The sequence below is a fragment of the Rattus norvegicus genome, chromosome 5 (genome assembly GCF_036323735.1).
Source record: "Rattus norvegicus strain BN/NHsdMcwi chromosome 5, GRCr8, whole genome shotgun sequence".
NCBI lineage: Eukaryota > Metazoa > Chordata > Mammalia > Rodentia > Muridae > Rattus > Rattus norvegicus.
The window spans coordinates 43,758,286-43,830,374 of record NC_086023.1 but is presented as its reverse complement, the minus strand read 5'-3'; the positions used below and the strand labels follow the sequence as shown (position 1 = coordinate 43,830,374).

The following is a 72,089-nucleotide window of genomic DNA, read 5'->3' as shown; positions in this document are numbered from 1 at the left end:
GAGGCAGAAGGAACACCCATTCAGAGCCTACTCCACATGTGGCCCATTCATATACAGCCACCCAATTAGACAAGATGGATGAAGCAAAGAAGTGCAGACTGACAGGAGCCGGATGTAGATTGCTCCTGAGAGACACAGCCAGAATACAGCAAATACAGAGGCGAATGCCAGCAGCAAATCACTGTCCTGAGAACAGGACCCCCGTTGAAGGAATCTTAGAAAGAACTGGAAGAGCTTGAAGGGGCTTGAGACCCCATAAGAAAAACTATGCCAACCAACCAGAGCTTCCAGGGACTAAGCCACTTACCAAAGACTATACATGGACTTACCCTGGGCTCCAACATCATAGGTAGCAATGAATAGCCTAGTGAGAGCACCAATGGAAGGGGAAGCCCTTGGTCCTGCCAAGACTGAACCCTTAATGAAGGGGATTGTTGAGGGGAGGGTGGTAATGGGGGAAGGATGGGGAGGGGAACACCCATATACAGGGGGAGCAGGAAGGGTTAGGGGGATGTTGGTCCGGAAACCGGGAAGGGGAGTAACAACTGAAATGCAAATAAGAAATACTCAAGTTAATAAAGATGGGGGGCAAAAGAGTTTAACATAAGAGTAGTTAAGAGCACTAGCTGCTCCTCCAGAGGTCCTGAGTTCAATTCCCAGCAACCACATGGTGGCTCACAACTATCTATATATAAAAAAAGAAAAAACAAAAAACAAACAAACAAACAAAAACCTATACTGTCAACTCTTGCAAAGGTTCTTGCAGGCTATAGATCATAGTCTATCATTGGAGAAAGTCAGGATAAGGACTTAAGCAGAAACTTGAAACAAACAATGGAGGACAAATCCATTCTGAAACAGAGTTGGGGGCCAGCTTCCGTCTTGTAAGTTGGTGGATGTGGCTGAGCCAGCAGTTTACAGAGGGCCACAAGCCTTTGGGAATGAGCTCTAAAATGATCTGAGAAAGACAATTTCCATGCAAGAGCACTGACATTATGTGGCTCAGGGCTGGTACAAGTGTGTATGTGTACTTGCATTTCACACAGGGCACATGCAAGGTAGCATGGAAGAAGGCAGCATGGCTAGGGTTTAAGGTGGGCCTGGGTGTGCAGGGCTAAGTTTAGGTGTAGGGATAGAGATGCCATTCAAATGTAAGGACTGCCAAATAATATAAAGTACCTAGGTGTGACTTTAACCAAGCAAGTAAAAGATCTGTACAATAAGAACTTCAAGACTTTGAAGAAAGAAATTGAAGAAGACCTCAAAAGATGGAAAGCTCTCCCATGCTCATGGATTGGCAGGATTAATATAGTAAAAAATGGCCATTTTACCAAAAGCAATCTACAGATTCAATGCAATCCCCCTCAAAATACCAATCCAATTCTTCAGAGTTCGAACAATTTGCAAATTCATCTGGAATAACAAAAAACCCAGGATAGCTAAAACTATCCTCAACAATAAAAGGACTTCAGTGGGAATCACTATCCCTGAACTCAGACTGCAAAGCTGAGGTGTTGCCTGTACCCAGACATCCCTTGGAGCAGTGGAATGGGACACACCTATGTAACTGTGTCTAAGTGTGTACCTGTGGAATGGGAAGGGACCTAGAAACACTTAGGGAAAGTCCTATGTGAAGAGGGGACAGCAAAGGGACCCCCAGGAAGTGACCTCACTTCCTTCACAATGACCCAACAATCCTGAATCCTGATGACCAGGCAGCCAACTGCTTAGTGACAGCCCAGCAGGCTCACTTGTCCAAGAGCTTAGAGAGAGTAGGATGTTCTCTTGTTGTGTTTGGACTACTGGAGGCTCAGGCCTGAAGAAAGACAAAAATGAAGGCCAGGGAGGGACCTGGAAATTCATGCTTCTTTCTTGCCTGCAATGCTTCTGGCCATTTGCCCAGAAGGAAACAGACTTGACCCAGGACAACCAGGCCCAGGACCACGCAGACAAGGGCGAGCATGAGCGTGCCCCAAAGGTTGTGACGGAGCCCTGTAGAGAGTCCCGCATCAGTGCAGACATGGTGGAAAATATGGTGAATCGTCTGGTGTCATCTCTGCAGGGCGGGGACCCCTTCTTTATCCCTGCCTTCCTGTACGCATACCGACAGTTCACCACCACACAGCACGTGCTGGATCTGCTGTTGATGCGGTTTGCGTACTTCTACCTGGGTTGTGAAGAGGATGAGCAAATAAAGAGCGCTCTCTGTTGTTTCCTGGACACATGGATAGACCAGTACCCTGAGGAGTTTAGTCAGACCATTCTGAAAAAGCTGAAGACCTACTTGACTGTGAACATGCCCTCCTTCGATCTGAATCTCCGTGTCCATATGCTCCTCAAGGAGTTGCGGCAAGAGTCCAGTGAGTCAGACGGAAAGGATGACGACTCAGTTTCACTGCCAGTTACCCTTCTCTACAAGACTGCATCGGCTGCAGATTTGTCTTCATCTGTAGAAGTGGGGAGCCACACCTCTGGAGATTTAGAGATCGAAGTGTGGTTTCCGTCAGTGAAAGTGCAGCCAGAAACAGCTTATCCACACGAGACAGAGACCCCACAATCCACCATAAAGGTCATCTCTTGGGACTAGACGTGACAGCAGCAGCCCAGCCAGCATACCTGCTAGCAGTTGTGGAGCCTGTGCCTCACCGTGTCAGCTGACACAATGGCCTTTCATGTATCTTCTACCCTTCTTGACCTCCTTAGAGAATGACCCTGTCATTATCACCTGTGGGGTCTCTCATATCTGCTCTGCAGACAGCACCTGTCTGATGTACTGGCAGAACCATTCCCTGATTTCAATATAGCAACTTTCCTTGCCCCACAGCCAACCCTCACCTCCCTCTGAGAAATGGCCTTTTTACTAGTATGGTTCTTTTTATGTTGTGTTTCTTTTAAGTATTTGTTTTAATAAATTGTTAGTACGCCTTTAAAAAAATAGCTGAGTAGTATTCCATTGTGTAAATGAACCACATCTTCTGTATCCAGTCTTCTGTCGTGGGACACCTGGGTTGTTCCCAGCTTCTGGCTATCACAAATAAGGCTGCTGTGAACATAATGGAGCATATGCCCCTGTGGAATAGTGGGGTATCTTTTGGGTATATGTCCAGGAGTGTTATAGTTGGGTCTTTATTCCAATCTGAGGAACCTCCAGATTGATTTCCAGAGTGGTTGTACCAGTTTGCAATCCCACATCCTCAACAGCATGTGCTGTCACCTAAGTTTTTGATCTTAGCCACTCTGATTGTTGTAAGGTGGAATCTCAGTGTCATTTTGATTTTCATTTCCCTGATCACTAAGGGCTTTGAACATTTCTTTAAGTGCTTCTCAGCAATTCAAGATTCCTCTGTTTTAGATTCTCCATTTAGTTCTATACTTCATTTTTTGATAGGGTCATTTGTTTTCTCGGTGGCTAGCTTTGAGTTTTTTATATATAGTTTTGATACTAGCCCTCTATCAGATGTGAGGTTAGTTAAGATATTTTTCCCTATCTGTAGGTTGCCTATTTGTCCTTTGCCTTTCAGAAGCTTTCCAGTTTTATGAGATCTCATTTATCAATTCTTGATCTTCCATTGGAGTTCTGTTTAAAAAATTTCCCCCCTGCCAATCAATTCCAGGCTGAATGAATTTGTGTGTCATCCTTGTGCAGAGGCCATGATAATCTTCTCTGTATAGTTCCGTTATGTGCTGCTGAAACAAGCATGATACCATTGTCTTTTAGGCTCAAAAAATATTGCATTGCAGAAGAGGGTTTACAAAAACTATAAGGGCCCAAAACTAAGAAGCACTTAAAGTGTCATTCCTGAGCATGATACAATCACAAGCTCACAGTCTCACAGTAGCTAAAGATGTGTTCACTGGGTGTGCACACTAATAAGCACACTAACAGTCAAGGTGAAATAGTAGCTCCAGTCCCTAACTCTCACTGCTGAACAATTTGCTAGCGATAAGATTCAAGGAAGGAGAAGTCGTCACCTTCAGTTGTATATCCTCTGATGACCCCATCAGGCTCCACTGAATAGTTCCAATCCAAGGGTCACAAAGACGGCCCTGGTTAAACTGGGTCACAAAAATCAATCCAAAAGTCATGAACCTTGGAAGGAGACTAGTAGAGATGTGTGGGAAACATGCAAGGGATGGGGGAGAAAAGAGAAAGTATGTAGGAGAGAGGAATCAGAATGCATTGTGTTTATACACACACACACACACACAACATATATATATATACATATATATATGTAGAGAGAGAGAGAGAGAGGGAGAGAGAGAGATCACAAAACAAAATTTATAAAATTAAGGAAAATGGAAAAATAAAAATTAGATAGATAGATAGATAGATAGATAGACAGACAGACAGACAGACAGACAGACAGACATAACCGGGAAACCTGAGCATTGTTTTCATCAATGAAAGGAAGAACCTAATGAGTCCCTTTTCACTAGTTTCACAGTGAAACTTCCCAGCTGGTCATACTATCGCAAAGTTGTGAAATGACAGCCCAGCCGCCATTCAAAGACAACTTCCTGTCAAGTTTTACTACCAGGATCTAAAATATGAGCAGATAGACAGAGACCATTAGATTGTGGAAAGGATATCATGTGAAGAATGAAGGGTAAAGGACATCACACGTGGCTGAAATGAGTTTGCCAGAAACAAACATTGTAGATATTTTTAATTGTTCAGTTAGAAACAATATTAATTTAGGAAAACAGAAATTAAGTTCTCCTCAAGGTCTATGACATCTAGCCATAGGTAAATGGCTAGGTTTACAGTCCTAGGCATGAATTCCTACCTATTGAGTTGGCTTTGGTCCAATTAGACAGGTGTTGGTTATTGCCCTCATATAAATGTGACTACTACATCATTAGTAATACCTTGCCAGGCAAGTCATTTCATCGTTCATGGATATACTGGCTATTTTTATGTCAACTTGACACAAGCTAGAGTTATCAGAGAGGAGGCAGCCTCAATTGAGAAAATGTCTCTACAAGATCCAGCTGTAGATCAGCCTTTAGGACATTTTCTTAATTAGTGATTGATGGAGGAGGACCCAACCCATTAGGTATGGTGCCATCCCTGGACTGGTGGTTCTTGGTTCTATAAGAAAGCATGTGAGCAAGCCAGTAAGTAGCACTCCTCCATCTGCTTCCAGGTTCCAGGTCTCCTTGAGTTCCTGTCCTCACTTCTTTGGTGATGAACCATGATGTGGAAGAGTGAGGAAAATAAACTTTTCTCCCCAAATTGCTTTGGCCATGGTGTTCCATCACAATAGTAACCCTAAGACTAAAGTCTTTACAACTAAATAGGATTGGATGATTTTTCCCTTAAAAGTTTGCACAGTACCTTCTGATATACCAGCTAGTCCTGATGGCAAAGGCAAGGCCTTGTAAAATTTCTCCCATTCACTTTAACATGTCAACCCATATAAATGTTATTCAGGCCTTGTAGTACAACCACAATGTTAAGATTCCATAGCTGTAGCATCCCTACCATGCCTAAAGCTCACCACCACGGTGTAGGCATATTGATCCTCTGGTTTTTATGGTCTTTCTGCCTCTTCTTCCCCAGTGCCCCCTGAGCATTAGCTGTAGGGCCTGTGTTATGGATAGAATCCTCATTGTCATTTATTCTTTTCATTTTGACCAGTTGTGGGTCGCTACAGTAGCCTACACTTGCTGCAGGGGAAAAAAAGCTTCTATGGTTAAGGGTGAGACTTTAAATGTGGATTTAAGAGCTACCCAACTAGCCATCAATGGCTGCTGGAAGAGGGAAAATCAGTTTTCTCCAGTGGTGAGCCCACTGTAAGTGTTTCAATCTCAAGTGAACAGCTCTAAACATATGTGCGAATAACAACACTAAATGTGCTCAGTAAGTTATATGTTCATATCTAAGTATTACAACAATAATAATTAAAGAAGAGGTCACTAATTTGAGAGTGAATTGTAAATATACAAAAGATATAAAAACAAGGAGAGAGGGGTGAACATCATGTAAATAATATGTATGAAATTGTCAAAGAAAAAAATAAAAATTTAATTTAAAAATGTTTTAACAATAAATTACTGAGGACTTGGAGAGATAGATCAATAATTAAGGCACTTACTTTAAAAGCATGGGAATTTGAGTTCAGATGCTCAGAACTATCCTAAAATCTGGTGTGGTAGTATATACTTTTGACCCCACAGCTGAGAGAAAATAGGTGGGTTCTTGGAGTTCACCAGCTAGCCAGTCTAAATGTTCAATGGATGGGTTTCACATTCAGTCCTAGGACATGCCTCAAAAGCTAGAGAGAAACTGAAGAAAACATTTGTCTCCAAATTCATAGGCATGTGTGTACATGCACACCCCTGTCAACATTAATTACACATACACAATCACACACACAAGTATTCACACGATATATGCACAAATCACTCGCTGATATCTTCATACGTCTAAGGTTTTGTTTCTATAAAATACACAACAAAAAACTTCAACTAAGACATTGTCATATGATTAAAACACCAGGAACTAAATTAAGAGCTAAGAGTATGAAGAACTTACATGCTTTCAAACTGATATGGTTGAAAAGGAGTTGGATGACTACTCAAAATATATCAGGTCAGTGGTGCATTTAGAGACAGGGTTTGGGAGAATTTCGTATGTGAGAGTTTATAGGGCTCTGTGAGCAAAAGAGCAAAGGAGGTCTTCAGTAGAGATACTGAAGTGTCCTGAAGAGTAAGTGGGAGGATTTGAGAGGCCTGACTCTAGTCCAGGATCTCTGTGTAGCAAGAGCAAGATGGCAGACTTCTCTCACTATGACAAGGATGAGAAATACAGTGGTCTCCCAGAACACAAGGTGAAAACTCGATACAGTGCCTCAATCTGAATCTCAAAGATATATCAGTTTCTAACAAACTCACTAAACTGCTCATGAATAGAGAACTATCAGCATAAACCAATATCCAAGGGGCCCGAATGGCAGTGACCTTGCAACAGGACAATCATAAAAAGATTAGTAGTGTAGAGAGAATATAAGAAAGGTACTGATAGAAATAATGTTGATATGATTGCTTGCTCTTCTTTCTCCTCACAAAAAAATCAGTAGAGCTTTGTTTACAATTTTGTGAAATGATGGGAGACAAACCACACATCTAGCAATTACTATCTTCTAATCACTCTCTATGAACTTCATATTAACCCATTTGAGCTTTACCATACACCATAATAGTGAGTGTCATCAGTCACACTGTTCAGATGAGGAATCAAAGGCTCTAACAGACTGAGTCTCTAAGGTCACACAGATGTTCACACAGTGGCAATTCCAGTCATGCCTACAACCAATGCATTTTCTGGTTAGCTCTCTCGTTCAAACCGAATAAATTATCCTCCTGTAAATCCTCGGTTATAACACATACGAAGTATTCTGATGTATGCTCAGCCTCGTTAAAGCTGTCCTGAACGTTTCTGCTGCTTCAGCTGTCATTATAGTCATTACCTTTCTTCAAAAGAAGCAAAGGAAATTTATTATCTTCAGAGGGTGCTGCAGTCAGGGGAATTGGCCTTGGAGCACTGCAGTGTCAGCTCTTGTGCTACAACAGGAAGTAGATTTTATACTGATGGGAAGTCCTGTCGATGAGGCTGCCATGGAAGTAGAGGACTGTCACCTACCTACTGAGAAGGCTGAGGTGGGAGGGCTTGTAATTCCCGGCCAGGCTCAGCTGCGGAGGAAGTGTGGGTTCATCCTGGGCTGCACAGGGAGACCATGTCTCTCACATAAAGTCCCTTTGATGGGACACTATGTACATCTAGTACATCATAATTTAATACTTATATTTTCTAAGGTTATGTTTTGAACATGAAAGACATTTTTAACTAACCTGGTTGAAAGGTCCCTTTTTAAAGATACCCATCAGTCTTCTACTTAAAGGTCATTATTCTACATTCGTCTCCATTTATGTTGTTGATATGCATTTGTTTGATTGGTGGTTGTTTGGCTTTTGTCGACGACACCCTCAGACTTCATTTTAGTTTCAGCCTCTGAAGTTGTCAATATTAACAATTGAAACTGCCAAATAAGAGGCCATTTGAGACAAAGCTGACAAACCTCAGAATAGAATAGAACTCCTCTTGAATGGTCTCTAAAAGGCCACACTGTCAACATAGTAACTGAATTGTTTTGGGTTTCAAGGGTACATCAGACATGTATTTCATCAGCTAAATCTGTACTTCTTGATTAGGGTCAATTAATTTCTACCCATTCATTCTCCAATATCCCCGAGCTGCTATAATACAGTAGGTTTATGTTGGGCATAGAAAGCCAAGGGTAAAAGTAAGGTAGAAATAATCCCCGTTCTTTAGGCTCTGTCAGTGCAAGGGATTTTTGGAGTTGGGCTGATATAACTGCTCCACACACATAGCCTCTCTTTGTTGGAGCAGGGGATAATCAGACACAGAGGAATATCATATAAAACCCATAAGCAACATTTCTGAGAACCTGAAGGATCAATATATTTTCCGGGTTTCTTTTATTCTCCTTCTTTCTTTCTTTTTCTACTCTACTTATATTAGTTCTGCTATCATTTTTTTGTAAGAACTAATAGCCGTTGCTTTGTTTGTAAATAAAAATCACAATCCTCTGTGGTTGTGTTAATCAAGTGTCTACTGATTTCAGCAATCCTACATACACTGTGTACTGTTTGAAGGCAGACAAGAGCCAAGGGCTGGACAAATATTGCGGCTGATGCTATGGAGGGTTGAGCAATCCCAGAGCTTTGAAAGAAATTGCTTCTTCAAACTTTCCCGAAGTGGAGGTCGGAAAATGAGGACAGAGATGTCTGTAGGGGGACAATCTGAACAATTCTTATAGGCCAGAAATATATCTAATTCACCCAGTCTTCCAGACAAATATCACGATAAAGTGCCATAAAATGTATTGGCAATCTCTGCAATTCTCAGTACCAAAATTAAATGGAACAACTAAACTAAGTAGGGCTGCATGTTACCTAATGCTCATCGTAAAATCCCCCAGGGTGCTAAGCTGATAGGAGGCCCAGACCCAAGTCCTGCAAGAGATGCCAAGAGCTGGGAATCAAGTCAACTGCTACTTAATTGACTCTAGGCGTTTCCCATGCTCCCTTGCCAAGCCACTTTTTGCAAGTCCTTTCTGTGTGCAGTCTGATCTTTACACTTTCCAAGGACAGTTTTTAACTTAGTTTCCTTTTCCATTTATATCACTGCTATTGCTTTGGATTCTTGTTGTTTTTCTTTACTTTCTCTTTTTTTCTGGATTTCCTGAAATGAGGAGGTTTTGGGTTTGGTTTTGGTTTTGTTTTAGAGCCTACTGGGAGTGAAATGACCAAAGCTTGTTCATCCATACTTAATTTTTTTTCCCAGCAGGTACTGTGGCTCAGCTGCTCATCTGGACAGAAATATGATAGGGCTTTTGTTGAACTTTCATGCTACTTGCCAGATCAATAAATTATTAGAACACGCAGTGAGGGGTTACAATGACTGAAACGATAAACAGTAAAACACTCCCATGATCATAAAAGTCACTGCAAAATTCCACTTTTGGTCTTTTACTAGAAAGAAGATCCCTTTATTTTGGTCAAGGCTGCTTCATTCTCTTACCAAGAGAATATACAAGTTTGGCATGGATATGTGTGTGTGTGTGTGTGTGTGTGTGTGTGTGTGTGTGTGTGTGTGCATAAGCATATACATTATATAGAGATATACTATAATATACATATACTATACATATACTATACATATACATCATATACTATACATATACATCATATACTATACATATACTATACATATACATATACTATACATATACATATACTATACATATACATCATATACTATACATATACATATATACATATATTATACATATAAATCATATACTATACATATACATATACTATACATATACATATACTATACATATACATGTACTAAACATATACATATACTATACATATACAATACATATACTATACGTATACATATACTATACATATACCTATACATATTACTTTGCAACATCTTAGTGTTAGCTCCTTGCTACCCACATAGTAACAAGTTCCTATGTACATTTTTTTTTTTGCTGTGTTTAGGAGGCCTTGTTTTCTTGGTGCCATCCATGCCCTCTGGCTCTTACTTCCTGCCTCCTCTTCAGCAGGGTTCTCTAAAACTTGAGAGCAGGATCTGATGGAGACATCCCTTTCAGAGTCTCTCATTCTCTGCCTAATGTCCAGTTGCATATTCGTTCCCATCTGCTTCAGAGGGAAGCTTCTCTGATGATAGCTGAACAAGGCACTGATTGTATTTGTCTTCCCTTGTCTGGGCTAAAGCACTTGAGATGATTTTCTTTTTCTATTTTTTTAGTTCCATCCATTTACCTGTGAATGTTATGATTGAGGTTAGGGAGTAATATTCCACTGTGTAAATATTCGACATTTTCTTTATCCATTATTCCATTGAGGGACATCTAGATTTTTTTCAATTTCTGACTATTATGAATAAGTGAGTGGAAAAATATGTCTACGGTAGGATAAGCCATCCTTTGGGTATAAGTCCAAGAGTAATATAAATAGATCTCAAGGGAAATAGATTTCCATCTTCCGGGTGAACTACCGCACTGATTTCCACAGTGGCTGTATAAGTCTGCACTCCCAGCAGCAACGGATGAATGTTCCTCTTACTCCACATCCTCTCAAGCATGAGCTATCATTTGTTATTGATCTTAAATATTCAGATGTGTGTAAAATAAAATATCAAAGGAGTTTTGACTTCCAGTTCCTTGATGGCTATGAATGTTGAATATTTCTTTAAGTGATTCTCAGTCATTTGCGTTTCCTCTCTTGAGAACTCTTTGGGTAAATATATATGTACCAATTTTTAATTGAGTCATTACTTTTCTTGATATCTAGTTTCTTAAGTTCTTCACATATTTTGGAGATAAGCCCTCTGTGGAATGTGGAGTTGGTAAAATCTTTTCCCATTCTGTAGGCTACCATTTTGTCTAGTGACAGTGTACTTTGCAATATAGAAGCCTATCAGTTTCCTGAAGTTCAATGAGTTAATTGTTGCTTTTTATTCCTTTGATATAAGTATTCTGTTTCTTGTGCAAATGACTTCAAACCAAGTCCCTGCTTTCTCTTCTATCTGGTTTTATGTTGAGGCCTTTGACCATCTAGAGTTGAGTTTCGTGCAGGGGATAAATATGGATCTATCTGGATCTTTCTACATGCAGTTGACCAGTTTGACCAGCACCATTTGTTGAGGATAGTCTTTTTTGCAGTGTGTATTATTAGCTTCCTTATCAAAAACTCTTCTTTTGTTCTAGAGCTTTCCAGTGCAATATTAAAGTTATAGTATAAGTTCTCTCCAACTTTTTTTCACATGGGCAGTGCTACGAACTTGCCCCTTAAAGTAACCTTCATTGATGATTATATAGTTTTTATCTTTCAGTTTGTTTATGGAGTAGATTACCTTATCAACTTATATATGTTGAACTCTCCATATATCTTTGGGCTGAAGCCCACTTTATCATGGTGGAAGATCATTCTGAAGTTTTTTGGGTTTCAGTGTACAATTATTTTGTTGAAAAAATTCTCTCTTTAGAAGGTAAAATAGTCTGCAATTTTGCTTGTTGGCTCTCTAATTGGTTTGAGTATCAGAGTAACTATAGCCTCATGAAATGAATTGGACAGTGTTTTTTTCTGTTTCCATCATGTCTTCTATCCACTTCTATCATATCTTCAATCTTTTCAATCTTTTGTGTTCTGTTGGCTCTTGTTGATTTTCTTTTTATGCTCACGTCTACAGGCATTTGAGATTGGAAAGATTGTAGTTCTCAGTGTTGATATCTGGTATTGTCTTTGTTGGATGGTGATTTGTTCTATGATTTCTGTTTCCTCTCTAGCTCTGGAAATTTTCCTAGGGTCCTAGAGGTTGCAGGTAAAATGTGTTTCTGGATATTGGGAGCTGTCAGTTCAGAATGGAGAATCACTTGTATCCACAGGAGAGAGGAAAACATGGTGTTCCACCAGGATCTGCTTAGTCCCCTAGAAATGAGGGCAAAGAATAAGTAGCCAGAGCAAGTGGTTTGTTACAGAGCTGGGAATGAGACTGAGGATAGGCTAGTAGGAATGGAGGGAGTAGCAGTGATCTGTAGTTACCCTAGCTGCTTCTCCGTCTGGAATGACCTGTGGGTTTCTAGGTTGTGCCTGCTAGACTCAGAGCAAGATGGACTCAGAGCAAGGTGGGGTTTAGATAAAGCAATGTGATGGGGAAAGATTGGGAGGGGGGAAATCTGTGTTGTCCTCTGGAGATGGGTGCAGGACAGGAAGGAGGTGCAGTGCATGCTCTGCTGCACAGCTGGGGTTGAGACAGGAGGATTGAATCTGGAAGAGAAGGCAGAGAGCTGAAGATCAGCAGTCAGCCTACCTCCTTCCCTGGCAGAAGTGGCCTTCTGGTTCCCAGGAGATGCTTGCTGGATTTGGGTTCTTGTTTCCCTGTTCAGAGTGTTGTTTTCTTTTGAAAGGGGTTTTAATGACAAAAGTAGATCATGTGAAGCCTCTGTGTACTGGTTTGCCTCTGCATGCATAGAAGAGATTCTCTATGCCATCCATCCCAGCACTCATCATTTGCTCCAAAGATGGGCTTTCTATACTGCAATGGCAGGTGTGCCTCTCTGTTGAAAAACACTAGTAAACCATGTTTTGTGAATGAATTGTAATTAATTGAATGTCACACCTGCTGTAAAATGAATTCATCCTCTAACAGCAAACATCACCCAACACCCTCCCATCTTCAGCTGCCAAAGTAAACATGAACAAAAAAAGATTTTAGAAAGATAATATATTAAAAAACTTCCAAACAGTGTTCAACCATATCCAATTTGCAAACTTTTATGAAGAAAACTCTTTGGTCTGTAATGTGTTGGGGGATCACAGTGTAGAACTCTGTGTCATTTCAATATTTCAGTGGAGCAGTTTTGTTATGAATGTTGTTTCTACTTTAACCAAAGCAATTAGAAACTCTCAACAACTTACAAGTTGTCTTGTATACCTTGAGACAGATATGGCATTATTGACAATGTGTTCACTATCTGATTCATTATTTATACCGAAAATTTAAAAGACATAGAATCAAATGTGTTTCTGTATTGATATAAATGGTCAAAAGTTTAAAAGAGCCCATTTTAAACTCTATTTAATATTCAGTCACACTACTGAACAGAAAAGCTAGGAAGATTCTGAATGCAATATATATAATTTAAACATTAATTACTCACCATGGTCGTCTCCAAGACTGTGAGAGCACTTTTGTATACTGTGTCTCAAAGGAAGGAATCTGTCTATTGTCTGCTTATATTAAGTCACTGTGACTTCTGAACGAAAAACACATAATTTCTCATTTGAAACAACAGAAATGCCTCCTCTCCCCTCCTCCTCCTCCTCCTCCTCCTCCTCCTCCCCCTCCTCCTCCTCCTCCTCCTCCTCCTCCTCCTTCTCTGCTGAAATTTTCTAGCTTCTCATGACTCTCAGTGTGTAAGGTCACATGCCCCTAACCTTCTTACTCTCTGTATCTCAGTCTTAAACAAGTCTCTACTTCTACCCAATAAGTAGATATAAGGTTGTCTTTAAGGCCTATCTACACCATAAGGTATGAACTATTTCCCCTGAGAGCCTTAAAACTCATCAAATCTCTTATATAAAGCAAGTTTCAGGAATGTGACATTGTTTCGGTTTGGGTTGAGGTCTTGCTACATGGTCCAAGCCAGAGAGCTTCCTGTCTTGGCCTCCTCTCTGAGTGCTGCTATGGTAGGTGCCACAATCCCAAGCACCTTGACATGGGTTTTCCTGGCTGTGACTTCTTATCCTACCACACCACTGTCTATGTCTTTAGTCCTTCTTTCTCTACTACACCTCAGGTTTTCTTCTCTGATCTTTCCCTCTCCTTAACTTCGTTCTCCTCTCCATCACTGTTTCAGTTTGCAGGGGCTGCCATAACACATTACCACTGCCCAGGAGGCTGATAGCCAGAGTCAGAGAGACTCAGGTATCCAGAGACATGGTTTCTTCTGAATCCTCTCCATGGTCTGTTATGGTCCTCTTGCCATGTGTTAGCAGATACTCTCCCTACCGGCAGTACCTGAGTCTACTTTATAACTGTCCAGACTCACTGCATTAGGGCCTAACCTAATGAGTTCCTTTTAACTTAAATTACCTTATTAGTGATTCTATCTTCAAATAATCAGTCACATCCTAGGGAGCTCTAGGAATTAGGCCTTTAACCTATAAACGTTGGAAAGACAGAATTTAGCCCATAACTTATACCAATCTTTCCCTTTCTTAAAAAGAAATGATAAAAACCTTCTATCTAAAAGTTGGCTTTAAATTACCAGCTGCATCAGAATCAAATCTCTCCAGGCATGCTGTGTCTTCCATTTTGCTCAGGCTCTTGCTATAGGAAAAAAATATTAGAATCAAGTTTGAGTAGGCAACCCTACATTTCTAAATGATTGGGAAGGTTTACACTTTAAAAGTTAGAGTAGAAGAAAGGGATGTAATTTAAGTTTGGAACCATTGTCTCATAAAGCCAATATGGTGGTTTGAATGAGAATGGTCCCCATAGGCTCATATATTTGAATGATTATTTTTCAGTTTCTGGAACTCTTTGGCAAGGATTAGGAAGTGTGTCCTTGTTAAAGGAGGTGTGTCAGTGGGGATGCTCTCTCTTTGCCCCATATTGGGGGTAAAAGATTTAAGCTCTCAGTTACTGCCCCAGTACCATGTTTTCCTGTCTGCTGCCCTTCTCCCTGCCATTCTAATGTTGGACTCTAACCCTCTTAAACTGTAAGGCCCAAATTAAATGTTTCTTTTATAAGTTGCCATTGTCGTGGTAGTTTGTCACAGTAGTAGAGAAGCAAATAAAACAACTGGAAACAATTAAATCATACTTCTTCTCCCAATAGAAGTTCATATCATATTTTTAAATGCACTTATTTTGTTACTCCTCAGCCCTCAGATTTTATTAGTGGGAGCTATAGAAGCAAAGCTTCAAAAGCAGGTTATGACATTACTACATGAAAATTTCCTAATGCATCTTCAAAATACGTTTGTATCCCTAAATGGGTCCTTTTAATTTTTGATCAGAATCAATCATGTAACTGATTATTTCTACTTTTCTTTATTTCTATTATTTATACTTCTCTATTATATTTCTATTATTTCTAAAGTACGATTCAAAGCTTTACCTGTAATATAAATTACACAACTACAGTAAAACAGCATAAGGGTAGGAATTGGATTTATCTTAATTATTTGTTCATGTCCTATTTCCAGAACATGTGTTCTATAAATCTTTAATAAATGAACAAATCAACTAAATTTATAGCCTGGCAAACAAGATAAAAAGTACTGAAAGTATAGTCAATGAACATTTAATAGAGTTGTGCCAGCATACTAGATGTCCTGTGCAATTTTCTACCCTTTTTTGAATGATGCAATGCTAACAACAGCCTAGCAGGCATCTGCATACGTCTTACATGAAGCCATGAGTCACTTCAGGAATGGATAAAACAGCAGTTCCCAAAAATGTAAGCCAAGAACCTGTAGTGTTTCTGAATCTCAAAGGAGGTACCAGATTAAAACTGTTTCCATAACCATACTAACTCATTTTTCTTTTGCACTCTGATTTTCTCCTGAGGATACATGTCAAACAATACACTGTCATATATAGTGCTGTAAATTAAATGAAATAGTTGTCAGGCTTCTAGTAAGTCAAATATTTAAAGTACTTGAGAAAACGTAAAATGATGGCACTATATCAATATAAAGTTTGTTGCAAATTAACATTACATTTGCGATAGTTAGTTTTATTTGGCAATTTGACATGACCCAGGACCATCTGGGAAGAGAGTTTTGATTTAGAATGGTCAAAATCAGGGTGGCCTATGAGACTAGGATTATCTTGATAATGTTATTTAATGTGGGAAGACCCAGAACACTGTGGATAAATTGATTCCTGGAGCTTGAGGTCTGGACTGAATATTAGTGAAGAGGGATATGCTGTCTAGTAGGCATGATGCATTATTTTTTTCTCTATCTTTGACTCTAGATGTGACTAGCTTCTTGAATGTCTAATATTACAAGTTTCCTAAGACAAAAAAAATAAGAACCATGAGATCAAGGAAGTGGCCCATCGTTCAGTGTTATGGGAAAACTAAAACCAAGGTAGAACCCTTCCTTCTCACTAGTCCTTTGGATCACTTACCATAGGAAATGCCCATGATGTCACCATTAGGCACAACACTGGGGTCACACAAAAATTCAGTAGAAAGATAGGAGTCTAAGTATTAGCATCTGAGACAGGCAATCTATGGATCTGGGAAAGCTCCTAAAAAATGTTTACTCATTTTTACTTCCATTCTGTGTCTACCTTAAGGCCAAACACTTGCTAATTTCTAGCTGCTGATAATAAACTGTGACATCTCTATGGTGACTTCCTGGCAACTATCTCTCATTCAGAGAGATTTCTGATCTCCATCAGTGACCCTCATATTGCTGCTGCCATCACTCAAAGGTTACTTTAAAATTGATACTATTCATCAGAGCATGGCCTTGCTCTGCAATGGCAAATATATCTCAAAGCATGCGTCAGTTTTGATACATTGTCAGTGGCTGACTGGAACACTGTTTTAGAAGGATTCCAAGCTGTTTCCTGGCTTAGTAAGACAAATGTCATAATTGATTAGTGGTCTCCCAGTGTACCTTAGCTTCTATGCAGTGTATTTGTTAACTCTATGGAATCAACTGAATTCACCATGGTCAACTCGCGGAGAACAAGACATTAAATGTCCTGTCCAGGTAAAAAATTTCACGGAAATATAACTACTATGTGGAACAATAACAAAAATCTGCAATAGCATTGCCGTCATCAGGAAAATGGATCTGCTTAAAATGAAAACAAAAGAAAGAAATACACAAGGATGTACTATTTCCTGTAAAGCTTGCAACAACATGGGTTATAAATCGACATACCTATGCTTGTTATGTCTTGGCAACTCAAGACAAGCTAAGGTTATATAGAAAGTGAAACTTCAATTAAGAAAATTTCTTCAGCAGGTTGGTTTTATAAACACGGTCTGTGTGTAATATATATTCTTGATTAATTATGATTAATTACTGGAAGTAGTGAGGGGGTCCTGGCTTATATAAAAGCTCAGACTGTGCAAGCCATGGTTGGGTAAGCCAATAATTAGCATTCTAACTTCACCTCTGCTTCAGTTTCTGCTTTTAGATTTCTGTGTTGAGTTCCTGCTGTGTCTTTCCTCCATGATAGACTATGAAATGTAAACTAAAATAGACCCTTTCCTCTCCAGATTGCTTTTGGTCCTGGTGTCTATCACAGAAATAAAAATCAAACTAAGAGAACAACTAAATATGAACTCCTCTTAATATTGTCACTTTCAGGAGCTTAGGCAGATCTTGTTTTCAGAAATGACTTTTCCAGCATGGAACACTGGAAGACTTTAGAAATGCCGCCCGTGGCCACAATCTATTCTGGTTGTTGTCACTATTGCTGCTGTGGTAAAACATCAGTTCTGTTCTGTTTCTGTAAGTTTAATCATAGTATATGATCTCATGGATATGACTCATCCCTGGTGCATGAAGGCAACGGGAATAAATGGGAAGATGGAGAAGGAACAGGAAATGAAGGAGAATGTAAGCTCTTTCTAAACATTGAGGAAAGTCTTGGCTTTCCACTCCTTCCCAGGTGAGGCGGTATTTTGTATTTACTTAATGTGTTCTGTTGTAAGACACACACCCCCGAAGTGGCCCTACCCGAGGAGCACCACCCACAGAGCACACATTGACAAAGTGACCCTGCAGTAGCAAGAGGGTATAAGGCTTTTAATCTATGTACGTGGGGTTGCTCATCCACGCAGGGAGAGGCAACCCCAAACCCAAAAAGCACACAACTTTTATTCATTACAGAGGTCAGACTTCAGCAACAGGGTTAGCTGACCTATTTTCATTGGCGGTACACAGGACAAAGGATCTTGTCAGGTATTCGCTGGCCTGCTCAAGGGGTTGTTCTTGGCTCAGTTAGATACTCATCCAGCCCTACACCTGGCCTTGAAGAATCACTGGGAAAGGGCTAAGTCGGCACGTTTCTTAGAGGGACGGGGGTGAACTGGGTGATCGGGCAGGGTCAGGATGACATCTCACGGTTGTTCTCCGAATTTACCACAGTCCCGGAGGGATAGGGGTCTTTCTGAGAACAGTTGTTATTGTTTTATCTTAATTAGCTTAGTCAGAATTGCCTCAATATCTTGATCACCAAAACTTTACCATATCACTGGGCATCCTGACGTCAGATGATACATCTCAGAAAGGTCACAAGTTTGCCATAGGCATCCTGACCACCAGATGTATTTCTCAAAACCTTGTTTTTACAACTTTGTTTTTCACATCTATGAAACTTTATTTCTTCAGTTCCTACAACTATTACCAGTACTGTGAACATTAGTGCAGAGCAGTGATAAAAGTTCAACGAAGGGGCTGGGGATTTAGCTCAGTGGTAGAGCGCTTACCTAGGAAGCGCAAGGCCCTGGGTTCAGTCCCCAGCTCCGAAAAAAAAAGAACCAAAAAAAAAAAGAAAGTTCAACCAACCAGACCTACCCCCCAGAGCTCTCAGGAAATAAACCACCAACCAAAGAGTACACACGGAGCGACCCATGGCCCTAGCCACATATGTAGCAGAGGAGGACATTGTCTGGCATCAATGGGAGGAGAGTCCCTTGGTCCTGTGAAGGCTTGATGACCCAGTGTAGGGGAATGTCAGAGTGGGGAGACGGGAGTAGGTGGGTGGGAGGATGGGTAGTGGAGCACCCTCATAGAAGCAGGGGGAGAGGGATGGGAGAGGGTGTTTGTGGAGGGGGTGATTGGGAAAGGGGATAACACTTGAAATGTAAATAAAGTTTCCAATTAAAAATAAAGAGCAAATAAAAATTGAGATTGCTGTTCAAACAATGCTAAAAATATATCTTTAAAATCACATTTTGTGGATAAAATAGAATTTTCAGCTCCTTTCGGAGTGAGACAAATCCACGCCCTGACAAAAACACTACAGTTCTTTAGTGGATTTGCCTTATCTCATTTGCCTGAGGGTTACACTGTACAGAAGTTCATAGGAAAATGATGCCTACAGCTAATAAATCTGCCATTGTGCAAGAAAGGAAAAAAAGAGAAAAGACTAATATAGAATGTGTTCCCTTGGAAACAAAAGAATACTTGCTGTTTCTGGAAAAACATATTTACTGCAGAATTTTCACAAAGCTGTGTGACCAAGATGTAATTCTGACAACATAATCACAACTATTACTAATGGAAGTAGAGACATATGGAGATAATTTCTATCTTTAAAGGCACTTGCATAGATTTGACTGGACAGGTCAGAATCCAAAAATTACATACGAAATGATAAAATGATAGCAAAGAGACTGTTTTACTAACAGTGGGGCTATAATGATGGGTTGGGGACGATAATGATGAGAGCTGGGCTCCTTGTTCTTCAAGAAAACAGGTTGCCAGGGATAGGAAAGGGAGAACATGATCAGGTATTGGGAGGGGAGAACAGGACTGAAGCCCTGAGGGACAGCAGAATGAATAGAAGCAGGCAACCTCAAGAGGGAGGAAGTGGGGCAGGGGTGGAGTGGGGGCTTCTAGAATGTACTGGAGACCTGGGAGGTGAGAGACTCTCAGGATTCAAAGGGTCCTTGGATGAAGTACTGTACAGTGGGGAGGGAGAATTTGTGGAGTCCTCCCCCGGTAGAAAGAACATCAAGTGGAGGGATAGGGTCGCCATCCCACAGTCAAAAATTCTGACCCAGAATTGTTCCTGTCTAAAGGAACTGCAGGTTTAAAAACAGAGAGGAGCCTAAGAGAAAGAGCCTAGTGACAGGCCTAAAATGGAATCCAGCTCAAGGCAAGGCCCCAGGGCTTGACACTGTTACTAATGCTGTGGTGTGCTTGCAGAGTGGATCCCAGTGTGGCTGTCCTCCAAGAGAGGCCCAACAAGCAGCTGAAAGAGTTAGATGCAGATACTAGCACCCAACCAATGGACAGAAGTTAGGGACCCCTGTGATTGGATTGGGGGAAAGCTGGAAGAAACTGAGGAGGAGGGCAGACCCCATAGGAGGACCAACAGTCTCAACTAACCAGGACCCCCGAGACCTCTCAGACACTGAGCCACCAACCAGGCAGCATACAGCAGCTGATATGAGGCCCCTGACACATCTACAGCAGAGGACTGCCTGGCCTGGCCTCAGTGAGAGAAGATGCATCTAACCTTTGAGATACTTGAAACCCCAGCAAGTGGGTAGGTCTGGTGAGCTAGGGACATCTTCTTGGAGATAAGGGAAGGATGGGGACCGGGAGGGCAGATGAAGACTGGACTGTAAAAAAGGATTAAAGAATGAAAAAGTAAAACATGTTGCTAGTAAAAGGACTTTACCCTTTGTTGGGGGTGTTGCAAAAACAAAAAAAGAAACAAGAATGATTCTAAAGGAAATAAATAAAAGAATTAGGTCGGGGTTGGGGATTTGGCTCAGTGGTAGAGCGCTTGCCTAGCAAGTGCAAGGCCCTGGGTTCGGTCCCCAGCTCCGGTAAAAAAAAAAAGAAGAAGAAGAAAAAAAAAGAATTAGGTCACAGGCTTTACATTAAACAAATAGTGATTAAGCATCAGTACGAGTTCCTTAACGTCAAACTAGAGAAACTTACAAAACTAAAAACGGAATCCTATAATTTTGACTTCCTTCTAATTGAGGTGCAAGACTTAAGACAAAAACATAGCTTTTTAAGGAATTTATTTTTTTGTGGGTGTCGTGGGAAGAAGCATGGAGTATGTGAAGCAACTATGGAAGGAAGCCAGAGGCATCAGATAACCAGAAAGTTCTGAGCCGCATGACATATGTGCTGAAGATTGAACCCTGGTCTTTTGTAACAACTTAGCCACTGAATCATCTCTTCAGCACCAAATGAATGTCTTAACCTCTACCATAAACCAAACAGATCTGGTAGCCTCTAGTTCCAGTTTGTTTTAGAAATATAGGAGTCTAATAAATTGGATCACTTTCTTGTCTTTAATTTTTTCAATCAATAGTGTTACCCACTTTAATAAATGTATAATCCTTATCAAATCTCTGGTGCCAATGTGAAATGGGATATACTTTTTAAAATCACATCAAGAGATTTAAACTTTTCTACACTACTCCAAGAGCAAAGATACTATTAAACAAAAAATCCTGATATCTGACAGGTGTTTGATTTCTACGTGTTTAGAGAGCCCTATGTTAGGTCTCCCACTTCTACTGGATCAGAGATCACCATAGAAACTGGTTTTTCGCACTTAAAGGATCCAAGAGCATCCTGCAACAGAGCTGCAGCTAATGAAGATGCAGAAAGTACCACAGGACTGGAGAGTACCATACAAATAGTGGCCTCAGAGATAAATGCAGGAACCAAGCTTTGGTTCCAGTATGTGCAAAGCCCCAGAGGAAAGATAAAAGGACTTAGCTCTACTTTTCTCTGAGGCCTGTGTGGGTATAGGGATTAGACTTCTGGGATTCCAGTGATCACTGCAGAACCGGGAGTTCATACTCTTATTATCCTGGAGATTACTTCTGGCCTGGACCCCTAACCATCATCTGCTGGTAGTATACAGACTTGTCTGACATTGGATCCTGTTCCTAACCAGTTCAAAGAATTTAAAGAGTGACCAAGTTTTTTACTCCATTATGTTTCCTTGGGGGTAAGTGCACACCTCAGCCTTGGTCCTTGTGGTGGTTTGAATAGTTATGGCCCCCACAAACACATGTGTGTGACTGCTTGGCCCATAGGGAGTGGCACTACTAGGAGGTGTGGTCTTGTGGGAGTGAGTGTGGTCTTGGTGGAGGAGTTGTCACTGTGGAGGAGGGTTTTGAGTTCTCTAAGTGTAAGCCAGGCCTAGTGGAGCAGTCTTCTTCTGCTGTATGTGTGCCCCCATACTTTCTGCCACGATGATAATGGGCTAGACCTCTGCAACTGCTGGTTAGCCCTATTTAAATGATTTTTTAAAATAAGAATTGGTCAGTCATAGTATCTCTTCACAAACGTCCTGTTGGTACATTAGCATATAGGCAAAATGGGATCCTCTTAGCTATTATTTTTGACAATCAACACCAAGTTTCACCAGTTCCCAAAGTGATTCTTTATACAAATATCCTCTAGGAAGGTTCACAGAAAACAAAATTCAAATAGAGTCAGAAAAAGGAAAAATCAAGACTGAAAGGCAAACCTATTCCCACAGATATAAACACATGTGCACACACACACACACACACACACACACACACAGAGAGAGAGAGAGAGAGAGAGAGACAGACAGACAGAGAGAGACAGAGAGACAGAGACAGAGAATATAATACAACTATACCCCATGATCCACCATCTCCAATCAGTCAACCCTCCTATCAGGAAATTAAAAGTTGCAGAGACAGCTGGAATATCTGAGAAAGAATTCAGAGTAATATTTCTTAAAGAATTAACAATAACACAAAAATTAAAACAAACATAAGCAGAGGTTATAGAAATCCCCCCAAGACCTCAACAAGACAGTGTCCAAAGTGAAAGAAAAGTTAGTAAATTGAAGACAAAAATCTAAAATATGAAAGAAAAAATAAATAAGAGGATTGAAACATTGAAAAAGAACCAGACAGAGATGGTTGAAATGAAGGAGGTGGTCAATAAAATAAAAACATCATGAACATGCAGAAGAAACTTCTTGGATGGAATACAAAAAGCCAAAGTTGAGACATGCACATAGATGTCTATTGGAGGGTAGGGGGTTAAGGACCACGAATGACATTTCCAAGAAGTCTGGGATATATTCAGGTGTCTAAAGCTGAGAAACTGTATTCTATAATCTCTCCTTGGACAGAGATGTAATCATATGGAATGGGCAGACTATTTAAGGAAATTACAGCAGAATGCTTTCCAAGCAAACTTACAGGAAGAAGTAGGCATCCAAACACAAGTAGTGTATAGATCTCCAAATAGGCATGGCCAGAGAAGGAATTCCTCATCACATATCACAGTCAAGATGCCAAAACTACAAGTGAAGAAATAACACTGAACGCAGCATGCAAAAAATATCAACCCATATACAAAGGCAGAAATCTCAGAATTACCACGAACATTCCATAAGCAGCCAGGAAAAGCAGAAGAGCATAGAAGATCACTTACATAGATATAAGTTAAGAATGCTATACCCTGAAAAGTTATCATTAAAAATTGATGGAGAAGTAAAGGTCCTTTAAGATGAACAGATAGTAAGACAATTCTTGATAAGCAAGCCAACACTGCAGAAATTTCTTAATGAAATACTTTACACAGAGGAAGAGGAAAATAGCTTCCACTGAGAGAATACACAAAAGTGTGTACTCTCTATGTAAAGAAACGAAAACAAAAAAAGACAGATAAATTGAAATCAAGAAAGAAACAACCATATCCAAGACAGAAACCCAGCAAACCCTTGAATCTAACAAGGAAGAAAAAATAAATACCAATAATTCAGGAAAACCAAACATTTATAAGAGATAGAAGACCTGTAAGTTTAATTTTTTGAAACCCTATTTTTAATGATGGTTCTTAAACATTTTAACCTCCCTTTTAGCCCACCACCCACCAGAGGTCAGTAGGAAAGAAAGGATGCAGGAATGGGGATTGGGGGTCGGAGGAGTGGATCTGTTTAGAAAGGTTCTTTGAAGCACCTCCCGTCTGTGTTGTCTGGAAATCTGCAGTTCAGTTCACAGGTTACCAGTTCAATCCAATCCCAAACACCTCATGGATACACCAGCAGTCCAGTTTGGCAGAGTTGGTTTAGCAAACATGAATCAGCAACAGTGACACAACCTAACAGAGACCTCAGCCTTGGCATGAATCAGCAGGAGGGACCAGGGCCAACAGCAATGCCAGGAGAAGTTCTTGTTTGTACCTCTCAGTGAAATGAAGATCAGCAAAGACACAAGACCATCAAGTATTGCACAGCTACCTCTGTAAGCAAGCCTATCTCAGCCTCCAATCTATCTGTGGAGTCTTTTTTTTTATTAACTTGAGTATTTCTTATTTACATTTCGAGTGTTATTCCCTTTCCCGGTTTCCGGGCAAACATCCCCCTCTCCCCTCCCCTTCTTTATGGGTGTTCCCTTCCCCATCCTCCCCCCATTGCCGTCCTCCCACCAACAATCTAGTTCACTGGGGGTTCAGTCTTAGCAGGACCCAGGGCTTCCCCTTCCACTGGTGCTCTTACTAGGATATTCATTGCTACCTATGAGGTCAGAGTCCAGGGTCAGTCCATGTATAGTCTTTAGGTAGTGGCTTAGTCCCTGGAAGCTCTGGTTGCTTGGCATTGTTGTACATATGGGGTCTCGAGCCCCTTCAAGCTCTTCCAGTTCTTTCTCTGATTCCTTCAACGGGGGTCCTATTCTCAGTTCAGTGGTTTGCTGCTGGTATTCGCCTCTGTGTTTGCTATATTCTGGCTGTGTGTCTCAGGAGCGATCTACATCCGGCTCCTGTCGGCCTGCACTTCATTGCTTCATCCATCTTGTCTAATTGGATGACTGTATATGTATGGGCCACATGTGGGGCAGGCTCTGAATGGGTGTTCCTTCTGTCTCTGTTTTAATCTTTGCCTCTCTCTTCCCTGCCAAGGGTATTCTTGTTCCCCTTTTAAAGAAGAAGTGAAGCATTCACATTTTGATCATCCATCTTGAGTTTCATGTGTTCTAGGCATCTAGAGTAATTCAAGCATTTGGGCTAATATCCACTTATCAATGAGTGCATACCATGTGTGTTTTTCTGTGATGGGGTTACCTCACTCAGGATGATATTTTCCAGTTCCAACCATTTGTCTACGAATTTCATAAAGTCATTGTTTTTGATAGCTGAGTAATATTCCATTGTGTAGATGTACCATATTTTCTGTATCCATTCCTCTGTTGAAGGGCATCTGGGTTCTTTCCAGCTTCTGGCTATTATAAATAAGGCTGCAATGAACATAGTGGAGCACGTGTCTTTTTTATATGTTGGGGCATCTTTTGGGTATATGCCCAAGAGAGGTATAGCTGGGTCCTCAGGCAGTTCAATGTCCAATTTTCTGAGGAACCTCCAGCTGTGGAGTCTTTTTTATATCCTCTCCAAACCCCGCATGTTCTCCATGGATCTTGCCTGAGCACATGACTTGCTTCAGCACATGTGTCTGTCTCAGCTGACACCATTCTGCCAAACAGCCCAAGTCTTTGGAAGGGACAAGAAACTGCCCCACACCACCAGAAGGTTTGTGGTGCATTTCACTCTATGGAGTCCCAACAAAAGAACTATACAAAGTAAGGTGAACCAATACATGCATGTTGTTAGCAAAGAATCTTTCATCACATGTCCTTTCACGTGCTTATTTTAGCAGAACACCCTTTCTCCTGTGTCTGCTTCAGTGAAATGTTCCTTCACAAGCCTTTCTTAGTCTTTCACTTGTGTCCAATTCAGGAAAACAACTCCATCACATGTTTGTCCCCAGCAAAACACCATTCAACAAAACTGCTTTCCAAAGAAAACTCAGGTTTCCACTTCAAAGACCCCTTTCAGTAACTGTATATTCAAAATTGTCTTCACTCACCAGGAGAATACATAGACTAAAGGATTAGCTCAAAACCTAGAATTAGGGCTGGAAAGTTGACTGCGTTCTTTGAGAGTATTTGTAACTCTCTCAGCACCCACATGACAGCTCACAACCATCAGCAACTTCAGACCTAGGAGATCTGCTACCCTCTTATTGCTTTCATGAGCATCAATCACACATGTGATACACATTCATGTAAAAAGGAGCACTTCATATTAATAGAAGAAAAAGCTTACCAGGAAGATGTAACCATTATAAATATTGATGTACCAAATATTAGAGTTCCTGATTTCAAAAAACAAACACTAAAAGTCATTAAAGGCACACAAACCCTGATACAATAATTATCCACTATCCAACTCTCATATTTATATAACCCTCCTAAATTAGAAATGAGTAGAAAATTCAGATGTAGAATATACCAGGAATCAACTGAACATAAAAGTTGAATATAGAATATTCCACCCAAAAGATAGGAAATACACATTTTTTCTCAGCTGTACATGGAACTTTCTCCAAAATCAATCATATCATAAGATACAAATCATGTGTCAACAATAAAATAAAATTGAAATAACTGTCTGTGACCTATCACATACCACAGCAGAATAAAACTTGAAATCACCCACAAAATAAAATACAGAAATGATTTTTTAAAAGTTGGAGACTACACAATATTTTTTTACTGAACAGTGAATAATGCAAAAAACAGAGAAGGAATTTAAAATTCTTAGACACAAATGCTAATAAGAACAAAAACCTATCAGACACTCTGGGACATCTCCCAGGCTGCCCTAAGAGGAAAGTTATAATGATAAGAACTCACATCAAAAAATCTGAGAGGTATTACATCAACAACCATATACTTCAAGGCTCTCAAAAAACAGTCCCAGTTCCAGAAGATGATAGTAAATATTAATTAATCTGAAAATTTAATGTAAAGAGTTGGTTCTTTGGAGGCAGGAGAGAGCAACATCAGAAAGGAAGGAGGAAGAAGAGGAGGGGGAGGAGGAGGAAGAAGAGGAAGAGGAGGTAGAGGAGGAGGAGGGGAGGAGGAGGAGGAGGCACAAATTAACAAAAGTAGAAATCAAAAGGGTGTCCTTACACTTTTAAGAGTAGCCAACCAGTGACTGGCCCTAGTTGAGGCTCATGCCACAAGAGGGAGCCCATGCCTGACAGTCTGGATGACCAGAAACAAGATAGATAGCCCAGAGACCTAGGATAAAAAAACAAACATAGCTGGGTAAAAAAGGGAGAAAGAAGAGGAAGAAGAGGGGAGAGGGGAGGAGGAGAAGGAGGAAGAAGAGAAAGAGGAAGAAGACATCAATGAAATAGTTACTAATAATATTCTGCTATAATCATAGACCAGAGCCTAGCATAGTCATCATCAGAGAGGCTTCAACAAGCAACTGATGGAACCAGATGGAGAGACCCACAGCCAAACAGTTGGAATTCAGGGAACCTGACAGAAGTTGAGAAGGAAGGATTGCAGGAGTCAGAGGGGTTGAGGACACTCCAAGAACATAGCCCACAGAACAAACTAAGCAGGACTCATAGGGGCTTTCAGAGAATAAAGTAACAGTCAGGGATCCTGTAAGGGTCTCAGCTAAGACCTCTGCGTATATGTTATGGTTTTCTCTCTTGGTGGTCCTGTGGGACTCCTAAAAGTGAAAATGGGGACTGTCTCCAAACTCTGCTTTCTCTGGAGACCCTTCTCCTCCTACTGAGTTGCACTGTCCAGCCTTGATATGAAGGTTTGTGCTTAGTGTTATTGTAACTTAATATGCTGTGTTCAGTTAATATCCCTGGGAGGACTGCTTTTTTTCTGAAGGGAAATTAAGGAGGAGTGGATCTGGCAGAGAGGAGAGGGGTAGGGGGAGAGACTAAGAAGAGTGGAGGGAAGGTAAACTATGGTTATATATGAGGTAATGTATGAATAAATGTATGAAAGAAGGCTATATTACAGACAGACAGACATATAGATAGATAGATATAGATAGATGATAGAGAGAGAGAGAGATAATATATGGAAAGATACACACACACACACACACACACACACACACAGTGTCATTACAACAGATTCCAATGAAATACAGGGTATTTCTATGTATTACAATTAAATTCATGCTCTAAAAACCTGGATAACCCAAAATAAGTAAAATCCCTAAACACATATCACCTGACAAAATTAAAACCACAAGACGTAAACAACAAGCAGACCCATACAAGCAATGTAATAGAATCGTAACCAAGTATCCTCTTAAGGAAAAACTCAGGACTGGATGGCTCATGACTGGATGGACCCATCCAGTTGAATTCTATCCAATTTCAAGAAGAACCTCACACCAATTCTTGCTAACTAGTTAACAAAATAGAAAGAGAAGGAACACTAGCAAATTCATTTTGTGAAGCCCAATATTATTCTCATCCCACAACCAGGTAATGACAACAAAGAAAGAAAACTGCAAGTCACATTCCTTGATAAAATGTAAAATTTCCCAACAAAACACTTGCAAAACAAATCCAGGAACACATTAAAACTATATGACCTAGTAGGGTTCATTCCAGAAAAGTCAACATTGTTCTAACATATGCATATCAAGAAAACATAATATACCATATAAGCAAACATAAGGAGAGAAACCACATAATTACCTCAATTAATGCAGAAAAGACACTGGACAAGTTCAATATGCCTTCTTTTTTTTTTTTTTTTTTTTTTTTTTGGTTCTTTTTTTCGGAGCTGGGGACTGAACCCAGGGCCTTGCGCTTCCTAGGCAAGCGCTCTACCACTGAGCTAAATCCCCAACCCCTCAATATGCCTTCTTAATAAAGGTTGTAAGGACTGGAGGCAGCCCAATACCTTACCTCAAATTTTACAGCAAATTATACTACAGAGATAAGACAGCCTGGTATAAAATCAATACAGTATGACAGAAGACCCCCCCCCCAAATCAACCTATAAAGCTTTGCCCACCAGATTCTTAACCAGTGAGATAAAACACCCTTTAGGGAAAAGATAGACTATTAAATAAATGGTGCTGGAAACACTGGTTATTACCTGTAGACGAGTGAAATTAGGTTCATAACTTTCATCTTGTACAAAAATCAAATAGAAATATGTCAAAGATCTTAATGCATAGCAACGATAATTTTTTTTAAAAAAAGAGACCATAAATTTGAGAGAGAGTGCACGGGGGAGGGGATAAATTAAAAGGAACTGAGGGGTGGGAAAATAACGCAAATATATTTTGATTTTTGATAATTGTGAGGAAAAAATATATTGGGTAGTCAATGACTTTCTTAGCAGAACATCAATAGCACAGCGACTAGTCCCAGGCATCAACAAATGTAAAACAGGTCTCTGCATGCCAAGGGAAACTATCATCAGAGTACATAGACAGCCCACAGGACGGGAGACAATCTTTGCCAGCTACACTTCACAGGGCGAATCTCCACACTTCAAACAATTGCAGAAATTAAACACTGAGGAAATAAAACTACTGCCAATAATACTGATAGCCGCTTATGTGTTTGTTTGTTTGTTTGTTTGTTTGTTTGTTTGCTTGCTTGCTTGAAGAAAGAAACAGAAATAGCAATAGCTATTTTTAAGTGTTCAATATCACTAGCAACATCAGAAATGTAAATTAAAGCTACTGTGAGATACCATCGCAGCTCCCACCCCCACCCACATCGGAATGACTGCCAACAAGAAACCTAAAAACAAAATTTGGCTAAAATATGTAAAAGAGGAACCTTATTCAGTGCTGATGAAGTTCAAATGAATACACCAATTGTGAAAATGAGTTTGGGGTTTTCAAAAATTTAAAATATAGCTACCATATGACCAAGCTATTTCAGTACTGGACATATTCGTGGAGAACCTCACAGAGATATCTGAACCCATGTTTATGACTGCTTTACTCACTAGTTATCCCTCAACAGATTAATAGATAATGCAAATCTGGTCAGTTCTAAAGAAAAAATTTTCAAAATGTACAGAAAAATAGACATAGAATGCGTAATATTAAGTGAGGTCACCAATCTCAGAAAGAAAAACGCTACACAAATTCACATTGAATTTACACACTCACTCCCTATGAGTCCTTTGAACAAACTCGTGAGACTTGAATTTTAAATTATTTTTATCATTTGAATATTTCTGTAGACTAGTTCTTTGTAAGAACCTCTAAACTTAATGCATTTTACTCCTAAACATGGAGTATAGATAGCCAAATAATAGAGTGTGAGAATTGTTGGACATATGTTTAAAATCATCAAAATTTAAAACTTCTTAAAACTCCTGGGAAAACTGATTAATTAAAACACATAACACCAGGAATTTAAAAACCCTAAAAAATTGTTATAATTCTAACAGTGTCATTGTTGCTGAAAAATGTGCTTAAAATAAATAAAAAATCATAAATTATTTGTTAAAGAATAGGATAAATAATCATATAAAACCTTTTCAGATAAACAATAGACTAAACCTGTTTTGATGGTAATTTAGATACATATCAGCCAGAAATGGTTTATAACCACTGAATTTAAGTCAAGAGAACAATTAACAGAGGAAAATGTCTAGCAAAATTAATCTCACTATCATTCCGTCTTGTCATATATATGTATAAAGTACTAAATTCCATAAGGACATCGCATTTCAAAACTTACATCAGTAATTTGTTAATCCACTCTAAACTAACTGTGTTGCCATAAAATTTACAAGTATAAAACTATTACCAGGAGATGTAACTGAGATTTTTCAACTTGAAAAGGCAAACAAGATAGACATATACTCAGACAGCTGTCATATAAAAGAAATATTACACTTATTCTATATATCACCCAAAGAAAACACAGAGAGAGCATAGGAACTAATCTTGCTTTAGTATAGACATGATAGTTCCAACAGATCTCTCCTTGAATGGGTTGCTCTCAAGAATCAGAAACACCCTATCCCCTCCCTCTGCCCCTGCCTCTATGAGGGTGCTCCCCCTCTACCCACCCACCAACCCACTCCCACCTCACCACCCTAGCATCTTCCTACACTTGGGCATCAAGCCTCCACAGGATCAAGGGCCTCCCCTCCCACCGATGCTAGATAAGGCCATCCTCCGCTACATATGCAGCTGGAACCATGGGTCTCTCCATGTGTACTCTTTGATTGGTGGTTTAGTCCCTAGGAGCTCTGGAGGGTCCAGTTAGTTGATATTATTGTTTTTCCCATGGGGTTGCAATTCCCTACAGCTCCTTCAGTCCTTCCCCTAACTGTTCCATTGGGGTTCCCATGCTCAATCCAATAGTTGGCTGCAAGCATTCAGATCTGTATTGGTCCCACATCTGTATTGGTCAGCTCTCAGAGGACAGCTATATCAGGATCCTGTCAGCAAGCACTTCTTGGCATCCGCAACAGTGTCTGGGTTTGGTGTTTACATACTAGATAAATCCCAGGTGGGATGGTGTCTGGGTGCCCTTTCCTCCAGTCTCTGCTCCACTCTTTGTCCCTGTATTTCTTTTAGAGAGGAACAATTCTGAGTTAAAATTTTTGAGATGAGTGTGTGTCTCAATCCCTCAACCAGAGGCCATGCCTGTTCACTGGATATGGTCTCTACAGGTTCTGTCTCCTCTTTGTTGGGTATTTCTGCTAATTTCATCCCCATTAGGTCCTGGGAACCTCTTGCTTCCCTGGCACCTTCTTTTTTTCTTTTTTCTTTTTTTTTCAGAGCTGAGAACCGAACCCAGGGCCTTGTGCTTACTAGGCAAGCACCCTACCACTGAGCTAAATCCCCAACCCCCACCTGGGACTTTCTAATGGCTACCCCTATCCCCCATTGCTACACACTTCCATTCAGTTTCCTGACCCTCTGTACTTCTCCCCCATCTCCTCCCACACTTGATCCTGCTGCCACCCCCCTACTCCCCACTCTCCCTCCCAGGTTCCTCCCTGTGATTATTTTGTTCCCCCTTCTAAGTAGGAAAGAAGCTTCCACACTTTGGTCTTCCTTCTTCTTGAGCTTCATATGGTCTGTGAGTTGTATCTTGAATATTCCAAGCTTTTTTCCTAATATCCACTTATCAATAAGTACATACCATATGTGTTCTTTTGTGACTGGGTTATCACACTCAGGATGATATTTTCTAGTTCATTCCATTTGCCTATGAATTTCATGAAGCCGCTGTTTTTAATAGCTGAGTAGTACTCCATTGTGTAAATTAACTACATTTTCTGTATCAAGTTCTCTGTTGAGGGACATATGGGTTCTTTCCAGTTTCTGGCTATTATAAATAAAGCTGCTGTGAACATAGTGGAGCATGTGTACTTATTGTATGTTGGAGCATCTTTGGAGTATATGCCCAGGAGTAGTATAGCTGGGTCCTCAGGTAGTGCTATGTCCGATTTTCTGAGCAACTGCCAGACTGATTCCGAGAATGGTTGTACCAGCTTGCAATCCCACCAACAATGGAGGAGTGTTCCTCTTTCTCCACATCAATGCCAGCATTTGCTGTCACCTGAGTTTTTGATCTTAGCCATTCTCACTGGTGTGAGATGGAATTTTAGGTTCACTTTGATTTGCATTTCCCTGATGACTAAGAATATTGAACATTTCTTTACATGCTTCTCCACCATTCCTGATTTCTCAGTTGAGAATTTTTTGTTTAGTTCCGTGCCCCATTTTTCATAAGGGTCGTTTGGTTCTCTGGAGTCTAACTTCTTGAGTTCTTTGTATATATTGGAAATTAGCCCTCTATCAGATATAGGGTTAGTACAGACCTTTTCCCAATCTGTAGGTTGCTGTTTTGTCTTAATGACAGTGTCCTTTGTGTTACAGAAGCTTTTCAGTTTATGAGGCCACAGGTGTTCTGTTTGGAAAACTTACCCTTGTGGTGATGTGTTCGAGGCTCTTTCCCACTTTCTCTTCTATTAGATTCAGTGTATCTGGTTTTATGTGGAGGTCCTTGATCCACTTGGATTTAAGCTTTGTACAAGTAGATAAGAATTTGCATTCTTCTACGTGCCTACTGCCTCTTGAACTAGCACCATTTGTTGAATATGCTGTCTTTTTTTTTCCACTGGATGGTTTTGGTTTCTTCAAGTCTCTGAAGAAAGAAATTGAAGATCTCAGAAGATGGAAAGATCTCCCAAGCTTATGGATTGGCAGGACTAATATAGTAAAAATGGCAGTTGAATGCCAATGGAAAGAGAAGCCTTTGGTCCTGCCAAGGCTGGACACCCCCCCCAAGTGTAGGAGAACGTCAGGAAGCAGGAAGGGGGTGGTTGGGGAGGGAACACCCTTATAGAAGAAGGGGAGGGGAAGGGGATAGGGGGCTTATGTCTGGGAAACAGGGAAAGGGAATAATATTGGAAATGTAAATAAAAAAATATTTAAAAAATTGACCATCTTACCAAAAGCAATCTACAGACTCAATGCAATCCCTATCAAAATTCCAACTCTTCACAGAGATAGAAAGAGCAATTCTCAAATTCATCTGGAATAACAGCAACAACAACAACAACAAAAAAACAGAATAGCAAAACCTATTCTCAACAATAAAAGAACTAAGAAGTTCTAGGGGAAACACCATCCCTGACTTCAAGTTATACTACAGAGCAAAGTCATAAAAACCAAATGGTATTGGTATAGAGACAAACAGGTAGAACTATGGAATAGAATTGAAGAACCAGAAATAAACCTACACACCTATGGTCACCTGATATTTGACAAAGAAGCCCTAGCATATTTTTAATGACAATGGCCCCACTGTCAATTTATGTAGCACAATCCTTACTCTTAGCAAGAGCCTGTATTGTTTGGAAATTTTCATGGGCCCCCTTTGCCCCACAATTCAATTGAATGCAACACAGTCATGCCACTGGAAACTTCAACTGGCAACAAGAGATGGTCCGTTAAGACTTCCTATCCCCCATTACTAGGAGTCCTCATTAGAATCATCACCTTTACATATTCCAAGAAGTTTTCGCTGTAGTAGAGTTCTACACCTTGGTCCAAATGCATCCCCCTTCCGCATTCTAGCTGTCTCTCCTCAAACTCTCTCCTTCCACTTCTACCCTCTACCTGACCCCCTGCTCTTGTCCCCATTTGCCTCCATTACTTCCCTAAAATCTATTCTATCCCCCCTCCTAGGGAGATTCATGCATCCCTGCTCGGCCCCTCCTTATTTACTAACCCCTCTGGATCTAAAGATTGTAGCTTAATTATCATGTGCTTTGTATTGTACTCTTTGTTTCTATTTTATTGAGTTTTAGCTCCCAGTTTGATTATTTCTTACTGGTATAATCCTTTTGTGTGTGATGACTTCTTTTTATTCTAGAGCTTTTGGGTATGCTGTTAAGTTGCTGGTATAAGATCTCCCCAATTTCTTTTCTTCCTTTGTCTTCTTCCTCTTCTTCCTCCCCCTTCTCTTCCTCTTCTTCCTTCTCTTCCTCTTTGTTTTCATGTACATACTTAATGCTATGAAAATCCATAACTTCAGGTATGTTGTGTATTCATTTTCATTGAATTCCAGAAAGTCTTTATTTTCTTTATTTTTGTCTTCACCCATTGTTCATTCAATAGGGAGTTGTTCAGTCTCCATGAGTTTATAAACTTTCTGTTGTTTCTGTTGAGTTTGACATCTAGCTTTATTCTGTGGTAGTCTCATAGGATGCAGGAAGTTATTTCAATTTCTTTTTAACTCATGAGTCTTGCTTTGTGACTGAGTATGTGGTCAAATTTAGAGAAAGTTCCCATGAGGTGCAGAGCAGATATTTTCTTTTGTGTTTGGGTGAAATGTTCTGTATATATCTGCTACCTCCATTTGCTTTATAATCCCAGTGTGCTCCATTATTTCTACTTAGTTTTTATCTAGATGGCCTGTCCATTGGTTAGAGTGGGGTACTGAAGGCTCCCACGATCACTGTGTAGGGGTCAACATGTGATTAAAGCTATAGTAATGTTTCTTTTACGAACTTGCATCCCCTTGTGTTTGGGGTATGGATGTAAAACCTAAAATGTCATCTTGATGGGTTGTCCCTTTGATGAGTGTGTAGTGTCCTTCCCTAACTCTTTTGATTGGTTTTGGTTTGAAGTATATTTTGTCAGATACTAAAAGGACTACTGCAGCTTGTTATTAGGTATATTTGCTTAGAATATTTTTTCAACCCTTAACTCTGAGATAATGTCTATCCTAAATGTTGAGATGTGTTTCTTGGATGCAGCAGAAGGCTAGATCCTGTACCTTTAATCCATTCTGTCAGTCTCTGTGTGTGCTTTTATTGGTAAATTGAGACCACTGACACTGAGAGATATCACTGACCAATGATTGTTGATTCCTATTATTTTGGTGATGATGGGGAATGGTGGTAGGGGTGGCAGTGTTGGTGGTGGTATGTGTGTATTTCTCTTCTTTTGCTTTTGCTAATGTGAGATTATTTACTTCCTGTGTTTACATAGGCATAGTTAACCTTAGGTTAGAATTTTCCATCTAGAACCTTTGGTAGAGCTGGATTTGTAGACATATATTGTTTAAATTTGGCTTTATCATGGAATTTCTTATTTTCTCCATCTATGTTGATTGAAAGTTTTACTGAATATAGTAGTCTGGAATAACTTCTGTGATCTCTTAGACCCTTTGAGGGTCACATATCTGATATCCTGCATACAAATAATAATATCTATATTATTATTCCTAATGGTAGCAAAAATTCAGTTATGAAGTAGCAACTAAATGAGTTTATGGTTAGGGATCACCACAATATGAGAAGTCTATCTTAGAGTCTACTATACATCTGTCCATGCCCTTTTCTGGCTTTTAGGGTTTCCAAGGAAAAGTCAGATTAATTCTTTTCTTTTTTCTTTTTTTTCTTTTTTCTTTTTTTTAAGTGCTTAGAATTATTTTTTTTTTTATTAACTTGAGTGTTTCTTATTTACATTTCGAGTGTTATTCCCTTTCCCGGTTTCTGGGCAAACATCCCCCTAATCCCTCCCCCTCCCCTTCTGAATGGGTGTTCCCCTCCCCATCCTCCCCCCATTGCCGCCCTCCCGCCAACAATCACATTCACTGGGGGTTCAGTTTTAGCAGGACCAAGGGCTTCCCCTTCCACTGGTGATCTTACTAGAATATTCATTGCTACCTATGAGGTCAGAGTCCAGGGTCAGTCCATGTATAGTCTTTAGGTAGTGGCTTAGTCCCTGGAAGCTCTGGTTGCTTGGCATTGTTGTACATATGGGGTCTCGAGCCCCTTCAAGCTCTTCCAGTCCTTTCTAAGATTCCTTCAACGGGGGTCCCGTTCTCAGTTCAGTGGTTTAATGATGGCATTCGCCTATGTATTTGCTGTATTCTGGCTGTGTCTCTCAGGAGAGATCGACATCTGGTTCCTGTCGGGCTGCACTTCTTTGCTTCATCCATCTTGTCTAATTGGATGACTGTATATGTATGGGCCACATGTGGGGCAGGCTCTGAATGGGTGTTCCTTCTGTCTCTGTTTTAATCTTTGCCTCTCTCTTCCCTGCCAAGGGTATTCTTGTTCCCCTTTTAAAGAAGGAGTGAAGCATTCACATTTTGATCATCCATCTTGAGTTTCATTTGTTCTAGGCATCTAGGGTAATTCAAGCATTTGGGCTAATAGCCACTTATCAATGAGTGCATACCATGTGTGTTTTTCTGTGATTGGGTTACCTCACTCAGGACGATATTTTCCAGTTCCAACCATTTGCCTACGAATTTCATAAAGTTGTTGTTTTTGATAGCTGAGTAATATTCCATTGTGTAGATGTACAACATTTTCTGTATCCATTCCTCTGTTGAAGGGCACCTGGGTTCTTTCCAACTTCTGGCTATTATAAATAAGGCTGCTATGAACATAGTGGAGCACGTGTCTTTTTTATGTGTTGGGGCATCTTTTGGGTATATGCCCAAGAGAGGTATAGCTGGATCCTCAGGCAGTTCAATGTCCAATTTTCTGAGGACCCTCCAGACTGATTTCCAGAATGGTTGTACCAGTCTGCAATCCCACCAACAATGGAGGAGTGTTCCTCTTTCTCCACATCCTCGCCCGCATCTGCTGTCACCTGAGTTTTTGATCTTAGCCATTCTCACTGGTGTGAGGTGAAATCTCAGGGTTGTTTTGATTTGCATTTCCCTTATGACTAAAGATGTTGAACATTTCTTTAGGTGTTTCTCAGCCATTTGGCATTCCTCAGCTGTGAATTCTTTGTTTCGCTCTGAACCCCATTTTTTAATAGGGTCTAACTTCTTGAGTTCTTTGTATATTTTGGATATAAGGCCTCTATCTGTTGTAGGATTCGTAAAGATCTTTTCCCAATCTGTTGGTTGCCGTTTTGTCCTAACCACAGTGTCCTTTGCCTTACAGAAGCTTTGCAGTTTTATGAGATCCCATTTGTCGATTCTTGATCTTAGAGCGTAAGCCATTGGTGTTTTGTTTAGGAAATTTTTTCCAGTGCCCATGTGTTCCAGATGCTTCCCTAGTTTTTCTTCTATTAGTTTGAGTGTGTCTGGTTTGATGTGGAGGTCCTTGATCCACTTGGACCTAAGCTTTGTACAGGGTGATAAGCATGGATCGATCTGCATTCTTCTACATGTTGCCCTCCAGTTGAACCAGCACCATTTGCTGAAAATGCTATCTTTTTTCCATTGGATGGTTTTGGCTCCTTTGTCAAAAATCAAGTGACCATAGGTGTGTGGGTTCATTTCTGGGTCTTCAATTCTATTCCATTGGTCTATCTGTCTGTCTCTGTACCAATACCATGCAGTTTTTATGACTATTGCTCTGTAATACTGCTTGAGTTCAGGGATAGTGAAAATGGTGGGTGGGAAGATGTTTGATGGTTACAGTGCTTTCTGTAAGCCTACAGACGTGAATTCACAGCCCAAAGTTCATCTGGAAACCTGGGTATGAGCAATCTGCCTGGGAGGTGAAGCCAAGAGGCTCCTCAGGGGCTCACTGACCAGTGAACCTACCTGAGGCAAGGCTGACCTACCTTACTAGAGACCCAGCTTCAAAGGATAAGGTGGAGAGAATTTTAAAAGTCAGGCTTTATGATGGAGATCTCTAAATTCTAATTAAAGCTAGACACTTTAGAAGACTAATGGATTTATCTACTGGACATGTTATATAGACTAGTATATTTACATGGGAAAGAAGCAAAATATTCTTTACTAAGTACAACCAGGCTGTAATTTGTAACCAGTGGAATTTCCCACTGATTAAGATGGGAGAGTGGTGTGTGGAAATAAACAATAGCAGCAGTTTTCTTGTCTAAGAAGTACAAGGCAACTGCCTCCCCCACGCCACATTTCACTCCCAGCAATGGTCACTCCTTTGTCTGAGTAAATAATAATAATAATAATAATAATAATAATAATAAGAAGAAGAAGAAGAAGAAGAAGAAGAAGAAGAAGAAGAAGAAGAAAAAGAAGAAGAAGAAGAAGAAGAAGAAGAAGAAGAAGAAGAAGAAGAAGAAGAAGAAGAAGAAGAAGAAGAACCACCACCACCACCACAACAACAAGCTCTAAAACACATAAACTCAACTCCATGTTGTTTGCAATATCCAAATAGACTCATTTTGGAAAAACAAAACTCAAACTGATGCAGTAATGTGGATCAACAAGTTTCTCTAAAACGGACTTCATTCTTGGCTCAAGTAAAAGCCCCATTCACTGTTCAAAGTGGATCAGTCACAGTTTGTAAAAGTCCGACAAAAGAAGTATGTCTCGTCCGCTCTACAAGGGCGGAAGGTCATTTGATGGTTGCTGGACAGAAACCTTACAAAAAGAAGGATTACTGAGTCAGCTTTAGAAGTGCTTTGTAGCAGTTTATAAAGCCACTTCACATAGGCCACGCCCAACTGAGGGCGGAGCGCTCCGCCTTAGCGTTTCTGTTTGCGGTTTTTGTTGACGCAGGTCTCTTGGCCCTCCGCGCGGCCCGTCTCAGGGTGCCAGTGGAGGGCTGAAGGCTGACGTGTCTGCCGTTTCCCGGTGTCGCGGAGAGCGGAGCAGTGATGGCGGACGCCTGGGAGGAGATCCGGCGTCTGGCGGCTGACTTCCAGCGGGCGCAGTTTGCTGAGTCCACGCAAAGGTACTGGTTCCCTGCGGTGTGGAGCCAGCTTAGGCCCGGACGCTTGCCCCGTTCCCGCACTGCCTGCTGGGTATCGGTGGGCGGCTGTCAGTAAAAGTGCTCCCTGCTGCCCGGCCTAGAGCAAGCTTGCCAAGATGCCAGTGCAGCGCGCAGCAAGTAGCCTTTCCCTCCTCTAAATCCTTTTTACCTGCGGCCACAGGTCTAAGACAGACCCACTCGCCATCTGTCATTTTTAGGAACTCCCGGACACTGACTTTTCTACACTTCAGAAACCTTTGGGGGAGTGGCCAAAATCTGCGCCCATGATTACAGATCATATTTAGAAGGCGAATAGACTTTTTTGCTCCTTGTAAACGAGTTCTTGTAGTATTTTATTTCTTCCGGACCTAAAAACACCACTTCGTTGATGCTGTTCTATAACATTGAGAGCTACAGACATACATACACCCTCACAACAAACAAAACCAAAGAAACCAAACCTAGTGCAAGTTAACTGCGTGGCTGAGTCAGATGTCCTGTCTGTCCACCAACTACCGTACCAGTAAGGTACTGTGATTTTTAAGAAAAGTTTTGTTTTCAACTGAAAATGTTGATATTTGAAGGCCGGACTAGAAGAGAACATCTTTAGATACAGTGATGTGTGTGAACTAAGTAAATAATTCAAGGGAATGTAAACTTGCTTACTCTCGAGGTTTTTTTTTTTTTTTTTTTTAATTACTCAACCAGTATTATTATACTAATAAAGGACGGATTTTGTAGTGTAGAAGTTACTCAGAATTTTGTTTTCAAATACTTTTTTGTGGAACATATCAAGAACACTCTTAAACTTATGCCTTCTCGCAGGCTGTCAGAGCGGAACTGCATTGAGATTGTGAATAAATTGATCTCTCAGAAACAGCTGGAAGTAGTTCATACGCTTGATGGGAAGGAATATATCACTCCAGCCCAGATCAGTAAAGAAATGAGAGATGAGCTACATGTCCGAGGTGGTAAGTAATTCCTCAGTGGGCTGCCTTTGTCTTTACTGGATGTTTGAAGGAAATACACTAAAATCATAAGTAAATAACTACATGGGGCTTATAAAGCATTCTCCTCAATTGCTCCTTTTTCTTTCCTCCTTGTGTTGGACATACTAGGCAAATACTACCACAAGCTGTAACCCTTCTCAACTGATAACTTGATGATAATCAACCTTCACAGGTTTAGGCAGTCACCCTTTGTATGTATATATGAACGTGATCTTACAGGTTCATGCAAACATGATCTTAACTCTTGTCACTTAACAAATACCATGTGTTTGTTGGGTTGAATTAAATATAGGTGTATGTATGTGTGTGTGTATGTATATATAATATATACATATGTGTGTATATATATATACATATATATATAATGTATATGTATGTACATTAATTTACTTCATGACCCAGGGGTGAGTACCTAGCTGCCAGTGATCAGGTAGTTAATTATAAAGGAGTAATAGGGATTTCATAAGATTTTAAAATATTTAATCTTAAATATTAAAGCTGCATTAAAAATTAAATTTAAAAAACTAATTAAAAAGCAACTTTGTAAATTGATGTACTATTGCCTGAGACCCATCGTATTATGAAGTATAGTTAGTACCATCAAACACAAAATACTGTTTTGCTTTATATTTTAAAAATTTGAGCACATGGTGTTAAGCAGACTGAGCGCAGTTTGATTTAATCAGAAACAACTCATCACTAGATACTGGGTATAGCCTTGGTGCCTTCTTTCTCTCTGTAGTAGTGCTAATAAAATGTGAGCTGTGATTTACAATATTTGCAATATTTAACAGATTCTCTTTTGCTGATAGACATTCTTTTTAGTTTCATGAAATGGGAAATCATCTTAATTCAGTGGTAGGTGTTTTCTCTGGTCATTTTAGCCAAACTGACTTGTGAGAAGAATTGAATGCCTCCTATAGGTTTGTCTACATTGTATCCATTGATGTTCACAATTAGTCTGATGTGATTAAAATCAGCTTTGAAAACAGTGTTGCCTGTGGCTTTAACCATGAAGATTGATAGGCTAGTAATCTGTATCTAAGTCCATTAGTTATCTATGTCTATGCCCTTTGTAGAAGGACTTATAGTGATCAACACTGTCTGTTAGAATTGAAGCTGTTCAGCTGAACTTCCATGTAACGTAAGTCCTCTCTTTTGTTCAAAGGTCGAGTAAACATTGTCGACTTACAACAGGTAAATTTATAAAACTTATGCTTTGATTTCTTAAAGCTTTCTTAATTTATAAATACTATGGATTTGTTGAGTTTCTTTACACATGTCTTAGTTAGTTTCCATTGCTAAGAAAACACCATGACCAAGACAACTCTTATAAGGGACATCTTTTAATTGGGGCTGGCTTACAGGTTGAGAGGTTCAGTCCACCAGACAGGCATGGTACTACTGGAAGAGCTGAGAGTTCTACATCTTTGTTCTGAAGCCAAACAAGAGAAGACTCGCGTCCTCAGGCAGTTAGAAGGAAGTTCTTTTCCCACCCCCACAGTAACACACTTCCTCTAACAAATATAATATGTAATACATACATGTAATGTATATACATACACATACACACACACTGTATACATACAGACATACACACACACACACACACACACACACACACACACACAGAGATTGTTTCACTCTGTGATCCCGTTTCACCTTGCCTACAACTGGCTATATAGACCACACTGGCCTCGAACTGTAGTTGTTATTCTCCATGTTGTCACAATATTCAGATGTTTTAAAGTAATTTCAAATTTATCTAAGAATGATATATAAAGAATGTATAAATAATATATATAATATATATAAAATATACTTTTTATTCTCAAGGTATGATCTCAAATTTTAAAACTAGTGGAAACTGTAATCTCTGTGTAATTCTAGGTTATTAACGTGGACCTGACTCATATTGAAAATAGAGTCGGCGACATTATTAAGTCGGAGAAGCATGTGCAGATGGTACTGGGACAGCTGGTCGATGAGTAAGTAACTACTTGGAGGTGCTCTCTTTCCTCCTTCCAAATGCTTTAGGCCAGGTGAGGCCAACCTGGCTTTCGTTTAGAGATCATGTCATAGAGACATTCATTATAAAAACCATTCTATTTTAAAAGTAAGTGCTAATTATGGGAAGTACATATTCATTTCTTATTAAAACAATATAAAATTTTAACTTACTATTCACTGTGAATTAACCGAACCCAAAGCAAATATGTTCTAGAAATAATGTGAAATGACTATAAAATTTCTGTTGGCCCAAAGGAAAAAACACCGCCATTTGATTGACCTTACATTTAATTATATCCATGAGCAAAAAATAAGGTTTAGAGTCTGAGCAGGGAGCTCCTTCACCTCCATTAGCTGGGGGCCTATGATACCCTAGCAGAAAAGCAGGAAAGGGAGAGATACAGATGGAAAACGTGTTTAATTAAAACAAGAACTTCTTTTTCCACATTAGGAACTATCTGGATCGGTTATCAGAAGAGGTGAATGATAAATTGCAAGAAAGTGGTCAAGTAACCGTCTCAGAGCTGTGTAAAACCTATGACCTTCCTGGGGATTTTCTGACACAGGTGCTTTTTTTTTTTTTCTTAATAATGTAAAGAATTTTAAAGAATCTGAGTAGGGGTCAGGATCAGGTGGTTTTATATAAGGTCCAAGTGGATGTAACTCAGAGCCATGTATTTTGGGGGTGTAACCTATTTGATGGCTCTGAAGAGACTGTTCAAAGTGATTACAGTCAGTCATCCAAGCCCCGGGGTTCCAGATTCCTAAGACTTGCTTGACGCCATAGACGCTCAAGTCCATAGGTGTGTGGATTTCCTTAATACTTACCTTGTCTGCTGTTTATAACCTAGCCAGGATATATACAGCTTTGGTATAATTGCTAAAAATTATAACATAGAGGGCGTAAAGATTAGGAATGCCACTCAATATTTTGCAGTGTAAAACACTTTCAGCAAAGAACTTTCTTATCGAAATGTCAGTAGAAGCATTATTTTTGCTGCCATATTTTTCCTCCTCTGAGCTGTAGCTGTGTCAGGAGAACAAGGAATCTCACATATTCCCTCACTGAGGTATTTATGCTGTTTCTAAAGATCTCATGACTGAAGTGTAATAACAGTGTTAGCTAAGAACTGAGGCTATACGTGGTCTGTGTTTTTAAAGTAGTTTGTTATCTCACAGTCATAGATACTGACTATGGTCAGTGTGGTCCAGTGGGAAACCCATAGGCTTTAGTAACACACACACCTGGATTTGAGTTCTGTCAATGTGACTTCGTAGTTCCCTGACATTAAGAAGTGTTGTTTCATCTGTATGTTGTTTCCGGTGCTGGATCTTTTGAGAAGGAATAACAGTGTCCTTTGCATAAATAACAATAGATTACCTAATGAAAGGTTAGCCCAGAGGCAGCACTCTAGGAGCAGTAGTTTGTTTTTAATTTACTAAAATAAGAAAACAGCCAAATCTCATTCTAACTACTGCCTTTGTTACTATACTATTGCTGTGAATAGACACCTTGACTGAAGTAACTCTTAAAAGCATTTAATTGTTTCAGAGAATTAGTTCAATGTCATCATGGCAGTAGGTGTGCAGGCAGGAAGGGGACTGAGAGTTTTATTGATTATCGACAGGTTGACAGAGAAAGAGACAGACAGAAAGACAGACATTGGCTTGGGCTTTTGAAATTTCAAAGCCCCAGTAACATGCCTCCTCCAACAAGGCCACACCTCCTAATTCTTCCCAAACAGTTCCTTTGATGGGGAACCAAGCATTCAAACAAAGGAGCCTGTGGGGTCCATTGTCATTCAAAGAATCATAAGTATCCTTCACCTTAAGGAAATCTGACTTTAGAAAGTTACCAAACCTCAATTACAGGAGACCAGTGTGTAGTGTAGACTTATTCACTCACCTATATTACTAGAATAAGCTTTCCTGCTGGTAAAACACAATTAGAACACAATTTAGAAAATATAAATGTCTTACAAAGCATATTAGGGATCTAAATCCTTTTTTACTTGAGTAACTATAAATCATAGAAAGTCAGGTTTAAAAAAAATAAGGCTTACACCAAGAGTTTCTAGTTCTGTTGTTTGAATATCACAGATGTTTTCCTCAAAGCTTATTAGATTTTTCTTTGTTGTAAATTTATCAAACCAACTTGAATACATCTGCTTTGAGTCAGGGAAGGAAGTATGGAATGTGTCCAGACCTGTTTCACATGGCCTTGTTCAGATGTCATATAGCTGAGAAGAATTAAATTCTATCCCAAATTTGAAAGCCAGTCAAGAAGCCAGATAATCTGCCAGTTTAAATCAGGAAAAAGTCTTTGTTACTGTTAGAGAAATAATTTTTCAAGACTTAGATTTCCCTTAGTTGCAAAATCATGGAGCAATATTTGTTCCTGTAGTATCCAAAGGTGCAAATAGAGTCCTTTCTAAGACGGATCCATCATTTTTATTTTCCTTTAGAAATAAGGATTGTAAGAAATGGATATTATTGTGGTTAAATATCTATCAATTAACTAATAATAATAATCAATAATTATTACTATTATAGATAATCCTTTAATAATTTGGTATGTTTCTTGACTCTGCTGTGAAACAATGAAGCTTTCTAGATATTAATACATCATTTTAGTTTAGTTATTATGTAATTTGTACAGTCGAAATTTCTGTCACAGTACATAGCATGAATTGAGTAGGATTGTACAAACGCACATTTTAATTTTGTTACTTCAAATTAATAAAAATTGACCTCTTATTCTCAGGCATTAACTCAGCGACTTGGCCGGATTATCAATGGCCATCTTGACCTTGATAACAGAGGAGTGATTTTCACTGAGGCCTTTGTGGCTCGCCATAAAGCACGCATCCGTGGACTCTTCAGTGCTATTACCCGGTAAACATGTTTCCAAGGATATGTAGAAACTTACACATTTATTTAACACTATTTGCATTTTTCCTAGCAGCTGAATCTTTTTTAAGCAAAATCTCTTTGAGTGTCTGAGTTTATTAAACAGGCAGAAGGAGAGTGTCTCTGGAATGGGACTATAAGGCCAAGTGCCAAACTTCAGCCTGTCTCCCCACTTTACCCTCCTTTTCCTGCTCCAATAACTTTTGTACTATTCAGAAAGCAGTTTAAAATCTGATGCTGGGATCACTTAAAAAAAAATCATGTTGAAATCATGAAAAGACCATGCAGTTACTAAAATAGAAGTTTGGGTTCATTGTTACATTACACAGTAGCCCCATGATGTGGGGCTGTTAAGTCAGTAGCCTAACTTACTTGGCGTTTAGATGGCACTATTTTTAGTATCCTTTTTATTAAAAGTGCACAGTGTTAATAGCAGTGTTACTTTAGACATGGACATTTTAAAACCAAGTGTATAGCCGGTTTAGATTTATTAAAATATAGAATTTAGAAAGCCTACATTTTTAGTTATCTCCTCACCTTCACATCAGATTCTGTCGAGTGGCTTTGTGTTCTATCAGCGTTTGAGATGCCAAGATTTTCATTTCAGACACCTCTCAGGATTTCATATTCCACTCCCTCTAATATCTGTGAATGTTTTTAGACCATATGTCTACGTTCACTGTTCATTTTCTTACCCTCTGTCCCCTTCCAGGCCACTAGTCCGGTTTCTCCGACTTACAGTGTCAGTATCACGAATCTAATGTCTATTTTCTATCCTGTTGTACTTGTCTTTATGTCAGCCTTTAACTGCACACACTTCTTTCAGATAGGGAAGCTGTAGTCATGTAGCCACAGAGTGCATTTATTGAATACTGAACACATGCAAGGCAAAGGAGAACTGAAAGGTTTGAAGAGGAAGCTTGTAGTCTGGTGAAACAATTTTTTTTTTCTTTTTTATTCTTAAATAATTTAAAATTTATAGATTAGAGAGTTTTTCTATGACCAATATCGAAGTTGCTTAAATTTTACCACAGATAGTTTCATCTGTGTTTCCTACAAAAAGAGAATTATTCTGTATAATATATCCAGACTCACAGTCAGAACATTGGCATGGATGCATGCACTCCTGTAGTCTTTGGATCCATCTCGATGTGCACATTGCTCCACACTGCCCTCTCTTGCTGTTTCAGGTTCAGTTCAGGTCACGCATTTCATTGAATAGTGAAAGGGTTTTGTTCACTTTAGTCTGGAACATTTGCTTAATCTTTCTCGGACTTCCTGATACCAATATTTTAAAGGTCACAGATCTTTAAAATGTTAACTTCTCTTGTCTGCTGTCTGCTTGATGGTGCATATGAGTGTCAATGTTTACATTGGCCATCATTGGCAGGGACACACAGAAGGGACACTTTATCTTCTAATTAAATCTTAGCAGATGATACACAATTAGATTTTTTCAATTACTGACGAACATGTTATATTTACTTAACATATATCTGATGAAATTCTTATAAAGCTGTTTTCTTTGTAAAACAAAACAACAAACAAACAGTCACATACAGGGATGAAATTTTAGGACCGTGTATCCCATTCCTCCTCAGACTTATAGTTTGTCTATTTGTTTTTATCATTGGGGACCTAGTGTTCCCTAAGTTTTTTTATTTTACTTTAGGATGTTATACGTTACATTCTCCGATCACCGTTGATTTTACTAGAGGATGGCCCTAAGGCTGGCTTTGACCTGGCATGACCCTATCATTCCTCTGTGGTATACTTTTTTACAGATATGACAAAATGTTTTCGGTTCAGTTCATAGTTCCCCGTCTAGCCATTTCTCCAAGGCCACCTGATTTCTTCTTTTGGAGCATATCTGGGTACTTAGATGCTTCTCACACTATTAGATTCTCACTGTTCCTTGGCCCTTTTGGTAAAGAGGAGAGAACACACTGACACAGAACCATGCATGTTCTGTGGCTTTAATTGTAAACATACACAACAAAACCATGTGTTCAGACTGATAGCTCCAATTCAAACAAATACTAAACTTCATTCTTATTTTCTTTTTCTTTCTATTTTTCATTTCCTGTATTTGTAATTCTCTTCTTCAACCATGGGAGACTGAGTAATGATGACCTGTAACATGTTTATTTATCTCATTAACTCCCATCATGTACCTGACTTCTTGTTGCTGCTATAGTTTCTTCCATGTACTCTCTCCTCCTTGGTTCTGACCACCCATATGCAGTCTCCCTCCAAACACAAAGAAGTGTTGGTCTTTAGGGAGAGCAGAACTGGGAAGCTGATTGGTAGCAATAAATAGAGGGAGACAGGTTTGAAACTTTTGTGCCCTTTGAATTTTTAGTCAAAAACTAAAAATACTTTTCTGTTAATATATTTGCCCTTTATATTTTGCTGATTACTGTAGCAAGTATAAATTTTGTCATGATCAGCAGTTTTGTTTTATTTCCTTTCATAGTAGCTCTGAGCTACTGTGTAGAAATACTGTCAACTGCAGAGTAAAGCTAAATTATATATATATATATATATATATATATATATATATATAGAATAGCTGGAAACTTAGGAACCACTTCTCTTTTCTGGTCTGAAGCCCTGTGCATCCACAAGGTCATATTGGCAGCTGTACAGGTAGCTAAATGATCAGGAAGTAAATACTGAGATGAGTGAGATATGCAGGAACACTAAACCAACATTAGTTCTGTTCCAAACTGAAAGACAAAGTCATCAAACAAAAAACTTAGAAATTCTAAGTACATTTGTTGAATATGCACAATGAGGAATACCTAAGAGTTCCAAGGTGTAGTCCTTTAAGGTAGAATCCTTTAAGGAAGGACTGCTTTTAGGTTTCTTAGCAGGAGGAGAAACACACAGAATAACATGTAAGAAGGTTGTGATGATTACTGTAAGATTAACAGAGTTGACACAATTCACAGCATAGTGGAATCTAATTCAAACAATTTAAAAAAAGCAAATGGATCTACATGAAATTTTGTTAAATAGTTTAGTCAAAATTCTCCAAACACAGGAGGAGCGTTAAGTATTTCATTTATATTTTTAAATAAGTGGTTCTATTTTTATCAAGTTTCTTAAATGATTTAAAAGAAAATAAAGTTGTGGCATTCTAAATAATCAGTAAGGCATTAAAAAGTTGGAATTGGTTAAAGGACTGAGTATGCATAAAAATAGAAGCTGATTGAAGAACAGGTGATGGCTTAAGGTAAATAGAAACAGAATCTTACTTTAAAACCATAGGCAGTGAAAAGTGAAGGCCTGTGGAGATGGCCCCGTGGCAAAGTTCGTTCTTTCCAAGCATACGGACCTGCATGGAGCCTCAGCAGGATCCCGAGAGCTCTCTATCGAGCCATTCTAGCTAAACAGGAACCTCCAAAATGAGTGAGAAACTGTCTGAAAAAATAAAATAGGAGACAGAGGAAGATATCCAAAGTTGTCCCTCTGGCCTCCACAAGCTCACACATAGTCTGACATATCTGAAGACACACACACACACACACACACACACACACACACACACACGCACGCACACATATAAACACACAGTGAAACAAAGATATACACTTGGAAATATGTCAGCTAGCTAAAAGGATGTATTGGCCTGGGGATATGTTAGTGATAATCACCTATATGTAATGGAGTCATCTACACATGCACAGGCCCATGAATGAATGAATCATAGCACGCTGTTATTTCAGTACCACAGACACATACAATGCCCACACAAAGACATGCATACCAAGGACATGAATATATGATACTCATTAAATCCATCATATTGTGACAGACAGATATCAATCAGCTGATTAAAATGAAAGTGTGGACTATCTGTGTGATAGAGTGCTGTTCAGGACTGAAGCACTGCGTGCATGCTTCGTCATTGACGAACATCCTAACATGATACTAAGTGAAAGAAGACAGAGACACGAGACCTCCATTGATTCAACTATACTGACTGTCTGGACGGGCACATTTACAGACTCAGGAATCAGATGACTCCTACAGAGTGGCAGTAGCGACTGACGTGCTACTGTAAATTAGAAAAGTGGAGTGTTGCGATGCTTTCACAAGTTTGTAAATTTACTAAGACCATTGATCTGTGTGCTTGGAATCAAGTGGGTGTTAGTTAAGTGAAGATTATATCCTATTAAAGTAGTTCAGAAAATGTTACAGAAAATACACATAAATAAAAGAGCATTTGTAAATTAGATTCTCAAACACTTTTGACTAGAAATACCTTGTTCCAAATATATTTAAGTACATATATTATCACACTTTTTTCAAAAACAAAATCCTCTATCACTCACTTAAATATTTCTAAGAGAAGAGAGGGAAAGCACCATGAGGAAAATTACATACACCCAGTCCTCACATGTCTCTGAGTTCTGTACCATTCTTGGATGCAACCGTGTACCAGAGATATTTGGGAAGAAAGTTATGTATGCACTAAAGGTGTTCAAGTCACAGCTTGCATTAGAAAAATCAGGAAATCTAGAAATGGTAAGTGTGCAGGGTATAGGGATGTCCTACAGCATTTCATATGAGAGATCTGTTCACTGCTGCCCAGTGAAGGGCAGAAAGGAGACACTCGGTGGAATCCTAATAGAAACTGATCTGGGTTGTGAACAAAGACTGACTCCTGCTCTCTGGGTACACAACCCTGGTCAGGTGTCTAAAATTTGGTATAACTTTTTCATCACTTTTTTCTTTAAATACATTGGTGGTTTTCCTTTAATAAACGCCAGTTCTTATTTATCCTAATCATATGTAATTGTATACTAAATTAGTCTCAATTTTTTTCTTTTAATTTCCCCTAAAGGCCTACAGCAGTGAACTCTTTGGTTTCAAAATATGGATTTCAGGAACAGCTCCTTTACTGTGAGTTTTGTTTAAATTTGTACTACTTTGGTTGTAGGAGTAATTGAGTAATAGAGTGTGTTTTGAGAATTCATAAGTACCTGACTTTCTTCCCCAGGGATAAGAGAAAGAAAGGTTCTTTTTATTTTACTTTGTTTTTTGAAGGGGAAAAAAAAAAAGGAGTGGTGAAGAAAAGAAGGAAATAGAAGTGGGGGTCAGAGGAAGAGAGGTGGTTTGGTTTGGTTTGGTGTTGTGGTTCACGCGGTTTTAGAAGTACCCACCTGAAATTGGGTAGCCTCCTTTCCTTGGATCTCAGGGTATTGCTGGTTGATAGTGTGAGGATCGTTTGGCAGAATAAAACTATGTGAGGAACACAGAAAAGAGGAAGAATCCAGGGTCACATAGATCTCTTCAAGGGCATACATTTAATGCCCAAGAACTACCCAGGAGGCTCTACCTCCTACGACTCCGTCAGCACCCAGTAGCACCTCTCTAGGACCAAGAAGACATTCAGCATGCCAAGTACAGCACTGCTTTATAGAATGACTATTAATGAAACAGAGTGATTTCATTTTTTCTTTTTATTATGTCTTTTTTTAAGATTATAATATAATCATGTAATTTCTCCATTTTCTTTCTGCCCTTCAAACTTCCCATATATGCCTCCTTGCTCTTCTGCAAATTCATGGCATCTTTATTAATTGTTGTTTGATGGTGGTGGTGCGGAGGTAGGGGTGTGTGTGTGTGTGTGTGTGTGTGTGTGTGTGTGTGTGTGTGTGTGTGTGTGTTATTGGATAACTAATTGGGGAAGACTTTCTCCTGCTCTGAGCATTTCTTAGATGCCTGTGTTAAGGTTGAAGTCTCCTGGACTTTCTTCTATCCACATTAGCATGCCTCTTGTTGTGGGCATCTGTGTTGGTGAGATTTTGACATTCCTAGGAGACACAATGTCACAGTAAATTCCCTGTTTCTCTATCTCTTTTCACTCTGTCTTCCACAGTGGTCCCTGAGCCTCAGGCACAAGCGTTGTTTTATAGGTGTCCATTGTTTCATAGATGTCCATTGTTTCATAGATGTCCATTGAGTCTGGATTCCACAGCTCTGCTGTCTGATTGGTTGGGGTTTTCTAGAATGGTCTCAGTGTGTTGCAGACAGGTTTTCTTGATGAGGAGTTAGAACTACACTGTGGGCATAAGGACAAATATTCTCAGTGTAGCTTTGTATTATTCTGGTTTTAATAAAGTGTTGGTTGTTGATTCTCCTCCAAGATCCAAGACTTCACTAGCCCCATGTACCATAACCATACAAGTCATGATATCCCTCTTGTTGCTTAAGGTCCAGTTAGTTTTCCAGTTGGCTCTAGAATTATGATAATGGTAAAGGTGATGGTAAAATTTTTAGCTAATCTTTACTGAATGCTTATGATAGACCAGCTGATGGTACCACTTTACTTAAATACAGGAGCCTATAGCATAGTTATTGTTACTATCCCCATTTCACAGATAAGAAAATAAAGGCGCAAAGGAAATTGTTTACTCGGTGTTTACTCAGTGTTTTATAGTTAGTAGATGGCAGAGTTGAGGTTTGTCTCTGAGCACTGGAGCTGCAGAGCCCACCCTCCGATCTGCGGGATTTCTTTCTGCTGTAAGAAGGGTTGGAATGTTGATGTATTGCTTCATGTCAGTCAGAAATGTTCCAGCAAAGGAAAGTGCTCCAGGACTTTGCTTCACACAGTGCTTGGTTCTTCTAACTGTTAGAAAGTTGGATGTAATGCTAGTGAGTAGACTTAGCTATTCTAGGAATTTGGTCTCCTGCATTACATTAAACTATAAAATAAATGATGAAATGCTGGGTTTTTTATTAAGTTCTGATTAGCGTGCAAAATAATGGTTTCATTATGTGTCATCTTTTGTTTAGTTGTCTCCATTTCTACCACTTTCTCTTACTGGTCCCCTCCCTCCCCAAATAGTCCCCTCCTTTTGCTTTATATCAATCCCATTAGCCCCCTTTCCTCTTCCCACTCCCTTACAGAGCCTTCTCCTCTCCCCTGGCCTTGCTGTCTGGTTTCGTGACCAGAATGTCCTTTTGTTCACAGTTACTAAGTGTATACATATTGTCTGGTTAGAGTTACACTAGTTTCTAAATTTGCCCTGAATTACAGTCTGAGTAGTGTCATAAGTATCAGCATTTTTTTTTGTTTGAACTGTAATTTTATGCATGGGGTTAGAATTTTGAGTATTCTTTTAAAAGCATAAAGTTTGGGAAGATGGACTGGAAAGTCCTTGACCTTGACAAATGTGTCCCTGTTCTGATCTGTCTGTATTGTGTGCATTTGCTTTAAGCTGTGCTTGAGGAACTTGTTAGCACTGGCCGCCTACGAGGCACGGTGGTTGGCGGGCGACAGGACAAAGCAGTGTTTGTCCCTGACATCTATTCCAGGACACAGAGTACTTGGGTGGATTCCTTCTTCAGGCAGAACGGCTATCTAGGTAACTATGTTTCTTTCCTTCAGGCAGAACAACTATCTAGGTAACTATGTTTCTTTCCTTCAGGCAGAACGGCTATCTAGGTAACCATGTTTCTTTTCTTTGAAACTAAAATGTCTGCCTAACCCCTAAATAGTATTGGAAAGTATTGTACTCCAGACTCCACAAGCACCTTCCTGTGGTTGACTACATAGATTCTCATGGTTCCTTAGACTGCAAAGTTGTCACTTCTGTGGGGCTTAGTAACTGAAGATAATTCCATTATTGCTGAAATACTGAAATTTTAAAATGCCAAAAAATGTTGACAGATATTAACCTTCAATTATCTATGATATAAAAGGTGATATAAAAGTTAAGTTTTTATTCCTCCAAAGTAAGTATCATATGTTTAATATAGTGTGTTTATTGTTTTATTGTTATCCCTTCTCAGTTACTTCATCTTAGAAATGTCTATTGACAACTTTGCAATGCTTACTTTTGTCAGCCATCTACTACTCAGAAACAGTAATATTATTCTGAGGTGTATTTCTGAGGTTCCGCCGTGATTCAGTAAAGTGGACTGATTTAAAGCAGTGGCCACTTGATTTGCTGAATCCAGTCCTGTCATCTGCATAGCACTGTACATTCTCACATCTATGAAGAACAGTTTGAACACAGCCTTAGTTAGACACAGGGCTTTGCATGTGGTCACTTGATCTCTGATGATGTGTGTTCAAGGCTAAACAGATTAGAACTTCTGTAACTCAGAGTCTGTTAAGCTAAATCATCTACTTTAGAGAATGGCTCCGTCCTGTTGCACAGTAACACATTTTGAAAATAAAATCCATCCCTTTAACTAAAATAAGCAAACTAGATTGCAGTTTTGATTTTTAATTTGGACCGTTTCCATTTCCTTTACTGCTGCTTTCCACTGCATTGCTCTGCAGCCCTTCAGCTGGAGAAGGGACCACTCAACTTGTGTTCATGGAGCACTGGAAACAGTGTAGCAGGTTTCCTACAGAGACCTTCAATAGTAGATATCTAAGAATATGCCCAGGCAACAAGTTACACTATGGTTCTTTTCTTTTATTCCTCAGAAAATTCTAGAGTACATTACATCCACAGTCAAAAAAGGGTTTGTATACAACTTAACTTGTGAGGCTTCTGGAAGATGTGAGTGATTGACAGTTCTATTCAACTTCCTTGTGTATTTCTAGAATTTGACGCTTTATCCAGACTTGGAATCCCAGATGCTGTGAACTATATAAAGAAAAGGTATAAGAATACCCCACTCTTGTTTTTGAAGGCAACTTGTGTTGGCCAAGGGCTCGTGGACCAGGTGGAAGCATCGGTAGAGGAGGCCATCAGCTCAGGAACATGGGTTGACGTTTCGGTATGTTTAACCTCTTTTCTCATATTAATTTTTGTTTAAACTGATGATAAGTGATGTTTTATTAGGATGTACACATTTTAGAAATAGGCCATGTAAAGATAGTCTTGCTTCTAGCAGTCATAACAGAAATTTTATTATTTTAGGTTGATGTTTTTAGTGTACATAACCAAATCTAGAACTCTGTAAATTTCAAAAACAAACAGGAAAATAATATAGCAACCATATTGATCCCGATAGTGAAATTGATGAGACTGTCTAGTTGTTGTGACAGATACCCTGATAAAACCAACTTCAGGATGAACAAACTTGTTTTGGCTTACAGTTCCAAGTTGCTAACCTGTTATTAGGGGATGTCACAGGACCAGGATTGTGAAGCAGCTGTCATAGTACAGCCACTGTCAAGGGTAGAGAACAAGCTGAGGCATCCATGCTGGCTAGTGCTTGACTTACTTCCCTCCTTTCATTCAATCCAGGGCCCGAGTTCTCCCTTGCTAATTAACAGTCAAGACAGTCCTCCACAGACATGCCCACAGGCCAGCCTGATCTAGACTGTCCCTCACTGAGACTCCCTTCCCAGGTGATTCTATACTGTGTCAACTTACTGGTTGAAAGTGACCATTATGATGTCTTACCCAAGCGTGCACAACTGCCCTGGCCTCAGACATCCTCTTGTATTTGCTTATCCCTTCTCTAGAAATCTCTGCTGCTGTATTTACATACATCAGCATCATTGTTCATGCTGCACCTGCCCTTCTTTACTCCACAGGGACACTGCAGTGTGGGAAAAGCAAGCCAGAGGCCAGTCTGTTATTTCTAGTCAGAGTATAGAAATGTTTTGTATGTAGGAAGACTCCTGCCGTGGTTACTGAATTTCTTATGGTATCTTATCCGTACAGAAGGCGTTAGATAGTTTCAGTGTGATAAGCACCATTGTATATGCTGTAAAAATGGTGAACAAACAAGTGTCTTCTCTTAGGACAGGCAGCACCTAGGGGGAAATATGTAAAATAGTAATTCAAAATAATAATTTGATAGGGCTAAAATGAAACTTTGAACAGGAAAAGTTATCAAGACTTGCTGGTGAATTGTTTGTATGTTATAAGAGAAGAAGCACAGTGGTCTTGTGGGTTCTGGTGGTGGTTTGCCAAACTTGACATTTGTATAAGGCGTGCAAGTGGAAAAATTGGGTTTAAAAAAAAATGGCAAATGACTCTAGAGGGCCAAGTGCTGATGGACCCAGAAAACAGGTTTGGAAGTTATGATCATGACTGCTTCTGAAAGCCAGTGGCTTCAATGCAGTTATTTGAGGGAAATTATACTTATAAATATATGTTCTCACATATGTGTATATTATACATACAAAACAGATAACCTGTTTCCCTGCATTTTTCTCATTTTCACTTTGCTCGTAATTTTAGCCTCTGCTGCCCAGTTCTTTGTCAGTTGAAGATGCTGCTATGCTGCTTCAGCAGGTGATGAGACCATTTGGCAAGCATGCGTCAGCCACAGTCTTTAGTGACACTGTTGTGGTCAGCGAGAAATTCATCAATGACTGTACAAAACTGTTCAGCGAACGAATGCACCAAAAAGCTGAAAAGGTATTCCAGACTTTCTTCCAGCTGCTCATCCTAACAGTCCTTTCTTTCCCACTAGGATCATCTGATGTCTTTTGGGAAATGCAATAAACAGTCTGCCCACCAAGGAATATATCATTTTATGTAATTCTTTCTTTATCTCCTCTAGGATTTATTATTCCTCTTCCTAATCTTCATTAGAACCTATTAAAAGTTAGAGAACTAATTTTACAAATTAGAATCTTATCAATAAAATTACATAGTTTTCAGATTGAGTTGCCAATGGATCTGACCCACTGTTAGAACAGTCCAGTATGTAGTAGTGTTACCTATGTTAAGTCTGACTCTTCTTGTGCAGTGTCATTGTACATATTACTACAAAGCATGCATAGTGCCACAGACAATCACCACATCTGGTGTAGCCTCATTAATTTTACCCCATTAGAATAAATAAGGTAACTTGGTGAGAAAAGAAATGTTACTATCAAAGTTTACTAGTTTTTCAAGCATAATAGTACATTTCTATAATTCCAGCCCTCAGTGGCTAAAGGCAGTGAGCACTAGTTTCAGTCTGTTTAAGCTCAAGGTCCACCTGAATTATATATATATATATATATATATATATATATATATATATATATATATATATATTAATTATATATAATTATATAGTCTTTCTTAATCTAAAAAAGATGCTTTTAAAAAATATTAATTTTTCTTTATCCTTGTGTGTCCATGTATATGTGCGCACATGTGTATGTGGATGCCGTCAGAGGTCAGCAGAGACTATTGGACCCTGAAGATTAAGTTACAGGCAGTTGTGAGGCAGCGTGTGGGTGCGGGAACCAAATCTGGGTCCTCTGCAGACGCAGGTGTGCTCTTTACTGCCGAGCCATCGCTCCAACCCCTGAACCATTTTGCTTTTTAATCTTTTAGTTTTTAACTACTGTATAAAAGTATTTTTGAAGCAGAGTGCCTTCATAGCATCCAATTCATGATTATAGTTAAAACTATATAGCCTCTCCTCGGATAAAACAAGCCCTCTGTCTTAATAACTGTCAGGAACTCATGCAGACCTGTTAAATGTGTAAACCACTAGTGCTTAGCTGTCCTCTTTCAAACTTTACAGTACAGTATGAGGTCATTGTTTTCTGCAATTGGCCTGTTAAGCAGGCAAGAATAAGAAGATATAGATGTAACATTAGTAAGTGTTAAGTTGAAATATGTTTATTCTGTACATGGACAAGTAGACCTCTGTGTTACTTTCAGAAAAAATGATAGTCTGGAAAGGATATATGTCTCTTTGAACACTTTGTTTACCTAAGAAAAATGAGTTTAAAGAAAGGTAATCTTATCACTGGAATCCTCATTATTAAGCATTTTTCTTAGAAAACCAAAAAGGAAATGATAGTAATTTTACTGTAAAAATATTTCTTTTGTCACTAGAAATTTAAGAATTATTTCTCATAAAGAAGATCTGATTTCTGAAGCTGGAAATAGTTCATTGTTTTTTGCTAACATAAAATGTGAACAGTGGAGATCATCCAGAACGAAGTCAAGGGAAAAATAGATTTATTTGAATTGGTTTGCAGCCTGTAATCATGAGCAGCAGTTTCCATGACTGTCTTGTCATTTCAAGTGTCCAGGTAGCATGGTACTCAAGAGTCTCAGGAACAAAAGAAAGGGGGAGTAGGGGACAAGTCGTTTCTCCTAGTCATGGTAGAACCAGGCAGTAAGTGTGGAGAGCTGCGTCTGCTGCTGTGCACTCTGCTGTTCCGTAATTACGTGCTGGCACCGAAGCTAACACAGCAGCAGGTGCCGTTGATGCTTTAGGAGGGCAGACAGCCGCGGAGCAGCAGTCGTACATTTTATCATCTTTATCTATGAAACGTAATAAGTATAACTAGGATGTGCAAGTAACTAAATAAGCAACTTCTCTGCTATTTGAAATGCTACATATATTCTGCCTACCAAAAGAGCATGTTTTATTTCAGGAAATGAAAAATAATCCTGTGCATTTAATCACAGAAGAAGATCTGAAACAAATATCCATTTTAGAAAGTGTTAATACAAATAAAAAGGATAAAAAAGATGAACGCAGGAAGAAAGCAACAGGTAATAAATCATTGATAAGTAAGGCCAAAGATAAGGTGTGTAAATACGTGTTCGGTGTACAAGGGGTTTCGTTGCACATTTCCGTTCTTGCATGTCAGATAGCCCACCCTCTGAAAACAAACCTGAAGTAAAAGCAGTGCTGGAGCTGGGACAGTGTCTGACCACACCGTACCACAGTGACAATGTATGAGCAGACAGCACGGTACTGGCACAAGTTAGACCCAGGGCTCTGTGTGTGGAATAGAACAGCACGAGTAGCTTCAGCAGTCAGACCCTGACAAAGGGACTGAAAACATTGGGAAAAAATGATGCTTTTTTATCAATTGCTCCTGGGAAAGTTTTTACTTTTGAACTAAGGCCATTTGAAGGTTTTCTTTTAATAGATTCATTTTTTTATTTTAATGGCTAATCTGAACCAAATCTTGCTGCTGAATTTTTAATTTGTGAGTATGGATGTTTTTCCTCTATATATGTCTGTGCACCACAAGTGTACCTGGTCCCTGAGGAGGCCAGAAGTGGGCATCAGGGTAGGCAGGAAATGGAGTAACAGACAGTTGTGAGCTGTCATGTGGGTGCTGGGAATCAAACAGTGTGCTCTTAACCACTGAGCTGTCTCTTCAGCCCCTACTAAATTAATTTTAATCATGAAAATGGAAATAACACAGTGTATTCTGGTTTTATATGTGTTCATGAAAATATAAAAAGCCTTTTTTTGTGTTTATTTGTGACTTTGCCTCTCTTCTGTGTTTTCTTCTGTATTCTCATATTTGCTTGGTTCATATTCACTTCATGGCTCTGCACTAACGGGGCTGCTTAATTTTATTGCTTCTTCTAAACCTAAAGAAGCTGGTTTTTGTTGTTGTTGTTGTTGTTGTTGTTGTTGTTGTTGTTGTTGTTTTGGTTTTGGTTTTTTTTTTTTTAGTTCAACTCCAATGTCACCTCCTTGGGTGCCTTTCTAATACCTCTCAGTAGAGACCATACTTGTATTATCTTTCCCATTTCGGATGACACACTGGTGTGTTATATTGTTTGGAAACAATGCCTGAAGTTATATCCCTAGTATCTAAAGCACCACGTAGCATAATTTAAGGTTTTCTAAGCAAGCAGATCTTCCTGCTAACATTATATTTTAACCTCTTTTAAATCTATACTCAGTGGTAATCGTTCTACGTAGTACTTAGTAAGTACGTTAGTATCTTACCATTGAGACACACATCTATTTTCTCTATTTTTACTAGTAGAAACAAATTATTACTGCTATGTCGGTGCCAAAAACTTTGATATTCAGCTTTTTCATTAATAAATACACATGTATCAAACACATATGCTTAAAACACAGTTTTGGCTATGAAAATTGAGTCTTGTTTTATTAGTTAAGAATGTTTCTCTTGTAAAAACCTTTTTTGCAAGACTCTTGAACTATTTTTAATATTTTCTCCATTTGTCCAGAGGAGCCACAGTAAGTTATTCCAGTGACTCCTAATCCTCACATACGTTTATTCTGCCACTTTATTTCGAGTGGTATTTAGAATACACGAATGTTGATTAATGCTAAAGTCAGTAAAGTTGATATATTTCTTTCTCAAGAGTTACAGGTCATCTCGTACTTCGTTCTGAGTGACTGCAGTTGTACGGCAGTAATTAACTAGAGTGCATGGAATCAAGTCCAACTAGATGTCTCCCATAAGGAACTCACAACTACTAAAGATACATTTCACTTTAGGCGTGTGGTTTCTTTCATTCATTCATTCATTCATTCATTCATTCATTCATGTCTTTATAAAGCCAAGGAAAATAAATTATAAAATATGATAAAATCTAAGATAATTGTGCTTAGATTTTAGAAAAGTATATTTAGTTTATAGAAGTCTATTTTACTAAATAACCCTTATGATTAAAACTATTTAACACTTATAACCCATTATAAGTTGAGTATTCTGTTTTATAGACAAGATATCCTAAATGTAGACATCTACAGGCAGAAAACTACCTCAGTAATATGTCTTGACCCTCATGCATAGTACTTGGGCTTCTCTAATGATTTGTATTTAACTCTTAGTAAGTAATTGAAAATAATTTGATGATTGATAACTTAAACTAATTGATGGTGTTAGTTTTCTGCTATTGATTTAATATAACTGACGTTTATTAAGTTTCTGTGACTTTTTAACCTTTTCATATCACAAACTCATAATTTAGGGGAGTGGTGGCTGAGTCTGACTCCTCCAAACGTGCAGTAATCACTCTTAGCCAGGAAGGCAAAGCCACTGTGAAATGTCGTAGTAATGAGGATTAAATGATGCTGTGATAGCAGACATGAGCAAGTGAAAGAATGGTTCTTTGATGGCCAAGAAAGGTGAAGGGTGTCTGAAAAGATGGCTCAGTGGCTAACAGCAGTGGCTGCTTTTCCAGAAGACTCTGGTTCAAGTAGTAGAAACTATGTGGTAGCTATCAGCCATCTGTAACTTTAGTTCCAGAGGATCTGACGCCCTCTCTGGCCATAAGGGGTACTGCATGCATGTGGTACACAAACACATGGAGACAAAATATAATAATATACAAATACTCTTAATTTAAAAAAAAAAGAGGAGAAATAAAATATGAAGGAATGGATTTAGCTAAAAAAAGATAAGCTACAGAAAACAGTTAGCCTTGAGTATATTACAGTTTAAAACACTTTCAGGAGATTGCTTACATTCAAGAGATTTTTTTTTTCTTTCTTGGAAATTTTATTTCATTAGGTTCAGCATTTATTTTTTTCATTTTTTTCTAATTGGGAATTTCTCCCCCCCCCCCCCCGGAGCTGGGGACTGAACTCAGGGCCCCTTGCAAGGCAAGCACTCTACCTCTGAGCTAAATCCCCAACCCCTGGGTATTTCTTTATTTACATTTCAAATGTTATTCCCTTTCTTGGTTTCCTGTCCATAAGCCTCCTCTCTCCTCCTCCTCCCCTTCTTCTATAAGGGTGTTCCCCCCATCCACCCAACCTTACCCCCGCCCCACATTCCCCTACACTGGGGGTCCTATCTTGGCAGGACCAAGGGCTTCTCCTTCCATTGGTGCCTAGCAAAGCCATCCTTTGTTTTGGAGCCCTGGGTCAGTCCATGTACAGTCTTTTGGTAGTGATTTAGTCCCTGAAAGCTCAGGTTGGTTGGCATTGTTCGTATGGGGTCGCAAGCCCCTTCAACTTTTTCAATCTTTTCTCTAATCTGGCAATGGGGATCCTGTTCTCAGTTCAGTGGTTTGCTGCTAGCATTCACCTCTGTATTTGACGTGTTCTGTCTGTGTGTCTCGGGAGAGATCTATATACGGTGCCTGTCAGCATGCACTTCTTAGCTTCATTCATATTATCTAGTTTTGGTGGCTGTCTATATATTTGCCACATGTGGAGCAGGCTCTGAATGGCCGTTCCTTCAGTCTTTGCCCTAAACTTTGCCTCCATATCCCCTCCTATGGATATTTTTGTTCCTCCTTTTGAGAAGGAGTGAAGCATCCACATTTTGGTCCTCCTTCTTCTTGAGTTTCATGTGATCTTTGGATTGCATCTTTGAGGTTTTGAGCTAATATCAACTTATCAGTGAGTATATACCATGTACGTTTTTTCTGTGATTGGGTTACCTCATTCAGGATGATATTTTCTATTTCATTCCATTTGCCTATGAATTTCATGAAGTCATTATTTTTGATAGCTGAGTAGTACCCCATTTTGTAGCTGTACCACATTTTCTGTATCCATTCCTCTGTTGAAGGGCATCTGGGTTCTTTCCAACTTCTGGCTATTATAAATAAGACTGCTATGAACATAGTGGAGCATGTGTCTTTGTTGTATGTTGGAGCATCTTTTGAGTATATGCCCAGGAGAGATATAACTGGGTTCTTAGGTAGTGGAATGTCCAATTTTCTGAGGAACCTCAAGACTGATTTCCAGAGGGGTTGTACCAGTCTGCAATCCTACCAACAATGGAGGAGTGTTCCTCTTTCTCCACAACTGCACCAGAATCTGCTGTTGCCTGAGTTTTTTATCTTAGCCATTCTGATTGGTGTGAGGTGGAATCTCAGGGTTGTTTTGATTTGCATTTCCCTGATGACTAAGGATGTTTCTTTAGGTGCTTCTCAGACATTCAATATTCCTCAGATGAGTATTCTTTGTTTAGCTCTGTACACCATTTTTTTAATAGGGTTATTTGGTTCTCTGGAGTCTTAACTTCTTGAGTTCTTTGTATATTTTGGATATTAGCCCTCTGTTGGATGTAGGATTGGTAAAGATCTTTTCCCAATCTGTTGGTTGCCGTTTTATCCTAACCACAGTGTCCTTTGCCTTACAGAAGCTTTGCAGTTTTACAAGGTCCCATTTGTCGATTCTTGATCTTAGAGCATAAGCCATTGGTGTTTTGTTCAGGAAATTTTCCCCAGTGCCCATGTATTTGAGACTGTTCCCCGCTTTTTCTTCTATTAGTTTGAGTGTATCTGGTTTGATGTGGAGGTCCTTGATCCACTTGGACTTAAGCTTTGTACAGGGTGATAAGAATCAATTTGCATTCTTCTACATACTGACCTCCAGTTGAACCAGCACCATTTGTTAAAAATGCACTTTTTTCCATTGGATGGTTTTAGCTCCTTTGTCAAAGATCAAGTGACCATAGGTGTGTGGGTTCATTTCTGGGTCTTCAATTCTATTCCATTGGTCTATCTGTCTGTCTCTGTACCAATACCATGCAGTTTTTATGTCTATTGCTCTCTAATACTGCTTGAGGTCAGGGATGGTGATTCCCTCAGAAGTTCTTTTATTGTTGAGTATCGTTTTCATTATCCTGGGTTTTTTTATTATTCCAAATGAATTTACAAATTGCTCTTTCTATCTCTATGAAGAATTGAGTTGGAATTTTGAGGGGGATTGCATTGAATCTGTAGATTGCTCTTGGCAAAATGACCATCTTTACTATATTAATCCTGCCAATCCATGAACATGGAAGATCTTTCCATCTTCTAAGATCTTCTTCAATTTCTTTCTTCAGAGACTTGAAATTCTTGTCATACAGATCTTTCACTTGCTTGGTTAAAGTCACATCAAGATATTTTATATTATTTGGGACTATTGTGAAGGGTGTCATTTCCCTAATTTCTATCAGCCTGTTTATATTTTGAGTAGAGGAAGGCTACTGATTTGTTTGAGTTAATTTTATACCTAGTCACTTTGCTGACATTGTTTATCAGGTTTAGTAGTTCTCTGGTGGAAATTTTTGGAGTCACTTAAGTATACTATCATATCATCTGCAAATAGTGATATTTTGACTTCTTCCTTTCCAGTTTGTATCCCTTTGACCTCCTTTCATTGTCTGATCTAGTGGTCTAATTTATTTATTATTGTTATTGTCCTTAGTACCTTAATATGGAAACTGATCTTTAAAAGAATTTTGCTTTTCATTGTTCTGTTATATAGTTTAATATAGCAATATGGTATCATCATTTTCCAAAACTCATTAATAATGCTAACTGATGTATTTCTTCCAGAGGGTTCTGGAAGTGTAAGAGGCGGAGGAGGGGGCAATGCCAGAGAATACAAGATTAAGAAAGTCAAGAAGAAGGGAAGAAAAGACGAGGACAGTGATGATGAGTCTCAGTCATCGCATGCTGGTGTGTAGCTTCCAGTCCACTATTGATTTATGTGTAGATGGTTTTCTTAGTATTTTTCTTAAGAGGAATATAATCAGCTTTATATGTTTGTAAAGTATTTATCTTGCATTATTAGTGACCACAAGTTTTATAGTTTAATAATATAAATTATTAACCTCTTTTAGATTTCAAGCCGAAAATTATCTTATAAACAGAAGGGGGGCCTATTATGATCCTAAAAGTCAATCAAGCCATGCATGGGGCACACACTTGTAATCTCAGCACATACAAAGTAGAGGCCTTGAGATGGAGGTCACTCTGGGCTACATGAGACCCTGTCTCCAGATAAGTCAAAACTGAGAGGTCAAGCTTAATGCTGGAGTCATATCTGGAGAATCTGACTCAACCTTCCTGAGATTAGCTGTAAATGGAGAAACTTGGTATTGGCTCATTTCCTGATGGAATTTTAGGAAAAGGGCTGAAAATTTTTTAGAAGATGTGAAATAGGGGGGAAACAAAAACAAAAACAAAAAACTAACAACAAAAGATCAGGGGTCTCTGTGACCACCAGGGACAGCAGAGTGTTGATCCATGTGAGGCAAGAAGGAAATCTGGTTCAACATTTCTCAACAGCCAGCACCGGTTCAAACGTCTAGAGTCTGACACAGGTAGTTATTGTGGGCATATTTAAGTAAAGTACAATTTGACCAAAGTTTCATGGTACATCTCAATCCTCAGTGAACAAAGAGGCATAATTACATCAAAACTCTTGTCAAAGTACATGTGACTTCTTCCATGTGTAGGGTTCTAGAGATAAGCTACGTGCATTGTCTAAAGGGTGTAGGGGAAGATCTGGCACGGTTTTGGTTAAGACATTATTGAGGTCATCTAGGCTATTGGCCATGCCAGTCCTGGTTGTAGGAATTTGTGGGAGTCCCTGGCCATGCAGATAGCACAGAGGTCACCTAGATTATATGGTCCTGCATGTGGGAGCTTGGTATGGCCTAATCCTGGATCGCCTTAGGCTGTCAGCCACCTCCATTCCCCACCTCCAGACAGAAAACAGATGCTCATCTTTTCCTTTGAAATAACAACCCGCATGTTTACCCTTCCTGGTTTCACCAGTGCTATTTGTGAATGTAGACGTTTATGTTCCGAATACCTTTTTACCTTGAAAGAACTCTAGGAAATAACTGAAGATATTGAAACGTGAAGTTGAGGCAGAGAATCATGTGCTTGTTTGAACTTTGACAATACATGGCTGGCTTGCTACATACATCTAAGATGAATTAAATAATTGCTTTTCATCTTCTAGTTCCTAGACTTCTTAATGGTTGCCAAAGTTAACTGTGCAAACGACATCATATTTTGCTTTTTTAAATGCAATTTTTTCATTTTTAAGAAGGGATCGTGAAACAATACTACTCTCTGTTGTATCCCCAGGAACAGTTAAGCACACACACACTCACCCACATTTACACACGCATGCCACACGCACTCACGAAGATAATAACTACTGTTGGCAGCATCACAATGCCATGCTCATTAGGTTTTCCTAAAATAAACTAAGAAATACTGAAAAACTACTATTGTAATGAACAGGAAATAATGTTAATAAGGAAGGAAACTGTTTACTCTGTGTCCCCTCATTCTGTGCAGTATTGGCATGGCTTTATGTGCCTGCCATTTCTCCTTGGGTGCTTATTTATGCATTCCCAAGATGTAAGAGGGACAAGGATAAAGAGGAATTTTTAAAAAGTTATTCCCCAATACCTGTAATCTTAGAGAAATGAGGCATGTGACGTTGTTTTGTGCATAGATTATTGAGGCACTGTAAGAGCAGTAAAACCATTCTACCTTAAAAGTAATTTCAGTGCTTTGAAAAGGGTTGTTGTAATCTCTGAAATGGAGGGTGAAATTAGGTTCTCAACTAAAATACAGAATCAAGTCAGTATGACAGATTACTGGAGGGAATGTAATTTAACAGCCTGTAAAACGCTTATAGAAAGCGAACAGGAGAAGACTATCGACTGAACATCAGGGTTGGAGAAAGATCTCAGAAGAGAATAGAACTTTGGGTGTCTACCTTGAAGCCATGATTTCAACTCTTTAGATCCTCATTAAGACTAAACATTGATTTTTTGAGACATTTTATTTTATTGCTAAGGTTTCACCTGTAGAATCAATAATCTGACTTAGCTAAAAGTAATCAGTTGTATCATTTATAATGGAAATACTGTTTGCTGCCTTTGCTACCAATACGTTTTAAGTGAGTGGTTAAGCATGACATTTCCACAATTAACAACATTTCCATTACAGTATCTGCATCCTAATTTTATTGTGTATTAGTATAGAATTGTCTTCGAGAAAGCAAAAATAAATTATAAGGGTTTTTCCTTTTCATTTCTATTTTTCCAAAAAGATAAATTTTAATTTAAGTCCTGTCAGTTTCTGAAGCTCGCCTATAAATTCAAAGGCTGTTGACTTCAGTAAGTACTCAGTTTTGTGAAGGAGGAGGTTCTCCTCAGTGTCTGCTGTTGAATGAGGAGAAATCACAGTTTCTGAAAGATGATCTCCTACTTGATTGTTCTGATGCCCAGCTATCTGCATTTTTCAAGTTAGATGGAGGAAAGAGTTGTCCTTGCCTTCTGGCTAGCTGATAGAAACCAGTCACTTATAAGGCAAGTTGAAACATGGTCACCTAAAAGAAAGCCGCCTATATGGAGTTTTAAATTTTAACTTTACTAGATACTTGTATTTAGAAGCAGCAGTTTTGTTGACGTCAGAGCGTGTTGCCGCCTGGTGAGGTGTATATTCCCTGTCTGTCTGTCTGTCTTTGCTTTGGGGTGTGTTTATTTTCCTGTTGCTGACATATGTTACAGGAAAGAAGAAGCCAGACATCACCTTCATGTTCCAGGATGAAATTGAAGGTTGCTTAAGGAAACACATTCCAGATGCCCCTGAGGAGTTTATTTCAGAACTTGCAGAACACTTAATAAAGCAAGTAGAAATTATACGTCTTCTCATTTCTGATAGCATGTAATTTTCACTAAGATCCTCAAAAACCAGTTTTAGGCCTTTTTTTTTTTTTTTTTTTTGGTCAACCATTTGGATTTAATTTAAACATGAAATTCCAAAATTATTTTCCTTCAGAGACAGTTCCATTCAGCCTTTATTTAGTAAGCGCTCTTGACAGAATGGCCAGGAGACACTGAGAACCTCTGAAGTGCTTACAGCCATTGCAGTTTTGGGTCTTATTTGGGACTAACTCATCTGTTAGAAGAAACAGCGCCTAAAAGCAGAGGCAGTCATTCTGTCTTGATTTGGCAAAGAGTAAACAGAGGTTACTGTTAGTCTCTTGATGGGGAACAACTGACCCCAGAAACAGTAAGTGTAGAAACTAACAACTTGTGAATCAGCCGAGCTGAGTTTACATGAAACATTAAAGGAAATTTTACATTGAGTTATGTCTCTATTAACCATACCTGGTCATCTCTCAGGTTAGACCCAGCACTTAAGTCTCATAGAAATATATACAGCAAATATACAGAGATAAACTCGGCAAATCTAAATTTTTATTTTGAAGTACAGCTTTTATAGTGGAATTTTTTTAATGTTAGTAAATTTTATGCATAAAAATATTACAGAGCTATAGTCTGTAAAAATAGAAAATAAATACTATTAGCTATGCACCATTGATTTTTTAAAAAAAATCTATTGTAGCACATATAGATGGTTTTAAAAATATATTATGTTAATAGTACTTTGGAAATTGAGAGTTTTTCTGTGGTAAATCCTGAGAATGAGGAACAAACTTATATTCTGCTATTTTCCAAATTAATGTTTAGAAGTCTCTTATGGAGTGGTGTTACTATCGTTCCGTCGTCTTTACTGCAGTTACTTTGAATGCTTTAAAACTGTGAAAATTGTTAAAATTATTCCTGGATCTACAAGTTCTTTACTGAACCTCCTTCATATTAATTTTAACTGTTAAAAAGATGGAGGGTTTTTAAAATGTTATTTCACTGTAAGCTCAATGTCTTGTCTAACTTAAATCTACTACATTTTAATTAACCTTATTTATCTTGTCCCAGGCCTCTGAATAAAATGTATCTTGAGGTGGTACGTTCAGTCTTCATGTCGTCAACATCTGCTTCTGGAACTGGCAGAAAACGCACGATCAAGGACTTACAAGAAGAGGTTTCAAATCTATACAATAATATCAGATTATTTGAAAAGGGGATGAAATATTTTGCAGGTATATTAAGCTGCAATGATTCTGTATTAAGTTTTCTTATAAGATTCTGTATTCTGTATATTAAGTCTTCAGTGATTCTGGTAATTCTGCAAGGAAGTCAGTTGTAATGAAGGGTCCTTCTTTTCCAGATGACACACAGACTGCTCTGACCAAGCACTTGCTGAAGACAGTGTGTACCGATATCACTAACCTCATGTTCAACTTCCTAGCCTCAGACTTGATGATGGCGGTGGAGGACCCTGCAACCATTACAAGTGATGTATGTTAGAGAATTGCCTGCTGCTTGATGTCTTGGGATCTGAGCCTGTTTTTATTTTGAACGAGTTTAAAGGAAAAGTAAAGTAACAGTTTTTATATAGAAAAAAATACTAAAGAATTTAAGTAATTGTTCAATGTTTATATAAATTTTACAAGGATTGATAATATGATCAAACTACTTATAGTAAAAAGGTTCAATTACTTTATAAAAAATAAGATTTTTTCTAATGGTTTGTCTGTCTAATCCCCTTATTGATTTAGCACTCCCTGAATAATTATTCCCATTTTCTTAAGCTCATGGTCATTTTCTTTTGAAAGCAGTATGTTAACTATTGAGATAGACTCTTAAGTTTACATGTTTAAAACGGTGATCTTAAGCTGGAGCCAAGACCGTCACGTTCGAATTTGCCGAACGTTCGAATTTGCCCTGCGAGATAGAGCCCTGGCTCAGTTACCTACAGGTGGAAAGGCTTGGGCTGTTCCTATGGCGATATGACCATTCCTCCACCTCTCTCTCTCTGCCTCCTCTTCACTCTGGGACCACTTGACAGCTTACAGAGATTCAGGACAGCTGAGTGAGAAAGTCTTCTCTGGCTGACTGCATTTATAACTGGCTTTGAATGTGGTAAAACTCATCCACCTAATGCTGTGGCCTCTGTAACTATGCTTTGTTCCATGGAGGTGGCATGATTTTCCTTGGTGTGTTTTAATTTTAGGTAACTCCCTTACATAATAAAGTCTATCCTCCAACCTCAGCCAGAAGTGCATTATTGACCCCCTACTACTACTTGGAAGATATTGGATTCTTCCTCTTTCATTTTGAACAACAATCTCCAGCCTCTGGAATGCTCTCTATCTCTTGTTTCTTTACCAACTCCCTCTCTGAAAAATACACTATTGCCATTCTTGCTCTTTGGCCTTACAAAGAACTAAGAGATAGAACAAGGAAGCCCTGAGGCCCACTGTGCCCTCGGGTCATCCTTCCTGAAATGTATTAGAAGAATCTATGGTTTGTGTGGTTTACAAGACCCTGAAATTCACAGTATCCCATCTATGAAAGGTGACGAAAGCTGCCTTATGACCACATACTACACAAGTGTCGAGCGACAGAACTGATCCACTGCCCTTTCTGCAGGCATCCCTGCTGTGTGAGAGCCTTGTGGCTTCATAACCCTCTTCTGGAGATGCTGTAAAGAAAAGCCACAGACAGTGTGTTTACCCAAGTTCTGTTTCCACACGCCCAGTCACTAGTCTACTGGAGGCTGTGAAGATGAGGGCTGAACTCTGTGATTCTGTAGTATTTTAACATTTTTATCTCTAGTTTGAGACCTAACATTCAAAATCCCCAAATATATTACATTTAGCATTCTATTCTTCTACTGAACTTAAGGGTATTTTTGTTTGATCTTATATCCAGCATATAAGATAAAAACACAATGCCAAAAGAATCTTTTCCCTTACAGATGAGAAAAAAAATTTTAAGCAAATTGACAGAAGAAACTAAAGTAGCTCTCACAAAACTCCACAACTCCCTGAATGAAAAAGTAAGTCAGTGCTAACTGGCAACTACAGTTAGCGTTTTATGTATACAGCTCCTTACAAACTCCCAGTCAGAATCATTCCAAGGTTAATCTAAGACTAGTACTCTGTGTGCAGGCACCTTTTGGGAAGGTGAAGAAGGGAAGAAGGGAGCACTTAACATTTTTAGTCCTAAATCAGTTTCTATTTGCAAAATGCCCTGTTAAAAATCGGTAATTGGGGGAGGATGGGGAGGGAAACACCCATGGGGGGGGAGGAGTTAGGTGGATGTTGGCGGGAAACCAGGAAAGGGAATAACAATCGAAATGTAGATAAGAAATACCCAAGTTAATAAAGATGAAAAAAAATTGTGTTTAGGATGTAAAATTATAAAACAATATTAAATGTCTAATTAAATTATGGAATTACATGTCTTCAGAGCATAGAAGACTTCCTTTCTTGTCTGGATTCTGCAACAGAAGCTTGTGACATTATGGTGAAAAAGGGAGACAAAAAAAGGGAAAGGTAACATTGATTCTGTCGTTGCTAAAATGAGCTTCTTCACAGTTGAGATTTGAGAACGACTGTCTGAGCCATTTATAGAGTTGTAGACCTCCAGTCGACTCGTGCCCCTAATCGTAGGACATTGTATTAGGATTGAGACCTTTGTTACAGAAAACCTTATTGTAGTCATTATACCTTGTTTGATCCCAGCAACCTAAGAGCAAAAGTATATGTTGAGTTTACTTGCTATATAGCTTTCTCTGTAATGTTAGTCCACCTATGCCAACTAAAGTTAGAGTAAGATGTAATCATATCACCCATATTTAAAGAACTCATTAAAATGCTGTGGAGTCATTAAACTAGAGAAGGTGAAAAATTAATGCTGAAGGGAAAATATTTAAATGATGAGACCCTGCTAATTATGTATTTCCGTGATTTGGGTTTTGCAGGCAAATCCTTTTCCAGCATCGGCAGGCTCTGGCTGACCAGCTGAAGGTCACAGAAGACCCTGCTCTGATTTTACATCTCACATCAGTCCTGTTATTTCAGTTCTCAACCCACAGCATGCTCCATGCACCTGGAAGATGTGTCCCACAGATCATCGCCTTTCTTCACAACAAAATCCCAGAGGTATTACATCTTAATACACGGGAAACTTTCAAGCTGTTAAACATAAGAGTGTCCTGGATGTGAATCATCGCCAGTACTCAGAGAGAGAGAGAGAGAGAGAGAGAGAGAGAGAATGAATCCGTAAACATCTGTCTGCTGCAGGCAGGCAGGGGAATTGTTTGAGCATCTTTCAGCATTCTGTAAGATCCATGGTGAAAAATTCTCTGATTTTAGAGCTTAAGTTTTCAGGAAAGATACAAGAATCTCTGAATTTTTGTCTTGGTTTCCCTAGTTTTTGATTTAGCCCCAACTTCAAAAGTCTTGTCCAGTTCATCAACCCCTAACTAAAAGCAGGTTGGCTTCTTTAGTTCCTTTTGTTTTGTGTCTTGGGTCATAGAACCTGGCTAAGTCAGATTCCGGTGACATATTTGCACAGGTCTTATAGCTCCTGATCCACACTCTGAGAACACAGACCTTGCTTGCCAGATTCACTAACATGGCTGTTGTGTCATGAAGATAAGGCCCTTCAGTTTGTACCATTCAAACAAATCCTACTTTCTCTGTTCACAGAAAATCAGATGTGCTTGGTTCAGTTTCTTCTTTCCTTTCACAGGATCAACATACTCTCTTGGTAAAATATCAAGGATTGGTTGTGAAACAGTTAGTCAGTCAAAATAAGAAGAGTGGACAGGGAGAGGATCCGTCAAGCGATGACTTAGACAAGGAACAACATGACGTCACCAATACTACTCGGAAGGAGCTTCAGGAACTGTCTTTATCCATTAAGGACCTTGTTCTGAAGCCCAGGAAATCATCTGTGACAGAGGAGTAGTGCCCCTAATTTACTTTTGTTACATAGTATTTTCTCCAGTAGATGAGTGATCACAGTCACTCAGTACATCCTACTCCCCCATCAGCCCTCCCACGCAATCAAATAAAGTGGTGGTGTTGTAATAGATGAACATTTTATGGGAAGCTTTACTGTTGAGTTCTCCATGAAACATTTTCTTTTCCCATAATCCTATGTGTAACTTTTCATGTAATAAAAGTTCTTCAAAGAGTTCGAATCTAGAATATATGCTTTAATGTTCTTCCAGATGTTAAAATGAAAAATAAAATAGAATACTTTTTATCTCTAGGAAAGAACTTGTTTGCTATTTAATTTATGTGGTATATTTTTACAAGGAAAATGTTTATATTTCTGAAATAAAAATGAGTCAGTTTTACTTTTAAATTAATAGAGAATGCTTTCGAAGTAGAAATTTTCGAACATGTTTTGTATTACTAAGCTCCAACTCTTGCTTTTAACAGATAGAAGGCCTCCTGCCCGAAGGTCTCCGGAGGCCTCAGAAGTGGTTTAACAAGTGAGAACACTGAAGAAGCATGCATTGTTGTGTTTCAATAGAGCAAGCCACAGGGCACAGTGAGGGAAAGTGTGAGGTACACTGCAAGACTGTGCAAAGCACGTGTGTATTTGAGTGGCTAAAAGAACAGAGATGTTCTAAGGTTCGGCTGTTTGATTTCAAGGGTTGCTTTGACCCTTAGTTCTTTGTTGGAACCTGTATAACAGATAGCTAGGCTGTTCTTTTGAACACAGAATCCGTGTGTGTTTAAACCGTGCAGAAATTTTACTCAAAAGTAGACATGTTTAAAAGTTGAATTTTTGTTTTCTGTGACTATTAGGGAAGATGTACTAAAACAGTTCCTTGGAACAACAATTTAAAGAAAGTTATAAGCAACATCCTATTGTCAAAATTTTAGTATTCTGAATGTAATAAAATTAAAACCCAAATGTTCAAGGAATGCTATTTTATATGATGTCAATGAAATTTTATATTTTAATATGTTTAAATACATAAATAAAACTACCTCTTTTCTGAACCGACAAAGTGTTACTACTACATAGAAATACTTAATTACTAACTGAACATTTTGTTAAAGCTGATGATAGAACGTTATAGACAACAGTCAGGGGCTGGACAGGTGGCTCAGTGGGTAAGATACTGGCCTCTGTGATTTCCAGCACTCATGGGTGCTTTGTATCTCTAGTCCCAGGAAATCCAATGCTTTCTGGCCTCTGCAGGCACCATTCATACACAGGATATATAGGTACACATGCCTGCGAAAC

At 39.1% G+C, this 72,089-nt stretch overlaps 1 protein-coding gene and 1 non-coding gene across 2 annotated transcripts; one reads left to right on the top strand and one right to left on the bottom strand.

The window, feature by feature from the left end:
• Nucleotides 1-3,601: 3,601 nt before the first annotated feature.
• Nucleotides 3,602-3,705, bottom strand: LOC120103222 (U6 spliceosomal RNA). The gene has a single exon (XR_005505312.1). It is a non-coding gene; the product is annotated as a U6 spliceosomal RNA (small nuclear RNA).
• Nucleotides 3,706-38,692: 34,987 nt separating this feature from the next.
• Ufl1 (Ufm1-specific ligase 1) lies at nt 38,693-71,104 on the top strand. The gene is made up of 19 exons (NM_001126279.1): nt 38,693-38,816; nt 39,660-39,805; nt 41,013-41,041; nt 41,735-41,832; nt 42,306-42,420; nt 44,619-44,749; nt 49,617-49,675; nt 51,997-52,143; nt 53,337-53,512; nt 54,931-55,110; nt 57,081-57,201; nt 62,713-62,835; nt 65,697-65,814; nt 66,909-67,072; nt 67,201-67,331; nt 68,794-68,874; nt 69,288-69,373; nt 69,802-69,982; nt 70,575-71,104. Exons 1-19 carry the CDS (start codon nt 38,740-38,742, stop codon nt 70,791-70,793), a joined length of 2,382 nt encoding a protein of 793 aa, NP_001119751.1. The 5' UTR covers nt 38,693-38,739; the 3' UTR covers nt 70,794-71,104.
• The last annotated feature ends 985 nt before the right edge of the window (nt 71,105-72,089 follow it).

Bases quoted from the DNA above. Each gene is read 5' to 3' on its own strand.
- Ufl1 (NM_001126279.1), top strand. From the start codon at position 38,740: ATGGCGGACGCCTGGGAGGAGATCCGGCGTCTGGCGGCTGACTTCCAG. The intron at 44,750-49,616 runs GTAAACATGTTT...TTTCCCCTAAAG, and splicing joins CTCTTCAGTGCTATTACCCG to GCCTACAGCAGTGAACTCTT. The intron at 69,983-70,574 runs GTATTACATCTT...TTCCTTTCACAG, and splicing joins TTCACAACAAAATCCCAGAG to GATCAACATACTCTCTTGGT.